Genomic DNA, 60,948 nt, shown 5'->3' with positions numbered 1-60,948 from the left:
TCCCCATGGACCTGGTCTGGCCTGTCAGGATCTCCTGGGGGGCCCAGTCAAGAACAATTTTCAGCAGCCCTTTTTATTTCCACCATATGTTTGCACGACACTGATCCATTCCAACTGTCCCATTTTTAAGCGGGACAGTCCTGATTTTGACAGCTCAGCCTGCAGTCCCACATTGTTACTGACTTTCTCTTTGATTTCCTGCACAATCAGAAAATACTTTTCTAAAATGTAATTGGCTTTTGGCAGAGAGCCCAGGATATGCAGCAGGTACACTTAGATACATTTGTTACAATTTAAGATACGCAGGTCTCTTGGGGAAAACTGACTTGCAGTTTAAAGGGCAATTCATCTTCATTAGCAAAACTGTAATAACACATAAAACCACAGAAACGCGTTCAAACTTTCATAACCTGACAAATTTTGTAAAATGAACATGGTAATTAGGGGGGTGTGGCCACAAAAACAGACGTGGTCCAAAAAAATTCCGCCTCTCTTTTTGTCCCTCTTTCTGTTTCCAAAATGTTGGGAGGTATGGACATATTACATTTGGCACTGTCTAATTCGAGACTGTGGGTCCTCGATGGTGATCGTTTCTACTTAACATTCCACATATAAGCCTAAATACAAGTTTTCATTTTGTTGATATTTCCCCTTTAAAAAAAACACATCTTCAACCAAAAGCTGCTTTTTCCTAATGAAAGGAAATGTAATTCTGAGCAACTTTCCAAAGCACATTCATTACGCTTTTCCTTGGTTATAAGGTTATTTGTAAGGGTAAGGGCACAAGGGGCCGATTCGGGGAGATTAGTCGCCCTTGTGACAAATCTCCTCTTCTTCTCCGTAGCGACAATCTTCCCCTACCTTCTGGCTAGAATGAAAAATCGCCAGCGGGATGGCACTCACGGCGCTTCGTTTTCCGAATCTGCCCATGTGCCCTTACCCTAAAGGTAATTCCAACTGAAATCAGTATTCAAATGATCTCAGAAATTGTGGTTGAGAATTCTTGTTGTACATAAATCACAGGGGGTCCAAACAGCTGCCTGCCATAGATCGCTAGGGAAATAACTATGCATTCTGCAAGTGAGAAGGAAATGGCAGTGTCTAAACCTCTTCTTTAGGTCCACGAGGCAAATATGTTGATGCATGTGCCAAGGAATCCCAATTTTCCATTAAGGAGCTCCAGTAAACAGCAGCCCCTCAGCTGCCTCTACAGTCTGACCTTTTATCTCGTTTCCTGCTTTAGAAGCTGAGGATAGACGGGAACTATAGTGCACAATGTAATAAACAAATGTAGCCCCCCCCCCCTTATTTACACCACCTAATTGGCTCGTGTTTAAGCAGGCTGGGGAGGATGCCAAGAACAAATGGCAGGATAAATGCTGGGTAAGTTTCTTGTATAATACCCCAGAACACAACAGGATAAATACAGTGCCAATGCCATTTATAGTGCATTCATTAACACAGGTCAGGATAAAGAAAGTGCCAATTTAGGGTTGCCACTTTTGCAGTGGAAGTTCTGCACAGGAGATGGCTGTGTCCGGTGCAGAGATGGTAACATCGGGGGGGGATAGGGTTGCCAAACAGCAATTAATTCACCAACGTAGCCAGTAAACGTCAAGCTAGGGCAGGTATTGCAAATATTGCCAGTACACTTGTAATTTACCTCCTCTTCCCTAAAGCTTTGCCCCCTGCGGCACTTCATTTTTGGGGTTGGACCTCTACATAAGCCCTGATCTGCCATACCCTGCCCCTGAACTGCCCATTCAATGCCCCCTGATGTCCATGTCCTACTCTCATGACATCACCACTGATCTCCCTCAAACACTGAAAGTTAAGTTTGGGGGAGGGGGGTGTTTGCAACCCGAGACGGGGAGTGTTGATGTGTAGGCATTGCGATGCTTTTTGAGCTGGCAAACCATTCCATCTCTTATAATATAATAATACTGCTGTCCTGTTGGGGTCTGGGGAAGCTATTCCTCCCTAAGCCTTCATTGAGGGGGCAGTATATCTTCCTGTTCAACATGAGTGCAATGAATAGGGTTGATGCCAAACAAATATATAAAGTTGAAACAGATTACTAGGACATAGGCAGTGCTTAAGGGTCAGGGCACACACTCAGATTTGGGGAGATTAGTCGCCCGGCAACAAACCTCCTCTTCTTCAGGTCGACTAATATCTCTGAACTGCGTCCCATTGGATAGAATGTAAATCCCCAGCGGTATGGCACCTGGAGCACTTCATTTTCTGAAGTTGCCTCACAAGGAAACTTGGGTGACTTCGGAAAACAAAGTCGTCAGTCATCTCCCCATGTGGGCACGTGCCCTGACCCTGACCCACGGGCAGATTAAAGCTGTCGATATCGATCCTTTAGACCGATTTGGCAGCTTATCTGCCCATGTGTGGGGGCCTCCCGATCGATATCAGGATAAAAATCATGCAGATATCGATCGGTCATGTTTGATTTTTTTTCTACGATCCAGGACCACATCAGCTAGTTGATGCGGTCCTGCAACACGTCGGAGCCCATTCGTAGCATTGTAATCTGATCATTCAGCCCCAGGGCCGAATATTTGGATTCACCCAATATCGCCAAGCCATTAGTGGGCATATCGGGTTAAGATCCGCTCGTTTGACGACCTTGCCAAACGAGCAGATCTTATAGTGTATGGCCACTTTTTGTCTACAATCACCCTTTATTGGTGCTTAATCAGGACATGTTTTGGGAGCTAATCCCTTTTTCAAGTGATATCAAAAACCAATTAGATACACATTAAAGTAACCTGGAGACTACAGGTCTCCTTCCCTTAATTACACATTTCATTGACAGCATATGTTCAACCTCCAAGTCCATGTGTCCATAACCTTCTTACAAGGCAGTCCATTGTGTTTTAATATAAGTCCAAAAAATCCTGTTAATTAGTTCATTAGATATTGCACCAAGCCTATCTAAGTACAACAACAAATCAATGCAATTTTATTGCCTGCCTAACATAATAAGTAATGAAATAAATGTCACTTACTTTAATCTTGCTTGCAATATTCAATCATTTTAAGATTGCTGTACTTAAATTTGTAGTATTCATTTTCTAATTTTGTGATCTGCATAAAGACAAGGGTATGTTAGATACTTATTATAAGAAACATTTGTAAATACGTTTTTGTAGCAACATTTTTAATCTATCACCACCTTTAGGGAGCAGTACCACTTTGTCCAACACTCTCCATCTTAATTGTGAAACATGATGTTTTGCTTCAAAAAAATGATGCTAAACAACTTATTGTTTAATCACAAGAAATCTATGGTTTTTCTTGTGCTAAACAGGGGAACGCAAGCTACGCCATGATTTGTCTGCGAGGTGGACAATTTGTTTATAATTATACGATACCCTCCCTTTTCCATTTGCTGTGACTTTTTTGTGAGCAGGAATCCGTGGTGTAGGGTATTTATCTGCTCGGTGGTAATCTAATTATCTACCTCACAAGGACCTAACATGGAGTAGCTTTAGTTTACCTGTTGCTCTGTTTGGCTCAAGAAATGGCAAGAAACAGAGGTTTCTGTTGTTAAAAAAAGGAAGTGTTTTCAATCAGAACACTACTATATTACAGTCATGAAAAAGTTTGGAAACCCCTCTTAATTCTTTGGAGTTTTGTTTATCATTGGCTGAGCTTTCAAAGTAGCAATTTCCTTTTAATATAGAACATGCCTTATGGAAAAAGTAGTATTTCAGCAGTGACATTACGTTTATTGGATTAATAGAAAATATGCATCATAACAAAATTAGACTAGTGCATAAATTTGGGCACCCCAACAGAGATATGACATCAATACTTAGTTGAGTCTAATTTTGCAAATATAACAGCCTCTAGACGCCTCCTATAGCCTTTAATGGGTGTCTGGATTCTGGATGGCAGTAATTTTGACCATTCGTCCATACAAAATCTCTCCAGTTTAGTTAAATTTGATGGCTACCAAGCATGGACAGTCTGCTTTAAACCATCCCATAGATTTTCCATGATATTTAAGTCGGGGGACTGTGACAGCCATTCCAGAATATTGTACTTCTCCCTCTGCATAAATGCCTTTGTAGATTTCCAAGTGTGTTTAGGGTCATTGTCTTGTTGGAATATTCAACCCCTGCGTAACTTCAACTTTGTGACTGATGCTTGAACATTATCCTGGCAGCAGGGTTCAGCCTGAAGGCCAGTCAGTTAGGGTTACTTTTAAGGAGGATGTGTGTTTGCTTCCCTATTATACACATGAATGTTTAGCTTGAAGGTCTATTAGGATAAGTTTTTGGGTGACTTATTTGCTGCCCTTGATATTTTTGGAACTAGGGCTCAATAGTTGATACACTATATGTGTAACCTAAGGGGAGCTATGACAAAATGATGGGGACCTGAACTGAAAAAAAGTCCAACAACTACTGCCTTAGATCTATGGCACACAGTGATTTTCGGGCACTTCGGGTGTCATCCAAAAACCATCTCCTGTAATCTCTTATTGTTGGTGAATGAAAATGCATAAAAACCCCAGGGTAGATCAGGGGCACGGTCTAATAATGTCTTAGAATCATTCGAATGCTGGTAGTTAAATGTACAGTAGTGCAATCCATGCTTGCAGGGTCACAGGTACCACAGCATTGGGGGTGAGCCTCTCCTAAAGCAGCTCTCCTGCATTTGCTACTACATACATGTGCTCTCGGGATGTGTGTGGGTTCATCTTAAAATTGCAGAAGAGTTTGATGTCCTCTCTCTGCAGTGTAGAAAGCAGCCTGTTGGCCATCTCATTTGGAAAATGCAAAATGACATTTTTGGATTATAATTACAGGCAATAATCATTAAGATATCAACTGTAGTGCATTGGGGTTTGACCAGCACATTCTAATATTTTTGTAATTCCATTCTCCAGTACATATAATTATATACAATTACACATACATATATAGGGAGTCATTCTGCACAGATAATTATTGACTAAGAATGTTACAGTGTGGTGCAAGGCAACTGGCACTGCTCCTTTTCAATGGAAACAAAATCATGTTTAGTAATGTACTCAACATCCCTTGGACTGATTTACAAACATAGGTGCTAAATAGCTCAAGTGCAGCTGCTCATAGCAAACTTTTTTAATAGTAGACTGATCAAATCTAAGAATTAATTGTGCACTTGTGCTATTTATCACTTATGCTTGTAAATGATCCCTCCCATGTGCCATTACCTTTAGTCTCTAAAATGATGGGAATCAATATGGCCCTATCAATTTGTTTCTGGTTTGCAAGTGCAATCGTGGTACAAACAATAGAAACCTGCTACTCCTACTTTGCTGCTGTTTTTACAGGAAGGAAAGTGTGACATTAATGCTAGGAAAAACAGTACCGCACTGCACGCACAAAAAGAGCCCCATAGCATAAAGTATACAGGCCCCTGCCAGGCAAGTCTCACCTGATTATGTGCCAATAAAACCACATAAATACATAAATTCAATCTGAACAACTAAGGTGTAAATCTACTAAAGGGCGAAGTGACTAACGCTGGTGAAAATTCGCCAGTGTGATGTCATTTCGGGACTTCGCTGATTTACTAACAGGCACTGGCAGTGACGTAACTAGAGGGGGGGCGGGCCCTGGTGCGGGACGCGCTGCCGGGCCCCCCGCCCCCCTCCATACATCCGGAACTGCCCAGAAATCGTGGTGCGTGAGCTGCTGGGGGGGCCCTGAGGGGATGCGGGCCCTGGCCCAATCGCACCCCCTGCTCCCCTGGTAGTTACGCCACTGGGCACTGGCGTAACTTCACTAGCGAAGGAGATAAGACTCTAGCAGTACTTCGCTACCTAACGCCAGACGAATTTGCTCTCCGGCGAATGGACGTAACTACGCAAATTCACTAAGATGCGGATTTTACTAAACGTTACCTCTTGTGCCAGACTTGCCTTTGCCACCTCAGACCAAGCGAAGTGCAATAGAGTAGATAGGACTTCCTCAACAAAAAAAAATGTAAAGTCCCAAAAAACGCTGGCGACTTTTCATTTTTCAGGGTGATTGGCTGCAAAAGATCGTAATTTTTTCTTAGGGTACCCGGCTTCCCCCCTACATTTCCTTACATATAGCACATAAACTATACACTGGGCTCATACGTAGGGCAATATAACAATTTTATTTTCTTTTATTAAGGTTTCCCGGGCTTGTGTAGTGTAATGTATTTGCTGCAATATATACATCCATTGAAATTTAACTTCCCGCCATATGCAAATTAGCCAACGCTAGCGCAATTTCGCTTTGCTTGCCGAATTAACACTAGCGAAAGTTCGCCATTGTGAATTAGAGTTGTCCTGGCGAATTTCTGGAGGTTAGTGAATTTGTTCCTGAGACTCCAAGATAACACAGGATTTATAAAAATGGGGATAATGTAGCAACAGCATCCTATGAATATGGATGGAAAACATTGTCAAGTCAGCCTCCAGTGTATAGGCAAGGAGTGTAAAGCTGGCCATACACAGACGGATCTTTCCCCGATATGCCCACCAACGGCAGGACTATATTGGTGTAACCCGATCATTCGGCCCTAGGAGCAATGGGCTCCGACGAGTCGGTTGCCGGAAAAATTAAACCTTCCTGATCGATATCGTGGCAAGATATTGATCGGGAAGACCCGTCTGAAGCCCTATAAATGGGCAGATAAGCTGCCGAATTGGTCTTTAGGCGATATAGGGTGAAGACCTGGAGGAAGGGTGTATGTAAGAAATGCAGGTGCAGGAACCTGGCACCAATTGAGGCCCAGCATGAACCACACTTGACATATATGAGCCACACATTGACATATCAGTGAGCAGCTTTGGCTCTGCTGGTGGGAACTCAATCAGAAGTTGTGGGTGATGCTTGGGGCCATAATTGATTGGGCATAATTGGCACCAGTGCTCATAATTTGTGCGTTATGTCAGTGACACTCTTTATTGCGTGTGAAACTGATCATGTTTCTCAAGGTTAGTGGGGCATGGGGGCCCAGTCAGCCTTGATATATTATAGACTTCTTGTACAAAATGAGTGAGGTGCTGAACTTGATGGATGTGTGTGTGGTTTTTCATGTTAACTATGTCACAAAAAAGAATATTCAGCGATACTATTGGGATTCAAAATGTTTTCCTACAAGTCATGCGGTAAACTTTCACTTTATTTAATTTATTTAATTACGCCTAGTGCCGGTTTTGGGCTCACCCTTCACTTCTGTTGGTCCGGGTGCACGAGGCCCCAGACCCCTCGTAAAATCACCGGATCGGGCTTCCAAAATATATAAAGGTGTATTGTCTTACCCGGACTTAGTTGTGACCCAGGTGCAGCCGCCCTGAGTCCGTCGCTAAGGGGAACGAGATACTGGACACACAAAATTTCAGGACAGCGCACACTTCGAATCACATCAAGGAATCGCTTGGTCATCGAATCATTGGTAAAAAACGTTAGTTTTATTTATATATTAAACATCTTAATAAACTGTTAAACCCTGCGCCATGAGGTCTCTGATGAAGTACAGTGACACGAAACGCGTCAGACCTCATGGCGCAGGGTTTAACAGTTTGTTAAGATGTTTAATATATAAATAAAACTAACGTTTTTTACCAATGATTCGATGACCAAGCGATTCCTTGATGTGATCCGAAGAGTGCGCTGTCCAGAAATTTGGTGTGTGTGGTTTTTCATGTTACCCTAGAAACAGGGACAAATGGAGGTGGTAGAATAAAAACACACACTGCATCTGCTATATAGTATATAGATTAACGTATAACCACTTCCCGTGTCAGCTTAGCATGTCAGTCACAGTCAAACCACTCCCAACTGCCTAAACTGCAAACATATAGGTTATTTATTTAGTGCAAGCAAAGCTGCTGGGAAATGGCTTTATATAAATGGTTCACCCTAAAATATGTGAATATTCTGAAAATATATGTTGGTGTTGCTTTGCACATATACTTGTATTAACCCTGCAGGATTTTACTTTGTACAAGTGAATACCTATGCTAATAGCTATAAAACAAAATAGGGTTGCACCGAATCCAGGATTTGGCCTTTTTCAGCAGGATTCTGATTCTGACTTTTCATCACATATAGCATTCTGATTTGTTTATGCAAATTAGGATTTGGATTCGTCCAAAAATCTTAGGGAAATCTTTCGGGATTCGGTGCATCCCTAAAAAATATTTTGAATGTGAATTTTAGAATTTTTCTTCAGTTCAAATAAACCCAAATGTTTACCAGACTCAGATGTTTTATTATTTATTAAATAAATAAAACAAAACCCTACAAAGAGTCTTATTCTCTACCCATTCCTCCAATAATAATCTTTTTTGTAACACTAATGGAAATGTAACTTGCAATAGCTGATATATGTATAGAAGTAGGGATGCACCGAATCCACTTTTTTGGATTCGGCCGAACCCCCGAATCCTTCATGAAAGATTCGGCTGAATGCCAAACCCTCCGCTAATTTGCATATGCAAATTAGGGGTGTGAGGGGGAAAACATTTTTTACTTCCTTGTTTTGTGACAAAAAGTCACGCGATTTCCCTCCAGCCCCTAATTTGCATATGCAAATTAGGATTCGGATTCAGTTTGGCCGGGCAGAAGGATTTGGCGTATCCAAATCCTTCTGAAAAAGGCCGAATCCCGAACAGTATCCTGGATTCGGTGCATCCCTATATAGAAGTAACAGATGATTCAATGTAATGTACAAAGTCCATTTTCTGCTGATAACACTGGTGGCAGCTGGCTGCATTTAGTTCATCCACATTCCAGTTATGAAATATCAGAATGTATGTTAGGTCCTTTAAGGAAATTAGGGATGCAACGAATCCACTATTTGGGATTTGGCCGAAACCCTGAATCCTTTGTGAAAGATTCGACCGAATACTGAACCGAATCCTAATTTGCATATGCATATGCAAATTAGGGGAGGGAAAACATTTTTTACTTACTTGTTTTGTGATGAAAAGCCAAGTGATTTTCCTTCCCGTCCCTAGTTTAAATATGCAAATTAGCATTCTGATTTGGTTTGGCCAGGCACAAGTTCTCAGCCGAATCCTGCTGTAAAAGGGTGAATCCTGGCCGAATCCCGAACCGAATCCTGGATTCAGAGCATCCCTAAAGGAAATGAAAGAAAACGGAAACATATTCCAGTTTGGTAGACTTCTGGTGTGCAGTGCCTCTATAGCTGTTAAGACTTTGGCAACAAAGGAGACCATATTGAATGTGGGTCCAGTAGAACCAGAGTTTCAGTGTCCAAATCATTTTTTAGGAGTCCTGATAATGGATAAACCACAGTTGCCTGTACAAAAAAAGGCGTCAGTTCTGGGAAAATGTAAAATCCTGAGAGTCATAGTCTTACATATGCATTCTAATTGACTAGGCATGCAACAAATCCAGGATTCGGCCTTTGGATTTGGATTCAGTATTCGTCCAAATCTTTCACGATGAATTTGGGGGTTCAGCTGAATCCAAAATAGTGGATTGGGTGCATCCCTATAATTGACCTGTAAGGGTAATCTTCAGTGTGCATATAAACACCCCATCTTCTCATTCTGTTTTTTTTATTCCCTATTGGATAGCCGGGAAATTAAGGAGATTCGAGCTAGCAAGAACTCAAGAGATTTTGACTGGTACCAAGAGGATCCGACTGTGACGTTGGAGCAGGCTCACTGCTTTGTTATATTGTACGGAACAGAGTTCAGACTAAAGACCTTGAGCCTACAAGGTATGTGACCCTCATACTAAGCTCATAATTATGCTAAATCAAAGGTAGGCTAAAGCAGAGGCAGGCTGCATCTGGCACTCAAACAGCTCAGGTGGCAGAAGTTCCTATACTATCTGCTATAAATATTCTGTTTTTTCCAGCCACCTCCGAGGAGGAAGTAAACATGTGGATTAAAGGGTTAAACTGGCTGCTTCAGGATACGCTGCAGGCTCCTACTCCTCTGCAGATTGAGAGGTAATGAGGAAATGTTGCTAAACACACAAGATAAATTGTGTTTACATGGACTCCCCACGTGCAATTAGAGGTTCTGAAGTTTTGCTGAGGGTTAGCCATAATGTGAGTTAAATAAATATTCCGCATTGCTTCCAGGAGTAAATAACATGCAGTTGACGGCATGTCTGTAATGATTGTGGCCTGTCCTCTTTTGTGGGACTGCAGGTCCCAGAATCAGCCGACCCCTAGTCTGTGTTGAGGGACATTGAAAGAATAAGTGCATTTTATTAGACATTACAACAGTTATGGGACCTGTTATCCAGAATGCTCGGGACCTGGGGTTTTCTGAATAACGGATCTTGCTGTAATTTGGATCTTCATACCTTAAGTCTACTACAAATAACACATACACACCCTCTATAAGGCTTAAACACCCTCTATAACACATGCACACCCTCTATAAGGCTTAAACAACCTCTACACCCTCATACCTTGTCTACTAGAAAGTTGTGTAAACATTAAATAAACCAAATAAACTGGTTTTCCTTCCAATAAGGATTAATTATATATTCGTTGGGATCAAGTACAAGGCACTGTTTTATTAGTACAGAGAAAACGGAAATTATTTATAAAGATCTGGATAATTTCATTATAATGGAGTCCATGGGAGATGGCCTTTCCGTAATTTGGAACTTTCTGGATAACAAATTTCCGGATAACGGATCCCATTCCTGTACTCCATTACTAGCATCACTTTCTCTGTTTGTGGATGCCTCCATGCTACAGCAAATTCATCCAAAACCTTGTCATACACACCTTTTATAAAACATACACCCCCTCTATAACAAATACACACCCTCTGTAAGGCCTAAACACCCTCTATAACACATACACCCCCTCTATAACACATACATCCCCTCTATAAGACAAAAACTCCCTCTATAACACATACACACCCTCTATAAGGCCTAAACACCGTATATATCACACACACGCCCTCTATATAACACACACCCTCTATATAACACACACACACACCCTCTATATAACACACACACACACCCTCTATATAACACACGCCCTCTATAACACACACACCCTCTCTAGAACACATACACACCCTACATAAGGCCTAAACGCCTTCTATAACACATCCACGCCCTTTATAAGGACAAAACACCCTCTATAACACATACACAGCCTTTATAACACATACACACCCTCTATAAAACATACACACCCTCTATAACATATACACCCTCTATAAGGACAAAACACCCTCTATAACACATACACAGCCTCTATCAGGCCTAAACACTCTCTATAACACATACACACCCTCTATAACACACACACCCTCTATAACAAATACAGACCCTCTATAACACACACAGCCCCTCTATAACACACACCCACCCTCTATAAGGCATAAACACCCTCTATAAGGCTTAAACACCCTCTATAACACATACACACCCTCTATAAGGCCTAAACACTCTCTATAACACATACACACCCTACATAAGGCCTAACGCCCTCTATAATACATAAACACCCTCTATAACACATACACACCCACTATAAGGACAAAACACCCTCTATATCACATAAACACCCTCTATAACACATATACACCCTCTATAACATATACACCCTCTATAACACATCCACCCCCTCTATAACACATACACACCCTCTATAAGGCCTAAACACCCTCTATAACACATACACACCCTCTATAACACACACAGCCCCTCTATAACACACACACCCTCTATAAGACCTACCCACCCTCTATAAGGCCTAAACACCCTCTATAAGGCTTAAACACCCTCTATAACACATACACAATCTCTATAAGGCTTAAACACCCTCTATAACACATACACATCCTGTATAAGGCCTAAACACCCTCTATAAGGCCTAAACACCCTCTACACCCTCATACTTTAAGTCTACTAGAAAGTTGTGTAAACATTAAATAAACCAAATAGACTGGTTTTCCTTCCAATAAGGATTAATTATATCTTCGTTGGGATCAAGTACAAGGTACTGTTTTATTAGTACAGAAAAAACGGAAATTATTTTTAAAGATTTGGATAATTTGATTATAATGGAGTCCATAGGAGATGGCCTTTCCGTAATTTAGAACTTTCTGGATAACAAATTTCCCGGATAACGGATCCCAAACCTGTACTCCATTACTAGCATCACTTTCTCTGTATATGGGTGCTTCCATACTACAGCAAATTCATCCAAAACCTTCTCATGCACACCTTTTATAACACATACACCCGCTCTATAAGGCCTAAACACTCCCTATAAGGCCTAAACACCCTTTATAACACATACAACCCCTCTGTAAGGCCTAAACACCCTCTGTAAGGCCTAAACGCCCTCTATAAGGTCTAAACACCCTCTATAAGGTCTAAACACCCTCTATAACATACACCCCCTCTATAACACATACACACTCTCTGTAAGGCTTAAACGCCCTCTATAACAAATACACACCCTCAATAACACATACCACATACACACCATCTATAACACATACACACCCTCTATAAGGACAAAAAACCCTCTATAAGGCCTAAACACCCTCTATAACACACACACACACACACACACACACACACACACACCCTCTATAACACAAACAGGCCCTCTATAACACATACACACGCTCTATAAGGCCTAAACACTCTCTATAAGGCCTAAACATCCTTTATAACACATACACACCCTCTATAATGCCTTAACACCCTCTATAACACAACACCACTCTATAACACATACACACCGTCTATAACGCCTTAGCACCCTCTATAAAGTCTAAACACCCTCTATAACACATACACCCCCTCTATAACACATACACCCCCTCTATAACACATACACCCCTTCTACAACACATACACCCCTTCTATAACACATACACACCCTCTATAACACATACACACCATCTATAAGGACAAAACACCCTCTATAACACATACACCCTCTATAACACATACACCCTTTATAAGGCCTAAACACCCTCTATAACACATGCACACCCTCTATAACACACACAGACCCTCTATAAGGCCTAAATACCCTCTATAAGGCTTAAACACCCTCTATAAGGTTTAAACACCCTCTATACTGCATCTGTTCCAAAGACCAACAATTTGCATTATGTTTCCTTTTAGAGATAGCAGCCTGTTACTTTTCAGTCATCGTTGTCTGAGATTAATGAGAACCTCCGTACAAGAAAACAGTGTGCCCCATTATTGACTTTACATTTAAGACTGGCTTGATAATGTGGCCTTTAAAAGTCATTCCCTCCCTATTTCATCCTTCCAGGTGGCTCCGGAAGCAGTTCTACACATTGGACCGGAACAGGGAAGACAAGTAAGATGGATTGACACTTATTTTAACACAGTGGGGTCATTTATCAACACTGGGCAAATTTGCCAATGGGCAATAACCCATGGCAACCAATCAGATTGTTGCATTCATTATTCATTATTCTACTTGCAGCTGGCTTTAAAAAGCTAATCACTGATTGGTTGCTATAGGTAACTTCCCATGGGCAAATGTGCCCAGTGTTAATAAATGAGCCCCACTGTGATAAATTGTACTAATTTAAGTTGTTTGTAGCTGTACAGGTGTCCTTAAAGATCAGCACACAGAAAGTGCTTTCCCCACAAAGCGTCAAACTGGATCTCTTGGGCTCACCCTCACAGCATTTAGACAAATATAATTTATAGTAATAAGTGGTGTAGGTTTTATGTGAGCCAATGCTAAAAAATAAAGATGAGATCATGGGAAATCTCTTAGACACAAGGGGCAAATTTACTAAAGGATGAAGTGGCTAACGCTGGTGAGAATTCGCCAGCGTGACATCATTTCGGAGCTTGGCGTAACTTCGCTAGGAAGTTACGCCAAGGGGAGATAGACTCTAGCGGTACTTCGCTCCCTAACGCCAGGCGAATGGACGTAACTACACAAATTCACTAAGATGCGGATTTTACTGAACGTTAGCTCTTGTGCCAGACTTGCCTTCACCACCTCAGACCAGGCAAAGTGCAATAGAGTAGATAGTAGTTCCTCAAAAAATTGTTGAAATTTTTTCTAAATCCCAAAAAAATGCTAGCGTCTATTCCTTTTTCAGGGTGATGGGCTGCAAAAGAGTCATTTTTTGGGGGGTACCCGGCTTCCCCTCTACATTTCCTAACATATGGCACATAAACTATACACTGGGCTCATGTGTAGGACAATTTTTTTTTTTATTAAGGTTTCCTGGGCTTGCGTAGTGTAATGTATTTGCTGCAACAAATACGTCCATTGAACTTTAACTCCTCGCCGTATGCAAATTAAGCAACACTAGCTCAACTTCACACAGTAGCGCTAGCGCAAATTCATCAGCGATCGGCGCCCTGGACGCAACTTCGGATTTTAGGGAAGTAGCGTTGTCCTGGCTTATCTACGCCTGCTGAAGTGTTTCGCTGTGAGCGAAGGCGTCGCTGCCGAATTTTCGGAGGTTATTGAATTTGCCCCAAAGTCTGGTATTCTAGTCTCAGTTGTGTGGCACAGCGTATTGCCACCAATCCAATGTCCAAAGTTGCTGCTGTCTCTTGTTCATAAATGTTGATTTTCATCATGTGGTGCACGTATTAGGAAATCAAGGAAGCCCCTCTTTGAGACTGGAGTACATTATGGTGACTCCTTGTAACAGGCTAGAGTATTACTGACGATATCCTTTGAACATAACTTTGTTATACTTCATAATCATATAAACACATTCAAGTTAAAGGAAGAGCTTTTTGCAAAAATATTGCCACTACATGATCATTTTATTTGGAGTATTTGGTCACATTGTGTTGCTTTCTACAAAGTGAGTCATATATTTTATCTAGAAATTGAAAGGAAGGGCTCACTACAATATTGCTGTAATATTATATGGTGCTTTGAAGGGCTAACTGCTTACTCCCTCCTGGTTATTTATCTTTTAGGATTTCTGTCAAAGACTTAAAGAATATGCTGTCCCAGGTTAATTACAGGGTCCCCAACATGAGGTTCCTGCGTGACCGACTAACGGTGAGATACTGAATTTTGCAAATCACCCATTATGATCTTACTGGGATGCACCTTATATGATCTAACTGGGATATCTACTCTTTGCCTTTTATCTGGCATTCATTTAAACCCAAAACCCTTGTCTCTTTTTGGCACACTCTCCCTTGGTGTTCCTATACTCACTGTTTCTGTGAAATCAAACTCGTGTTTCCACAAACCAGCTACACATTCAGTCTGAAACCTTTCTCAGTTTGTTCTAACTGTTCTGCTTTTAAGGTCGTCACTTTAGTTGATGTAAATGTTTATTCATTTGTCCTTCAATTCTCTTTTCCTTATGCTGTTCTGAAAACGTAAACTCTTCAGGAACTGGAACAAAGGAGCCGAGAGATTAACTATGCCCAGTTTGCCGTGCTCTGCCGATCTCTTATGTATGATGCACAGAAAACGGTATGTGTAACATATTTGCAACTGCTAAACTTCAGTACACAACCTGTGGCTAATTTTCTTCTCAGATACCAATTCCCTTCACAGAGACGTACGTTTTGTTTTCTTTTCATTGGGTATAGATTTATAGTAAGATTTGTGCCAATATTGTAAAAGCCAAATTCCAGTTATGGATGCAGGTTAGAACTGTGTGGTTAGAAATAGGAGCATAAAAATGCTTTCTTTTTCATCAGATTTGGAGAGCGTGAAAGGACCAAAATATCCTTAGAGGACTTTCAAAAGTTCCTGCTGGATTATCAAAAGGTGTGAGTTCTTCCCTAAAATATTCTCAGTGTTCTACCTCCTTCATTGCACTTGTCTCCTTTCCTTGTTGACAATGACAGTACCTAGTAATCTTTATCCTCTTTAGCTTTATATTCTTACATTTCTTTTGCTTAACTTTTTCCTTTATTGCTCTCCAACTCTTCATTTTCTCTCGCTGCCAACATTTATATCTGGTACTGTACCTTTTATCCCCCTGTTCCTGCAGGATATGTGGGCAACTGATCTGCACAAAGTGCGGGAGTTTATATTCCACTTCTTACATGACCCTCTGAGGGAGATCGAAGAGCCATATTTCACTCTGGAAGAGGTTTGGTGCCATCCTGTTTAACCATATACTTGTTATATGGCTTAATGCCTTTATCTCGTTTCTGAAACTGTTTTCTCCTCTGCAGTTTGTCACTTTCCTGTTCTCTAAGTAGAATACAGTGTGGGATTTAGAACTGGACACAGCGTGTCCCCAAAATATGGACAACCCTTTGTCTCATTACTGGTTATCCTCTTCCCACAACACGTAAGAAGCTTCTCCTCCTTCATTATTTCATGTTTATTTCAATTCCATATTTTTAGAACAAGTTTCTTCTTCTCATTTTTTCTATTCTATCATAATCTCTTCTATGAACTCTCACTTACTCCTTGCAAGGAACCCTGTGTTGATGTCCACTATTGACATTTATATTTACTTATTTTATATGGGTTTTTTTGTTGTCCCCTCTTAGATCCACCTGTGTAATATTTCTTTGTATTAGTGATATTCCCATTTTTTGGATCGAGGCCCCACTTCTGTGGTGTATAATAATATATATATAAATATAACGCCATAACAAGGACACGGATATATTATAACACTGTGATTATAATTCTATAGATCCATTAAGAGGTGCAGGGTTCAATATTAAACCTGATCTGTGACTATAATCCAGAATAAGAATCTTCTAAGCATTCCTAGAACCAAGCCTCACAAATACATATTGGATTTTAAAGATAACGCCTGGGAAGAAAGCTTGACGTTTTCATTCAACCTAACTCTTTGGAGTACTTGTGTTTCTTTAAAGAGTAAAGCACATTAACACTGGCCTACATTTTGGTCATGATTTCTAAGACACGTCTAGTACTTGGCAGTTGCTTTAGGTGTGTTGTTGAGATAAACCAATATGAAAAGCTTGGGGATGTGAGGTGGAATATCCTACCTTGTGTTGCGTTTCCTTGTAAGATCGCCAGATCTTGCTCCAGAGAATCATCAATTACAGCTGTAAGACACAGCAGCATATCTGTGGCTAGTGTCAACATGATGCCGTACCTAGAATGGTTCAATTAGACAATGCGAGAAAAACAGACACTTCCACCATCTGCTCAGTTTATCTTCTCCGATTTTTTTTATAATCCCCTCAATCCCTGATTACTTTTTCCTACTCCCAGTCATCGACAGTCTTTATCCCATTCCACAAGCTCCATGATTTCATGTCCCATCAGACATACCTGGTAACATTGTGCTGCAGCTGAATACAATCCTTGCAGGAAATCCATAGCAGAACAGTCTGTGGAAGAGACACAATATTATATAGAACCTGCTGAACCTTTTGATCTGTAAGTGAACTCACAACATTTCCCAAGTCCCATCTTGGGGGTTAGTTGGTGGACTCTGATTCAAGGTAAATTCAAGAAAGAATTATGCTGTATTTTAAAGCTGGCCATAGACGCAAAGATATAGTTGTACAAATTTAAGTTTCGTATGATTCCCGACATTTTTCGTACCATATCGATCAGTCGTTTATTCGATCAGACAAGTTAAAAGATTTCTGTCAGATACCGGGACTAAGTTTTACCTGCAACTTACTTGCTGCTTTCAAAGTTAAAACTCCCAAATATAGTAACATAGTAAGTTAGGTTGAAAAAAAGACACCAAAAAGCTGCCATAAAGCAAAGCAAATACCACAAGGATGGAACTATCTTCCAAAGGGCACAAACAATGGAAAGTGAGATGAGTTTGTGATTTCCAAAATAATCTTTTCTGTAAGTCACTTCCTGTCATATTGTAGTATTAAAGGAGAAGGAAAGCTACAGAGGCATTTTATTGCCAATAGATTATCTGCAATAGTGCAAGCTAGAATGCTATATTTATTCTGTAGAATGCTTTACCATACCTGAGTAAAAAGCTCTAGAAGCTCTCTGTTTGTTTAGGATAGCAGCTGCAGTATTAGCTTGGTGTGACATCACTTCCTGCCTGAGTCTCTCCTTGCTCACTTATAGCTCTGAGCTCAGATAACAGCAGAGATGGCTGGGGGGAAGAGGAGCAAACTGAGCATGCTCACGCCCGGGGCAAGGAGGTTTAAGCTGAAGACAGGAAGTCTGATACAGAAGCCCATGTGTACACAATAGAAAGAAATGCAGTGTTTCTTTTGGCAGAGGACTCAGAGCAGCACTACTTTGAGGGTTTACTGGTATATTTAGGTGGGCCTTTCTGATAAGGCTTACTTAGTTTTAACCTTTCCTTCTCCTTTAAAACACTAATATAAAGATAGCTAGATCTCAGCCATAAAGCAGGACAGGACTGCTGCTTGTAATGGTTATCAGATAGGATCTGTGCCACAATGATCTGTTATGAAGATAGCTAGAATCTCAGCAATAAAGTAAGGCAGAACTGTTGCTTAAACTGAGTATCAGATAGAATCTGTGACAGAATGCATGGCATAAACTATTTTATTATAATATATGCAATTAATGACTGTTAGTTACACATGTTATTTTAGGAACCTCTGCTTATTACCTGGACACTGACAAATAGTATTTCCATGCAGTTGTAGATGATATCCATTGGAAATTGGCAGTGCAGCAGTAACACGACGTGGCCAATCTTAAAGATGGACAGCAGGATGCTGCATATCCCAAAAAGGGCAAGGGAGGCTGTGGAAATATTGACAGAGAAGCAGATGTAGAGATGGTGATAGAGGTTTAAATTGCAACTGGGTATTTCAGGGTATTTTCTCCTAACTAACCTTTTAGCCATAGAGCTCCTGCATGGTGGTCCTGGTGAAGTGCAGCATAATTAATCTTACGGACATACAGTAGATGGTAGAGCGACCAAATTGAGCTAAACAACATTAGGATGCAAAGGAAGTCTCCTTCTGGCACAGCATTGTTACTCAGTGCCACGCCGGTAACCAGAGTACCTCCCATAAACATGAGATTCATACCAAAGAGACCAGATAACTGTCAGGTTTTTTTGCCCGTCTGTGAAGAGTAGTGGATGACGTACAGTGACGATGAAGCCATGAACTCTCATAATTCCTCCCAGGGGCATCAAGGTCCATATATTGGTCTCTACATGATGCTTGTTCACCTAGGTGGAAGATGCACATAAAAACACAGCAAGTTGAGGTGAGACAATGACAGAACCACATTCTCTAATACTGCACTGGCAGGTGGTACCAGAGTGTTGCTTTCATCTATAAATGTTGTAGAGACTCACACAAGGTCAACTTTAGGGATGGCAAATGACACCATTCCTTTTGGGCCCATTGTCTGACCTTGTTTTTGGGTAGATTAACAGATTAACTCTGTTCATGAGAGGACCCCAGAGATGACCCAATGGTGTATACTCTTCTGTTGGAAATAACCGCACCTGTTGTAACTTAAGGTATCCCAACTCCAGAACAAACCTCTAAGTCCCGGCCTCAGCTCACGTTTCTGCCTATAACTTTTGCCTTTTGTTTTGGGAGGAGCCCTCTGCTACTCAGATGCTGCCATGTCTTGTATCAGAGGACCAAGGACAGTTCTGGGTAAGCTAGGGAACAAACATGTGCAGGAAGAACGGAGAACAAGGGACGTGGTCGAGGGACAGGCTGGGTCAATATCAAACAGGTGGGGCAGAACCAAATCAGAAGACAGAAATGTAGGAGTCACAGGCCAGGGTTAAACCAATAGTAGCGCAGTACAATTATGAGATCCGAAACATTGGCAGAGGTCAGGACAGGCAGCACACCAGGAATGGTAAGGAACAGGCTATGTCAGGAACAGACAAGACAGAGTAAATCGCACCCAGGAACAATTGAAAATAGGCCTACGTTGGGCAGTGAGGTATTGCCCATGGGCCCCTTAAATATTTGAAGTTTGTACCAAACATCAGACACATTGATCGCCTCAAACCCAGAGTCAGCGTGAGCTTGTGTCATTTACAGATTTGCGCTTGAAGGAAGAGGAAGCGGCGATAGTTCGCACCGTGAGCACATTGGGCGTCCCCACCTCCCCACTAGCCCACCAGGTACTCTCACACCTGTGTTAGGAACTCCCTGGTTTAGAACCAAGGTTCATATATCTTGTATTCCTGCATCCTGGATTTATGTGTCCTGAAGTCCTTGTCTACTGGAGTCTTTTCCTGCCCTGTCCTTATTCCCCTGTTGGGATCTCATTTCCAGTTTCTGGGCTCTGGCCTTGTATTGAATTTCTGCCTTGTCTGAGGCCTGCCTCGGTCTAGTGTCTGTTTCACGGACTCTGTTTACTTGCAGCCTGCCCTGACCAATTGCCTAAACCTGGACTTTTTTTTTTGCCTGCTCCTTTACACTTCTGCATAGGTCTATGTGTTTTCTGTGTTCAAAAGCAGCTTGTGTGAAGCCTCTGTCATGTTAACAAGTGGTTACACGGCACGTTGGCTCTTTACCAACAGCAAACCCAGCAATACTAACACCATGTACTGTATGTGTGTCCAAGACTAGATTACCGGCCACACATGGGCAGAGTTACCTAATTTCCAACTGTCCTGTAGGGGGCGATCATCTGGGTTTTAGAGCCACACACACAGATAGGAAAATTGCACTAATACAATGGAATATCCCATGAGGCAGTTTTAGATGACTGTAGTGCAGTTCCTGGGCAGCCAATAATCTGACGTGCCATCTAATTTAGTGCTTGGGTAAGCCACGCGTTCATCTGGCAAAATCAATCACATTTGGAGGGCAATGAACGTACTGTACTGCAGCCTAACTTCCAAAATAGCAAAGGTCACAGAGTGCTTTTTCAAGACCAGGCTATGGATCATGACTTCACATGTGACCTTGTATCTACTGATATGACATGGAAACAAACCTGTAAGAGTATTTTTTGTGAAAATTAGGTATTTACTAAAGGATGGTGTGAAAAAAATGGGTTTAACATGACTTGGGATGTTGCCAAATTTGTTTGCTTAGGCTGATTGACATTACAGAGCAGGATATCCGTGATGTCAGCCTGTCCTGCAGTAGTGTGTTGTAGCAACATCCACAACCATTTGTAGAAGCATTACTGAGTGTCCTTGAGTAAGTGTCCTTGTGGTCAAAGTGCATTATTCCCTAATTTCAGGCCAATGACCCTTATGACTGGGAGTGAAGGGAAGCTGTAGGTCCTTTCATTTGCCAGTGCTCCATCCACACACCAATAAGGGACATTGTCAGATGGAATGTTCTGTGTAGACAGACTGACTGAGAGTTAATAGGGTCACACAATGGTCTGTTAAGCTGACCATCAGCCAGATTGTCCAACCAATTTTTGGCCAAGCAAGACCACCTTAACCTACAGAAATGTGTCTCAGACAAGCAGGACATTTTCCTTTAATGCAGACGTAGCACCTCCTTTTACTCGTGGTGTGCCAGTCTGACCCTGATTCCAGGAAAAATTAAATATTAATAAATTACTTTGACACAATAGTGCCCCCAGTGGATAAAGTAGCAATCCTCTCTCCATAATTTATATATTTTGCTAATATAATAATAATTTAATAACCTCTCTTTCCTAACGTAATCATTGATGGTTTCTTATTAATGACTGAATCATAAGAAGACTCAATGTATTATGTCATTTTAAGGATAATGTGAGCTTTCATCTGTTTCAGTTTTCAATCTGTTTTACTAGTAAGTCAGGTATGGCCGGGTATCTGCATAATGAAGGACTGGTCTACTACTTGATCTTCATGCCAAAAGCAGAAAGACTCTGTCCTCGCTACGTATTACCCTGGGGCAGTGTGTAGTTTGACATGCAGCTAAACCTTCCCACAATCCAATAAAGAGACTAAGCTTGGAGTCTATAGAATTTACTGAATAAGCAAGTGGAATAGAGGTGAAACTGTAATACAAACAGCAGAAAATATAATAAGTATGCTTGTAATGAACTATATAAAAACATGCAAATGAACATATAACTGCAGCATAAAATATATATACTGGCACAAAGTCTATGCAGCAATGTCTCTGGGGGTGCTGGCAGCTGTGGAGGTGTTTTGGTGTAACTATTTGCTTACCAACGATTCTATCATAAAGGGGAGATGCAGAACTGTGTGCTTCTTCCAGCAGCATGGTCTGTAAAATGGAGTCCTGGCTCCCACAAGGCATTGCTCTAGGTCACGTGGTGGGCGTACGGTAGCCTGATTAGTCCAAATTCTGCCATAAGCCTTATGGAGGTGTAGAATGAATATAAAGGAAGTGACGTTGTACACTTACAGCAAGTGTCCAGCGGAGGGAGCTCCGAGCAAATAGATTGTGAAATATGAAGGCATATTTGAAGGCTTATGCTGGAGACATGACACTCTGCATCAGGGGTGTCCAAACTACGGCCCGCGGGCCAAATGCGGCCCGCGATCCAATTTTAATTGGCCCGCAGCAAAGAGCAGAAGTGGAGCCGAAGTCACAGCAGCACGTCGCAGTGATTTTTTAAACATTCTGTCACTCCCCCTCCCTCCCAGAAACCAGGCATGAAAAAAAGCTACACTGCTAAAAAAAAACCCGATCGATCCTCTGGCTCAACTCCCCCTTTGATAGTACAAATACGGTCTCCGTTACGTCTCCGTTACATACCAGCTCTCCTTCTGCAGCTGCCGGCTCCCCCCTCCCTGCCAGAAACTAAAGGTGGACTCCGACTGTGACTTACATTTCCTGCTGCCGCACATTCATTTCTATGTGATCACTGAGAGACGCGAGTGTTGAATGTGCTGCTGCAGCTTGATCCTGCTTATCTAACGCCTGTATCAGTGATCACATAGAAATGAATGTGCGGCAGGAGGGAAGTAAGTCACAGTCGGAGTCCACCTTTAGTTTCTGGCAGGGAGGGGGAGCTCCAGAGGGAGTGCTTGTGTGCAAAGGAGGAGACAGAGTTTTAAGCTTTTTTTTCATGCCTGTTTCTGAGAGGGAGGGGGAGTTACAGGTGAGTGTCTAACGGAGAAAGAATAAACAATTGAAATAAAAGTTATTATAGACTACAGAGGCTGGATGTGGGGGTGGGTAAGTGCTGTCTATGGGGACAGAAGAAGATCAGTGCAGTAGGGCACTAACATACCATAATGGCTTCACATTTAATTTTGCCTGGATCCAGCAGCTTCATGAATATATACTTAATGGTTTGAATCAAACAATGTCAGGCTGATTGGTCGGCACCCACACATTTTCATCTCACCAAATCTGGCCCTCGTTGTAAAAAGTTTGGACACCCCTGCTCTGCATGAACTATTTAAGCTACACATACACCCTATGGCAAAAAAAGTATCCAGAGTTACAAACTTTCTTCGGAAGCAAAATCAGAACCATGGCTATTGATCGGGATTCTCGGGAACATGGAGTTTTATGGTCATCAGAGGCCATTAATCTGGAAATAGCACCTGGGAGTCTGGACAAAAATTAATCCATATGTGATAAAATGTAGTAAATTACAAAATTTGCCAGTGTATAATATAAATAAATCACAGTGGGTATTTTTTTCAGGGACATTTTAAAAAACAGACTATCCAATATGGACTTGAACAGTCTGAAGTAGGGGTGCCACCTGCCCAGTGACAGGATTACAGAGACCAATCGCTGACCACCACATCATAGCCCTGGCCCTGATGTAATGGCCTGACACGTCTTTGACTCACCCCGCTACATCATCAATCTGCACTGTTACGTCATGGCCCCACCCGAAGTTACCCACGGGAAAGCTGGCAACCCTAGTCTAGATTACCAGAGTATCTCCCAGTGGCTCCCAGCCAAGGAGAATTCCCTTCAAACCTTTCTTAAATTTTGGCAGTGGATGGTGTCACAAGTTCTTCCTTGTGTATCCCAGATGTCGGCACTCATAGCTGCAACATTATGCTGATGCACCACATAGTAACCTCATCATGTCTTGTTTTGGAGTGAAAATTTAAAATAAAAAGATGCAGAAGACCCAAGTTCAATGCCAGAATATTGATCTTATTGGGAGCTTCTGCTCTATTCCTGACTTTGCTGTTTGCTGTCTGCCTTGACATTTGCCTGAATCTTAGCTTTGAACCCTTTGGAAACCACATTTTGGACTCCTCTGCCTGCATTGTTGCTTCCTCCTTAGAACTTATTTAACCTTGGTAAGAGTCGTTGGGCCTAGACAGGTGGGTCATATATGCAGGGGATATCTGGGTGGCCCTTAGTGGCCCAGTGGGACAATGATCCAATATAAAAGAGGGATATGGTTGGTATGTCCACATGTCCTTGATCTACTGTATCAGCAAACACAGTCTCCAGTGATATAAGTTTGGGGGCCAGTGCCCCCCCACAATTTTTTCCAAGCCCCCACTTCATCTGGGTGAAACTGCTGGATACCTGCACTCCGAAAAAACCCAGGACATTCAAAAATTCAAAGATGGCCCTCCCTGCAATGGAACAGACCCCTGCTCCTGCGGAGTCTACTTCCTCTGTAGTTATACACCAATGACTAGCTCCTTCTCAAATAGACCCTTTGTGTAAAAATCATAATTATACACCTATCATGTTAGTAAGTTACCCAGACCACAGACAAAATTGTAAGAGCACAAAAGCACAACCTATAGTGTTTATTAAAAAAGCACTTCTGTCCACAGTCCGTTGTCTCTGGACCTTGCGTTCAAGAAAAATTGAGTGCAGACCGTAGCACTGGCAGGTGCAAAGCAGCCCTGTTCTTACCACTTGCTATAGGGCAGGTGAGCAAATACAGGGCCCCCTTGTGGACTGTGCCTAATTTGCATGTGTGAATGAATACAGAGACCTGCAGCAATTCTATGAGCAGAGCACAAAGAAAAACATGGTGGATTGTGGACCTTTTTTGCACTTTACATTCTGCGCTGTGTCTGCTAAATAACCCCTGTCAGGCTTGCTCTTTGCTGGCACAGGTTCTGCACCCCTCATCATGATACATAATATATCTGATGTGTGAAAATAATACTTTCCAAATGTGTTCTCCTTTTTCAACAAATATGACTTAGAGTGGCACCAAGCATTGTTTTCTGCTCATGGTAAATTACCATGTATTTGCACTAAGTAATCCTGTAGAGTATACATCAGCTTATAACATGTACTACTTATTCCTATGTGAATATATTATGAAATAATCACCCAGTCAACTTCTAGTTATCCCACTAATTGAACCTCAATTTTACATTTCATATTTTTCATATTTTTGCATGCAATTTGTTTTTTGTAGTTCCATGAACCCAAAACTCATCTTTGCCTTGATTGTTCATTTTCCTCCTTATGAAAATGAAGCAGGCTGTACTATAAAAATATGAGTGTATAAATTCCAGTTAAGACCCAGATACTGAAACATGGGACATGGAAGCAATTATTTGGTGCAAGTGCAGTTCCAAGCCCACAGAAAACCCACAGCCAGGTCAACGATCGCTAGCAGCCAAAGCAAGTATGGCGGCAATCTGTGCATGCTAATACCATCCAATTACCTGCTCTCTGGCAGTGATACTGGCAAATATCACACAACTTACATAAGGAAGGAGAGAACAAACAAGAAGCAGTAGTTATTGATACTTCAATGCTTTAAACTTTTTGTTCTGCAATTGCAACCTCCCCTTTTTCTCTAAAATGGGTTTGCCCTAAACTAGTGCCCCTAGTTGGGACCCTGGAATAACCAGACAAATGCACCCAAACAGGTTACTGGTTGCTCCAGTTTCCGTATTAGTGATTATACATGAATATAGAATTTATAGAATTTTGCCTACCTGTATTTGTCGATTCCATTGTAACTGTGATGCGTGATGTCTCCGTGCCGGCACCCCAGATATAAAGCAGGCTCCCTCTGACTGCTCCCAGTGGTTTCCTCTCTTTATAGCAGCCACTTTTGTTCACTGAAGTCTTTTTTCTTATTGTTTGCTTTCATCATGACCTTTCCATTGCATTAATTGCTCATTTGCTCCTTCCAGCAGCTATTGCCATGGTCCAATTTGCCCTAGAAATTAGGCAATAGTGGGAATAAGAGACTGTAACATAAATAGGCGTGGACCAGAAAAGAAAGTAACAATAACTATAAAATTGTGGCCCAAAGAGGATCAGTTGTTCGGCTGTCGGCGTCAGTGACCAGCCCATTTGAAAGCTGGAAAGAAGCAGAAGAAGGCAAATAAATTAAAAAAAAAAAACAAATTGAAAAGTTGCTAAGAATAGGGTACTCTATAACATATTAGAAATTACCTTACAAGTGAACTACCCCTTTGTAATAGAATCGTCTTAGCTGTGTTACCATCAAGTACAAGTTACTGTCTAATGATAAGGCAAATCCATAAACCTACGGCTAATAGCAATGCCATGGTGCAGGGATTTTTGGATAATAGATCCCATACCTGTACCATATGTATAAACAGTTCATATCTTCCTTTTACTGCCTCTCTTACAGATTAATGATGATAGGGCGCTCAGATTTCTACAGTTCAAAAGGGGGACGCAAGGAACAGCACAGGGATTCTACTAAACCACTCCCAATATCAAAAGGCCACACCCAAGCTAATATAAAAATAAATGACAGATGATTTTAGGGTATTTATATATTTCTCAAAGAAGATTGGGAAATTGTACAAACAGCAAACTTTCAGCACACTGGGATGTGATGTTAAACTAAAATGTAATAATGAAGTAGGTTATACATGATGTTCCTTATATCTTGTCTGTGTATCAGCTCAAGTACCCATTAAGACAAATGAATGTGAGTGAGTGGAGTGTTATAACTAAGAGATATTAAAGAGTAAAGTAGAAATCAGGTAGAGGGAGGTTTACACACAATTACTGACCCATCTGGCTTAGGGACCAGGACCAGATTACACCAGTCACCGTTAGATTCCTTAGAACCCTTAACTAAAGCTTTTCTACTAACCCCTTCCTCACAAAATCTGTTCTATTCCAAGGAAATTAATAAGGGTGAGATCCTACTTTCACTCATGGATACTTTTTACTTGATGTGTCATAAAATTTGAAAATTTATCTGTAAACTGGCAAGTTCAAGTCAGTAGATTCTCTCTCTGAGCCATAGCTACTCGGGGACTCCCAGCACCTTTACCAGTGAGAAATGGAGTCCCACATCTGTGTTATCTGGGACAGAATAAATAAACATGGCACCCTCGACTCTACAAGGCTTTAAAAGGTTAATGTAATAGATCTGTTCAATCTCTGGAATCTGGTTTCATAATCTACTTCTCAGGTTAAGATGTTAAGCTTTTTTTGAGCAGGGCCCTCATAAAGTTTTGTATTGGTTATTGGCAATTTTTATTTGGTAATTAATCAGTATGTTTAAGGTCAGACTAGGGGGCCTGGGGCCCACTGGGGCTACTGCCTTAGAGCCCCCCACACCTCCCTCCCCTGGCACAAAACCCCCTACGGCCCCCACCAATATCGCAACTCTCCTCCAGAAGGAGGTCGGGCAGCAGCGTCAGATTGCCACAGGGACTGGGTCTTTGTTGGTGGGGCCCACAAGAGCCAGCCCCAGGCGCCCCAAGGCCTCACTGTCCGAGTGTTCCCTCCCGCACGTGTGAGCGCAGAGCAATAATGCTGAGTTCCTAATGTGGCTGGACGGCATGCTGCCTCTAAAATTTCACCGCCCTAGGCCCGGCCCATTGTGGCCTTGCCATAAATTCAGGCCTGGCCAGCCCAGTCCGACATTATGTATGTTCAGTGTATACACTCATTTATTAGACACCGCTATGGAATAAATTGGTACTTCATTAATACGTGTTAATAATAATTCAAACCATAATAACAATGCCCTGTGCAGCACTTTAAAGGGACCCTGGCACTTAGCCAAGAGCTTGCTCTCTGAGGAAGGGAGGCGGCAGAAGATTTATCCCTTGACTGAAATGTTTCAAGTGTTGTTCTGATTGTATTTCCTCTGGAAAAGTGACCAAACAGATCCAAATGACTCACTAAACAACATTTTTAGAAGGGCAAGGTTGTTCTTTAAAAGACTCCGTTAACAGATCCATTACCACACGTATCTCCCATATAGCAGCTCATATAGGGAAAAGTGTGTGGAGACCTGTGGGACTTCTTAAACCACAAAGAGCATCAAAGGCAGTCATTTATAACATGTTTTTTTCTTTTGTTAAGGAATATGTGACTATGACCACTGTCAAAACATCAGGAGTGTGGCTCCAGCTTCTGACACCATGTGTAACGTTTCATCATGTTACACATAGTGTCAGCCAACATGGGACACCAACAGGTTTTGAAAGAAATAATGGCTGATTGGCTGAAATGACCAGCAGTTGCCTCATATTCATTATTTTAGTAGTATAAACATTGCTAACATCTTGAGAGCTTAGGGGAGGCAGGGAACTACATTGCAAAAGTGCTTGAAGAGCGACCTGAGAATTTTTATCTTCATTTTTAGGGTTTTCATTTTTTTTTTCAGTTTCTCTCCTTAATCCACTCAGTCTGACCTACCTGCCAAACTACTTCCATCAGGAATTACAGCTTCCCTTCTGGAAGCCAACAAGATTTCCACATATGCAAAATTTGCAATTCAGTAACGTGAGAGACTTTTTTTGTCCAGCAGGTGATGCTGTTGGATAAAATGTTACCGCTAGTAGTGGAAGGAAAACTAAGCAGTAGTTGGGTGTCAGATATTCATTGACAGTTTGATCCAATATATATATATATATATATATATATATATATATATATATATATATATATATATATATATATATATACAGGACCGTCATCAGAAATCACAGGGCCCCATACGACAACATTTCCTGGGCCCCCTGGGCTGCACCCACTGCAAGCCCCACCTACAGGTCCGCCACCCAACACACTGTAAAAAAAACAAAAAAATATTGGTGGCTAGGGTTCCCACATGTTAATAAAAAATATAAAGATATTGGTGGTCAGGGCCCCCCATAAAAAAACATTTGTGGCCAGGGCCCCACATTAAAAAAATATTGGTGGCTAGGACCCCACATGAGAAAACAAAATTGGTGGCCAGCCCCCCCCCACATTATAAGAAAATTGGTGGTCAGGGCCCCTTAGACGTCCATGCCTTCCCAAAGTCAGTGCTCTCAGAAAATGTGGGGCCCGGCTAATCAAGTAAGTGTGGCATGGCCGGGGCCCCCCCTTACCCTTGGGGCCCCCTACAACTCTCCCCCCTGTCCCCCCCTGATGGCTGCCCTGTATATATATATAATGCATCTTTCCTAGCAGATGAATTAGAGCTCATTCAAATAACTGATTCCAGTACAAACAAAATCTAACAAAATAACTTTTGCATAAATCCTGCATGTAAAGAGACATGATGTCTGGTGATTTAAATAGAGATCAGAATCAATCAGAAACATAGCAACCTCACTACTAAATCAGCTGTGGTTATCTAGAACAGTATTGTCCAACTTCTTGACACAGGCAGCCAAATTCAGTTACTTAGAAGTTTGAGGGATAACCAGAAGAACTGGAAGCTGCTCTTACCTACTGGACCACTTAAAACATGACAACAACATCAAGACGCAGTTCATTAAAATTTCCATACTCCCTCAAGTTCTACCCCTTTGGTTAGTTGTTGTTGTAATTAATAAGCCTCTAGCCCAGTGATTCCCAACCAATGGCTCGTAAGCAACATGTTGCTCATTAACCCCTTGGATGTTGCTCCCAGTGACCTCAAAACAGGTGCTTGTTTTTGAATTCCTAGCTTGGCAAGTTTTAGTTGCATAAAAACAGGTGAACTGCCAAATACAGAAGCTTGTGTTGCTCCCCAATGTGAATAATTGTGGCTCATGGGTAATAAAAAGCTGGGGAACCCTGCTCTAGGCCATCAAAGTAGAAAAGCCCAACTGAAACCATTTCCAGTTTGACACAGAAGAGAGTTAAATGACTTTCTGACTCCAAAGTAGAAATCAGTCCAGTTATGTCCAACATTATTTATATTAATATCAGCAAGCTTTTGGTAGTGACCATCACACATATGGCTGCAGTAACGTCTCAACCAATTAGAATCAAGCTTTCACTGCTCTGGGCATTTCTTTCTGCTGCTATTTCTTTATGCCACTTTTTACTCTTTTTTAATCTATTTAAAATAATCCATTCTTTCAAACACACTTTTTTTTTATTTAAAATTGTCTATTTTCGATTATTATATGATCTGTAGCTTTTGCAGGATATGTGCATGAACATGCATTGCTGCTGACAGTGATGACATCATAACACAGATATTACAAAAACAGGTGGCTGGATAAGAAGCCATGTGTTGCCAAGGAGACCAATGACATCACAATGCTCTGGCAGCATTAGCTCAGATGTTTACTTGCTTAGATCTTCTTCAGATCATTTTGATCATCTTGTCGATAGGAAGTGCTCTCGAGCTTTCCTGTTTTTTGACATTTTATCTTGTTTTTTTCGATTACAATTATGAGTGAAGACAAACTTTGTTCTAAAAAAAGGAAGATGGAAAAATCGAACGATTACATGTCACCCTCTCCAAAAAGGCAAATTAAATCAAGTCATGAAGGAAGTAGGGATAGCAGTGAGTTACAGAAGAACAACAGCGTTAAAAAGCGAAGTAGATCAGATGACCGAGAAGCTGAAAGTAGCAAAAGACATGAGGGTGAAGTAGAAATGAAACGAGTGGTAGAAATAAGAGCCCCTCTAAGCTTAGACACCAAAGGTGCCCCTCATTCTGTAAAAAGGAAGATGACGGCACCTCCAGCTTTCATGTCACTCCCTTTAAAAAGGCTTAGGAGATCAAGTCCACAAGGATCTTGCAACCAAAAAAGAAAACGCAGCTGGTCAGAAGTCAATGAGGGAGAAAGGAAAAAAATAAAGTTGAGCAACAAGAGCCAGGAACAAAACCCTAGCAGACTAGGAATTCCATGCACCTCAGGTGAGCAGGGTATTCAAGGTTTAATGTGAATAAACAGAACACCCTTTCCACCTACTACCTTTCTACCACTAACAACGTGTCTTAGAATGATTTTGCTTTCATCATAGTAAAAGTGATCTCCAAGTTAAATTTCCCATGGCATATAGAACTTCCCTACAATCCTTTGCTCTCCTCAGTTTCAAACTCATGTTCTATGGACACCAACTGACTGGTTTTCGTTGAAATAATAAATAAAATAATAATAATAACATGAGTTTGATACGGGTTGTCTCTCTGTTTTTTTATACAGTATCACATGGCATAATAAGTAATGCATTCACTATGAAGACTCTGTCCAGGTGGGGTTGTCGTTCAGCAGCCAAGGTCTGAGGCATGCTGGGTATTGAAGTTTAACCACAGTTGGGGACTTTTTTAGACTTTTGTACCCTTAGTTCTTCTTTAAAATGTGATATAACTATAACTTCCAGGACCTTTACATAACAGGTGGCGGGTCCGGGTCAAGCTCTTCCTCCTGCTCTCCCCGCCTGCCACCTTACACTGCCAGCTTTCGACTTCCAGGTTCCAGTTTTATAGCCACACATCCAGGGGTGATCCTGGCCCCTCCACCACCTGAGGCAGCAGCAGTTGCTGCTGCCCCCCCTCCCCCGGAAATTCGCTCTTAAAGTACCAGGAGCAGCATTTTTGCTGCCCCTGGTACCTAGTGGGGTGCTGCTGCCTGAGGCGACAGCCTCAACTTGCCTCATTGGCGAAGCACCCCTGCACACATCTGCTCACCCCGCCCTTTTTGTGATGTCATCCGCTGGGCGGGTCGGCTCGGGTCTATAAAAGGAACCTGGAATTTGGGCTCGGGCAGGCACGGGTGGAGGGAGGCTGGGTGCGGGTCGGGTTTTACCCAACCCGCACATCACTATTACCAATGTATGAAGTGAAGTGCAGAGACACTATTTCTTCTCTATGAAGCTAACCCAGCCCTATACTATTTCAGAGGTCACCCCAACCGAGGATGACTCCCGTCCTGGCTGCTCATCCAACAATGTCCCCTCCCGCCTGTCCCTAGAGAGGTTCTCATTCCTTAAAGAACTGGGCATTGGAGGCTTTGCCAAGGTAAGTGATGTTTTTCCTAAGTCCATTATTGGGTTTTTTGCTAATTTATACAAATGCAAATTGTCCTGTTACAGTTCTGTGAGCTTGTAGGGTTAATGATAAGGCTTTCCTTTATGGCATATACTGTCCATGGTGCATCCCATTCTATTATTCCTATTCCTACATGTGACTGAGCCCCTAACCCAGGGGTCCCCAACCTTTTGTACCCATGAGCCACATTCAAATCTAAAGTGTTGGGGAGCAACACAAGCATGAAAAAAATTCCTGGGGTGCCCAATAAGGGCTTTGATTGGCTACCTGGTAGCACCTATGTGAGCTGGAACATTACAAGATGCTCTGTTTGGCAGTACAATTGTTTTTTGTGCAACCAAAACTTGCCATCAAGTCTGGAATTCAAAAGCACCTGCTTTGAGGCCACTGGGAGCAACATCCAAGGGGTTGAGGAGCAATGTGTTGCTCACCAGCCACTGGTTGGGGATCACTGCCCTAACCTAATGGCCTGGGTTCTTTATATCTTTTTCAGGTACTGCTGGCAAAAGACTGCACCACCCAGGGATTGGTGGCACTGAAAATAGTGAAAAAAAGGAGAATGCTCAATAATGCAAAAGACACAGACAGTTTTATGGTAGAGCGACGGGTGCTGCAAGAAGCCAAAAACTACCCCTTCCTCACGTGCGCTTATGGAGCATTCCAGACCCCGGTATGATTTGTCTGCTTTCATATGTTCTAGGGTAGTGAGGCTGACAAGGGACAAACATCCAAGTGCTCTTGTTTTGCAAGACAGTCCAAATTCTCTCAATCAAATGGAGACGGTACTTATAGGCACAGTGGTTGTATGAACAAACAGTATATATTGGGGAAGGGAGTGTAGTCAAGCTCAACAGGGAGTTGAAATATATAGTGCTGCTGTACACAAGCCAATAAACAATTACTGTAGAAAAGATAGTCAGATCATCCTATACTGAACGAGCTCTGTATATTTGATATAAAACCTCTGCCCCTGTTTCTGATTTCTTTCATAGAAACTCTTGTGTTTCGTGATGGAATACTTACCCGGAGGAGACCTGGCAAATTTTTTGGATAGATTTGCACCCCTGGACGAAAGAGATATACAGTAAGTTCTAGCAATAGAGAACCAGATGGGCAGACAGAATTCTGTTCACTGGTGTGCAGGAAAAAAATTGTGATTTTAACTTTGTTTTTCTATCTACAGATTCTTTGCTGCTGAAATAGTTTTGGGTCTAAAAATCTTACACCGAAAAGGCATTGTTCATCGGTAAGCTCCAGTACTTCCTTCCCCCTTCTTAATTTGACCTGTCACATCAGGGCACTTGTATCAATGCTCTGTATCCTCTCTAAATGTACAATACGAATGGCTCTCACAATCCCTCTCTCTACAGAGATTTAAAGCCCCAGAACATCCTCATGGACAGCCAAGGGCACCTAAAGATTGCCGATTTTGGACTGGCACTAGAAGGCATGTTTGAAGGAAAAACTGCAACTGGATATGCAGGGACTGAGGGCTACATAGCTCCAGAGGTAGGAGATGGAGTTATTTATGTCTATGGTCATAGGCCAACACTAAGGGGCCGATTCATGAAGCTCGAGTGAAGGATTCGAATGAAAAAAATTCGAATTTCGAAGTATTTTTTTGGTACTTCGACCATCGAATTGGTTAAATTCGTTCGAATTCGAACGACATCGAACGAATCGAATGAAAAATCGTTCGACTATTCGACCATTCGATAGTCGAAGTACTTCCCCTTTAAAAAAAACTTCGACCCTCTACTTCGGCAGGTAAAACCTACCGAAGTCAATGTTAGCCTATGGGGAAGGTCCCCATAGGCTTGCCTGTCATTTTTTGATCGAAGGATTTTCGTTCGATCGTTGGATTAAAATCCTTCGAATCGTTCGAAGGATTTAATCGTTCGATCGAACGAAAAATCCTTCGATCGATCGATCGCAGGACTAGCGCTAAATCCTTCGACTTCGATATTCGAAGTCGAAGGATTTCAATTCGAGGGTCGAATTTCGAAGTATTTTTAACTTCGAAATTCGACCCTTAATGAATCTGCCCCTAAGTATCAGGCCCTGATTTGTGGAAAGGCCACCTAGGCCCGGGCCTAGGGTGGCAGGATTTTAGGGGGGCGGCATGCTGCCCAACCACACCCACATTGGTTCAAAAACACTGGGGATGTGCTGGAGATACAATCATTTTTTAAATTTCCTGTGTGCCAATCTCCATTGCTCCTTACCCCCTTGAGGGGACAGGGGCGACGAACGGTAGTGAATGCAATAATTAACCGCTAGTCAGAAAAAGATTCCAATATATAATATCAAACACACGGCGGGGGGTTGGAGCGCCCCTGTCTCCCTTCCTTAGACGAACGGTAGTGGGCCTAGGGGCGCCTACTATGTAAATCCGGCCCTGCTAAGTATTGTCCCTCTGTCCCAGGATCAGCTGAGCCTTAACGTCTTATTGGTTTCAATAGGAGAATTGCTTATCATTATTTTAAATCTATTAGAATGCCTTTATTAGTACATACAGTATGGGCATTTCTGCTCCACCTACAGATGCTGTTTGCCATTGCTCCAACCTAGACTGACAACTACCAACTCTCTCTCTATATCTGGTATAAAGTGGCCCAGGAGCAATGTAAACATTCCCAAAAGGAATGAAGGGGTTCAGCTATACAGTAAATGTGTATTTAAATGGAAGCAGAAGTTCCTATTGGCCCTTTCTACAGTATTGACTGTATCTATGTTTACCTGACTAAATATTGCTAAATTAAATTTTCTGGCTTTCGTTTTTCAGATGCTGCAGAATGAACCGTACAATGCCTCTGTGGACTGGTTTGCCTTTGGGGTAATACTGTATGAGATGGCGACTGGAGATTTCCCATTCCATGGCGATTCCTCCGGCGCTTTAGAAACATCAGTACTCGAGGACATACCGAAGATTCCATCCTATGTCAGCTGGAATACAGAGGCCTTAATTGACAAGGTGTGTATTAGAAAGAATAGAAAGTTGCCTCAAAAGTGACTCTTAACTAGCCCTCTGCATTTCTACCCACAATTATATTAATTGCTACCTAGGCCATTCACTTGCTGTCTACCCAGCTCTAATAACATATTTCATTTCACAATTTCATAAATTCACCAATTCATTCCCCCCATACCATAAATTCATTCCCTATATTAGAAACCATTACTTAAATGTATTTGCACTTATCAATTTATTTATTGTTATTTCATTACAGCATTAAAAACAATGTTCAGCAACTACACTTTCCATCCACTTTGTATATGTTGCACCATTATACTTCAAATCCTTTATTCTTTTTCACAGAGACCTCACCATGCAATTAACTCCCTAATTCCTCAGTCTTTACTCCCTAACAGTCAGTTTGATATAAAAGCCCTCCATCTGGGCTACAACCAGTAAGAGCAGTGCACAAACTTTTATCTCCAGCTTTTTAACCCCTTGCAATCGTAGGCTGACATACATAGGATGCAAGGGAAGACGTAATTAATATAGATACATAGGGTGTCCCTGGGACCAAATATTAAGGGCAGAGACACACGTGGAGATTCGGAGAGATTAGTCGGTGGGTGACAAATTGCCTCTTCTTCAGGCGACTAATCTCCCTGCCAGCCAGCTAAATTGCCAGTGGGATGGCAGTTCGGGGTGATTAGTTGCCCGAAGAAGAGGCGATTTGTCACTGGGCGACTAAATCTCCCTGAATCTCCAAGTGTGTCTCTGCCCTAAGATAGCCGTCTGCAACAGCAGAATCACCACACTTTTCATATCATACATTTTCATATCAAGATTCTTTTGCTTTTTCCGTGGCTCTCGCTCTCCGGTTATCTTCCAAAAACCCTTGCCAATGCGTGTTTTACCCCACTGTGAGCAGCGCTTCCTCAGGGCTATTGGAAGGGAGAAGATACATAAATATGTCTATAAGGATTTTATTATGGTGAATTACAGCTCTAGGATACAGAAGGCTTTGTACAGATAATTCTGACCATGTGAATATTAATTTTGTATATTTCTTTCCCTAGCTGCTGTGTAAAGATCCTCACTATCGACTGGGCCTCGATAAAGAGATATTTAGGCAGCCTTTATTCCAAGACACTGACTGGGATGCAGTGGTTGCTCATGCAGTTCCACCACCATTCCCTCCAGTAAGTCATAAAGCAGAACTGAATATGGGTTCCAGTGGGTCTTGATGCTATAAAATTGCTGTTCCTTAATAAGATAATGAATTAAACTGAGCATTAAAGATTACAATAGGCAAATAAAAGCCACTTCTACCATGGATTAAAGATGGCTAATTCCTGGCAATTGGATAGACTATGGGTAATATGACAAATGTATTGGTTGTGCAAGCTGCACTCATGTGATTGGTGGGCCTTTCTAGCCAAACAATGACATTGGGGGAAGTGGTTGGGAGAAATCCAACAGATAAAATAGAATAACCATAGAACTAGGGACGCAGAACAGTCTTTGATTGAATGGTCTGAACAGGGTTGGACTGACCCTGAAGGACATAGGAAAAAATGATGGGTGGGGGGCAAAAGCGGAATCAGCGGATTGGGTAGGGGGGTCAGTTGATGCAGACCCCCCTCCCCCAGTCTGATGCTGGGTCTGAATATATTCTTTCATGGAAGTGGACAAATTCCATAACAAGTTTTATCTCGTTTTTAGGAAATAAAGGAAATAAACACATGCAACAACACCATTAAGGTGATATCTTCAGAGGAATCCCTTGGAAAGCCAATCACATCAAAGGAGCAAAGGAAATTCCAAGGCTTCTCCTTCAAGAACCCTGAGTACCAGTGAAATCGCTGGCCACGTGGTACCTACATAGCCTACAGAGCCTGGGCTTAGCTCAATAGCTAAGCAGGTTCATTTGAGGTATGAGAGTCTGGTGGAGAAAATATAAAATCAACCGAAGGAAATTTGTTTTTTGCATGCATGCAATTTAATGAGTCTCACTGTCAAGATGGAAGTAAGGGAACCTCTAAGCCTCCGTTCTATGGGAACAGTTCCCACAGGTCCCAATTTGGTTTCTTGTAGTTTGTAGAGTAAGCAGATCTTTGCATTTGGAAAGGGTTGTTAATTCAGGGATGTATAACTGAACTTAGTATAAATATCTACTTTACTCAGGAACCAGTTGAGGACCAAAAACCCAAAGGAAGAACCAGAAAGTCCTGCAGCAGGATTAGGAGCTCCATCAGTGGCCGATTAACCTCCTGCATGATGCTCTCGACTCTAATGTCTTTCCTGGTGCTTCTTAATATTCGGCCTGGAACAACGAAAGGTAATCGATAATTATATAATCAGTAACTGAACTGCTTTTGCTGATACTTTGCCTAGGATAGGCAGCTCAAATGCACTACAAGAGAATGTGCAAATGTATTGTTTATCCTCTCCTCCCTGAAACAGATCTTGCCTGATGACTGCAGCCATAAAATCGAGTCTGACACCTGTGGACCTGATATGATGCCTGGGACACAAAGCCCTAATAAACAACCTAAATCATCACTTTCAGTATTGCCGGGTCCCAGAAGCAGAATTGTTACACACGCAATCAACACAGGCTGCATATTTGGTTCCAGGACCAGAACTGTTTTACACAGGCGCCTCTGGGTGCCCTCAGGGCAAATCCGGCCCTGGTTTTACATGCAATGTAAATAAATAAAATCTTATTCATTTAGTGCCTGGTATGTCTTTTCATTTGGACCTGGGGGAGAGAAAAAGGTAGGAAAACAGGGCAGTTACTCTGACAGTGAGTCATTCAGGATCAATTACTAACACTTGGCTCTGAGTTATACAGGGATCTCTGAGTGTCACTCATGTATTATAAGGGATAATATTCCCACATGCACCCACATCAGGGGCCCTTTATCTGATTGCTGTCACCTTTTACGGGTTTTTATCTCTTTCATTGTCTGGGTAATAAGGATTTTCCTTGAGAATGCCTTGGAGTGAACCTGGGTATATTTTGTCCAGATTAGAGGGCAAATAAAGCCTCGTTTTTTAATAAGCACCTTTCTATTTTGCTGTTTATCTGAGTGATACCTTCTAGTGCTTGGAGGCCTAAACTGGCCATAGACACAAGGATATAGTCATATGAAACGAAGATCCTTCCGATTTTCAGAACATGTGTAGTAAAAATAATTATCCCGACATTTTTGTACCATGGCGATTGGACAGGTTAAAAGATTTCTGTCAGCTAACGATATTATCTCTGCATGTGTTGCCGTCCTAGCTGATAATATCAGTCACTACTATTTATACAATATAATTTTTGTACAATTGCTGTCTGTCAATTAATGGCCAGAACATCATTTGATTTGTTATTTCTCTGATTTATTTAATCTGAATTAGTTGTCGATTGTTACAGTGAAATGAACAATCACTTGTTAGAATAAAATCTACACATCTATGGCCAGCTTTAGTGGCTTTGGCTTCTATGTCACTGATGGGTTTACTTGGGTGTGAAGCCATTAATCCTGTAGAAGCCATAGGGTGTCTCTTACTGTTGATCTGCATTCAGTGCAGTATGGCGAGAAATACCTTCCCTGCTGATATCTTCCTACTTCATGGAAAGTGCCTGAATTATGACTTACAATATCCTATAATCCTAAATCTAGATATATACATGCCCTAGGGCTGCCATTATGGAACAGTCAGGCGCTGGTGTGTTCACATACACTGCACTGGTTTGGTTTGAAGGCGATTGGGTGAAAATGGCATCTGGGTGAGAATCGGTTTTATAAAAAGCAGCGGTGCTTGTGATATGAGCAAAAAAATGCAGCGAAATTGATGCAGTTTAGGTGGAGGGACTGTGCCCTATCAAAACACAGTTTAAAGCTGCCCATTGATGAAAAGTTACGATCGTACGAATCCTCGATACGTCCGATTTTCGTATCGTGTATTGAGTGTCCCGACATCTGTCATGCCATGCCGATCGGTCATTCAATCGACCAGACAGGTTAGAAAATTTCTGTTGGCTGCTGATGATATCTCTGCATGACAACCTTCAGTGGGAGACTGTCACCAGCTTTTGTCGGACATAACTTTCGTACAATTGCTGCCAGGGGTATAAAATCATCTGATCTGTTATTTTTCTACTTTATCTGATAAGTCCGATCGTTCGAGGATTCGAATGATCACATCTTTGCATCTATGGCCATCTTAAGAGTATCTGATATTTCTGTATCCTTTAACAGGATATAGAAACTATAGTCTCAGTTATCAGGTAGAATTGCAGAAGGGCAGCAGCAGAGCAAAGGATTCTCGGCCTGGGTCTCACCAAAGGCTGAGCTCTGACTCATATGGCCCTAACCTTAGGATGATTTAAAGGAGAATTGTAATTGTCTTTAATCTTCGCAGGTTGTGGGAAAATAAAGTTTGTTATTGTTCCAGAGAGAGTGATGTTTGCTTAGTAGGGACATTCTGGAGGTAAAGCCTGTTATATTGATGCAAGAGCCTTTGTTATACACTATACATGTTCCTAGTGCAGCCCTTTGTTTGGGTAATACTTGAAAGAAAATTGATTAAGAACTGCAAATGTAACAAAGTAAAATAAGTACGCATTTGGTTACATAACTGTACAAACACACACACACATAGGCTGACACACCCAGTCATAGGGCCTCTGTTGCCTGCATTGCAATGAGAAAATTCACCTGAAATATTGCCAACTATTTCTCATATTTATCTGCCCATTTTTACAAAAGACAAAACCCAACAGGCATTAAAGATGTCATGTTGCTGACTTGGCACAAAAGAAAGCACAGTCATCAAATGTCAACCCTTAAAGTGGCCAAACACTCTGGGGAGTTGAGAAACTCGGCTCAGATGGCAACGTCAGGTCGGCAAAAAAAAGTTGCTACTGTTAACCTTAGGAGCTGAAATTCCAATTTTTAAAATGTAATTTTGGCAAATAATTCGTCTCAGGACAGCACTGAGCACCAAAATGGCCCTGCATACACTGACTGATAACCAACCAATCAAGAATCTGTCAAACAGAATGATCCATATGAGTAGCCATTCATGGTATGGTCACCTTTCTCTCATTCCATTTGGCACTGCAGCTCCTCTCCCTCATCTGCCAATGCCCCATACACTCCTTATTATGGTCACTTCCGTTCCTGAACAGCCTGAGCAGGTTTTTATGGCAGTGTTAGCAAACATGTTGCATAACAAAGCACACAGGGTGAGATCAAGAAATCTTTATCTGAGACTTGCAATACTCTGATAAGTGTTATTAGAATGAATTGGTTGTGTGGGTGAGAGATTAAAAATGGAAAATCTATTGGGAGGCAAACAAGGGTCAGATGTGACGGATAAACACAGCCTGGCTGCTCACCTCTGCTCCATTATATGTCTGCACTCACTGGCATGGCATTAGCCTGGGTGCAGAGACATGGAGCAGAATTCAACACAAAAACGCATTCATTAGCGTTTCCATACTGAAATCTGCTCCATGTGTCAGCACCCAGACTAATACTTTGCCTGTAGGTGCAAACACAGTATGGTGCAGAGGTGAATAGCAGACATTTGTTTCTGTTCTATTATATGTGATAAAGGTTAAAGGAGACATATTGTGTAAAAAAATAAGAATTTACCAGTGCATTATACTCATTTAGATATAGAAGAATCGTGCTTAAAAAAGTAGTGTTTCAGGCTGATTTATTCACTATTTCTGCAAAAACCCTAATAATTTCTCCATTCTCTAACACTTCCTGCTCCCTGGATTCCCAGGCTGTGCAGGGGAGCCAGCGGCTATCAGCTCACTGCACTGTAGGACAGGAGCCAATCAGCAGCTAGCAGGACCTGACAGGGAACTGGAGCATATCTGTGCTTGTGTAACTGCAGTGCTGTGATTGGCTGTCCCCCTACTACTGTGCTTCTGGCCAGGACCGTTAGGACACACCCACCCCTTCATTTGAAAAATGATCAGGGACCAGTGAACATCTATAGGGAACTCCAATAAAGGGGCTATTTTAAAAATAATATAAATTTTTAGCACCATGTAAAAGCAACACCATATATTACTCATAACTCATGTATCCAATAGGTCTCCTTTAAAGTATGACGCCTGTACTTTCCATCTCTGCTTATCTTGTCCCCTGCAGGGGGCTGACTGATGAATTGGAAATCCTGAAGTTCCTGCAGCATGGCACCTAGGTGGGGATGCTGCCGGTCCTGATCCACAAATATCAAGCCAACGTCAGTATTGCCATGTGGTTTTGCACTTACATGTGGGGAGTCATCTATCTGAGGTGAGCCTGGGTATATTTGGGTGTAGGGGCTTAGAAAATCAGGTCAGGGCCCCATAGAATATTTAAAAAAAAACATTGGTGGTCAGGAGCCCCCTACCAGTTAGAAAAAAAATCATTGGTGGTCGGGGCCCCCCCATAAGTTAAAAAAAAACATTGGCGCCAGGGCCCCCCATAAATATTTTTTAAAAAAAATTGGCAATCAGAGCCCCAAAGAAAATTAAAAAAAAAAAAACATTGGTGGTCAGGGGTCCCCCCTTACAAGTAAAACAAAAACGTTGGTAGTCAGGGGCCCCCATAGAAAATTAAAAAAAAGCAATGGTGGTCAGGCCCCCCCCTTACAAGTTAAAAATGCCATAGGTGGTCAGGGGCCCCCATAGAAAATAAAAAAAAACATTGGTGGTCAATTTAAAAAAATATTGTTGCCAGGGGTTTAATTTAAAAAAAACATTGGGGGGTCTTTCCGCTGCATCTTCCTTCGTTGCTTCGGATCTTAAGGGGAGCCCGGCTTTTCAGAGTGCAGCACAGCCGGGCCCGCCTTTCACCCACTTTGCCGGGCTTGGGAAAACAGTACTCTCAGAATAACTCGCAATTCGGCGTCCACGGAGTCGCTGCTGTATTAGTTGAACGGCTTTTATTAAACAACACTGTGACATTGCCAATGGGTGAGTGGGTGTCCCCGCTGTGCAGTGTCGGACTGGCCCGGCGGGAAACCATGAAAAAACCCGGTGGGCCCTGACTCTCATGGGCCCCCGCTGGGCCAGGCCCAGCGCATGTACGTTGTGCCTTCATGCGTGCACGCCAAGTGCTCCTACAAGTGTACGCGCAGAGTGACCCGTCACGGTAGGGGGCGGCAGGGAGGCCAGTGGGGGGCCCTGGACAGTGGGCCCCTGGCCCCCCAGTCCGACCCTGCCTCTCTGCCCCCCTGATGGCGGCCCTGGTGCAACTTATATACAGTATATATTATATTTTATGTTGCAAATGACCACAAGTCCTCCCTCTCCCTGTCCTTTCATCTATCTGCCTGTTAGTGGTGGGAATCCATTGTGATTCTAGCAACCCATCTGAGTACCACAACAGGTCCCTAAATGATCATGTATAAACTATTAAATGATATGAATAAATGTATAACTAGCGACCTCTTGTGTATTGCGCAAGGTTAATGACCGCTTACAGGGAGCAAAGTTCCAGGATCAGTACAGTCCCTGCTCTATAAAGCCATCCATTACTTGTTCCGATAAACACCTGTCGTATTTACAGGCTTCAAGATAAATGGACTCAATATCTAATCCAGTGAATGTTCCTGTCTGTACCTCAATTTACCTGATTTATCTCTCCCACACCTTTTACAAGAAGAATTGGTTCTGTGGTAGGGCATGGCGAGCCTTTGGGTATTTGTAATAACTAAGTCATTCTGCAGCCATCATCAGTCAGGATGCCTAATTCAGTGTAATGAGTGTTGATATATAATAGAGACTGATTCTGTGCCCAGTTGTGCTGATGATGCGGTTGGCTCCTAGTTCAGCACACGACATGCCAATAATTACTGTCTGTGGGAAGTGGGATCAGTTTGTGACTCCAGCTGGGGTCACCATGATCTGTATCTTCAGCCTTGTATTGCTTGAGCTGGGAAATCTTTTCTAGAGGGGCAAACATACTATCTTTCAGATATATTTTTCTTTCTGTTGTTGAGGTGTATGGAAGGGAAGACCAAACAAGTTTTTGTAGCCCCCTCTTACTCCATTTCTCTTCCCCTTCTATCGTTACCACTCATCCCTATATACCTTAAACACGGCAAAAATTCGGTGTACAGTTATGGAATCCATTTTCCAGAAACCTATTATTGAGAAAGCTCCAATTTCCAATTCATAACAATGATTTCCTTTTTCATTGTAATAATAAAACAGTACCTTATACTTGATGCCAACTGAGATATAATTAATCCTTATTGGAAGCAAGGCAATCCTATTGGGTTTATTTAATGTTATATGATTTTTCAGTGACTTAAGGTATATCTTAAATCGCTTAACCGCCTGTGCATTCTGGATAACAGGTCCCACTCTCTCTGCTCCCACTCTCCCATGCAGTGAGCACACATGTCCCATACAGACCTACTCATTAGTTTGGGTTTCTAGGGAACCTGGTATCCCCCAGACACCTTGCCCCTTTTTTGGTCAATGATTTCAACAAATTGTACAAAAAATAAATCCTTTATTCACAGTCATAATATTTATATTTACAAATCCAGCACCAGATGTATTTCAGAGGACAGGGGGTAAGAAAGTGACGTAGTCTCATGCATTGATATAGACTTCCATTAAACTTCCCACACTGTGCATTCTATAGAAGACAGACAGCGGCAGTCCAATATTTAGGATGGCTAACCATATGGTGGATCCATAAAATTGCCTCTCCAAGCCATTCATATACAAAGGATGTGCTCCGAAGGCTCCCATGATCCAACACTGCAGAAACAAGATGGAAAAATATTATAATGCTGCATGGACATCACTTATAAGTCACAAGAGACACTCATATGGACTAGTGAACACTAAAAGCTACTTGCTGATTGGCTCCTGAATGCTGACTGCAGCACTTACTTTGTACCCCTATAAGCTTCACAGCTCACTTTCTTGGCCAGAAATGATGTTGCAGGTATGTCTGATGCAGGTAATAAGGGCCGGATTTATATAACGGGTGCCCCTAGGCCCGCTGCTGTTCGTCACCTCCCTTTTATTCATGCAAACTTTCATCATTGGGACCTGAGCAATGGGGATTGCTATTGTATCCCTTGCACATCTCCAATATTTCTGAACCAATGTGGGTGTGGATGGCAGGGCCGCCATCAGAAATCGCAGGGCCCCATACGAAAAAATTTCCTGGGCCCCCTGGGCTGCGCCCACCACAAGCCCCACCTACAGGTCTGCCCTCCTCACCCCACAGGTCCACCCCCCCACCACACACTAAAAAAAAACATTGGTGGCTATGGTTCCCACATGTTAATAAAAAATATTGGTGGTCAGGGCCCCCCATTGAAAAAAACATTTGTGGTCAGGCCCCCCCCATTAAAAAAAACATTTGTGGTCAGGGCCCCCAATAAAAAATATTGGTGGCTAGGACCCCACATGGGAAAAAAAATTGGTGGCCAGCCCCCCCCCATGTTATAAGAAAATTGGTGGCCATGTAAAAAAACTTGTCCCCCCACTAGAAGTTTAAAAAAAATTTGGTGCCCAGGGCCCCACCACACAGGGTTACCTTTAGGGGGGCCCTGCCATGAAACACTTAATTCATTAGTGTGGCCCACCTGCTGTCAGTGAGCTGCCAACTACAGAAGGGAGGAGGGGAGCACAGGTGGCTGCATCTTCTTCCAATGACAGCTTTTTCTTCCCTTATTGGTCACAGAATTTCAAGTTCTGGTAAAGCTGCATGGTGATTGGATGAGCTAGATGAGAAGTTCAAACCTCAGCTATCCAATCCCTAAGCAGCTCAACCGGGACTTAAACTCAGTGACCAATAAGGGGAAGTAATGGACAGAAGATACCTCCCCTTGTGCTCCCACCCTGCCTTCCCGAATTCAGCAGCTCTCAGAAAGCAGGGGGCCCAACTAATCAAGAAAGTGTGGTGTGGCCGGGCCCCCCTTACCCTCGGGGCCCCCTGCAACTCTCCCCCCTGTCCCCCCCTGATGGCTGCCTTGGTGGTTGGGCAGCATGCTGCCCCCTAAAATCCTGCCGCCCGGGCCTTGGTGGCCTTGGTGGCCTTTCCACAAATCCGGGCCTGCAGGTAACTGTTAATGCCTTTAAGAATGGCTTGGATGATTTTTTGGACAGACATAATATCAAAGGCTATTGTGATACTAAGCTCTATAGTTAGTATAGGTATGGGTATATAGAATTTAATTAAAAGTAGAGAGGGGTGTATGTATGGATGCTGGATTTTCATTTGGAGGGGTTGAACTTGATGGACTTTGTCTTTTTTCAACCCAATTTAACTATGTAACTATGTAACTATGCTTAAACCTTGGGTGTTGTAGAGCAGGCAGTACAAGCAAACTCACCATTATATTACAGAGAATCAGGAACATTGCAGTCTCCTTCACCAGCCTACGGCTTACGCTCAGACGCCCAGCATCCTGCAGGTAGGCAAGGGACGCCCTGCGGATTTCTTGCAGAGACATGCGACGAGGGTGTTCTTGAGGTTGTTGTTGTGGAATCTGTTTTTCTTCCTCCTGTCTGCCCTGTATCCCTTCAATGATGAACATTGTCTGAAACAAACACTGGAGGACCATAAGGAGTGACTGTGATAAGCTGAGGGCATTTAGCATGTCCCTTGGATTGGTGACTAGTATGGCTATTATAGAGAAATAAGAGATGCAAAACTGACCCACTGCTGATGCTAGTAGCAGAGTAACATCCAAGCTACGGGCATAATTCTTTGAAGTCCTGCCATTGTGGGTTTTGTGAAATTTTGAGATGTCTCCTGGTAAACTGTGCGCTTGTGCTGCCCGCCTCTGGACATACATATGAGCCGTGTGCTCCCCACTGTGTTCCACCATATGCCCGTCACTGTGTTTTAATTCTTCTTTACATTGACCAAGTTCTGCCCAGTCTACCACTATGTGTTCTGATTTTTTCCATTGAAGGTCATTGTCTGTTTGCTCCCCCTGCCCCAAACCCAGCTCTATATGGTAAATTTCTACATGGTTATAGTCATTATTTTCATTTTTCCCCTGGCTGCACTGATTATTATTCTGTTGCCCTGGGTTGTGTTCGGTCTCTTGACAATGCACTTGAATACTGTCATTTTTATGGTTTTGCCATCCCATGTCATCCAGTTTATGCCAGTGCTGATCACACACTACAGGTTCCTCAGTATGTAAGTCTTCTTCTTTACTGTTTTCCTCAATGATTGCACTGTGATTCTGGAAGTGTTCTCCTTTTTCCTGAACCTTTAGTTCACACTTCCCATCCCTTCTTTTGTCTGTCTTTCCATCATCTTTTCCATCATTCCCATGACTCCTCTTGTCCTTCTCTCTAAGGCTGTAGACAAGGATACCCACCACACTGCAAATTATCATGGCTGGCAAGATAGTCAAATTGTAGCCATAGTAAACTTGGAATGATAGAGAAGGCACCAACCCAGTAGATGCTTGGACCTGATACTGGACAAAAATGATGATCCCAACCAGAAGAGCAGCCCCTCCCAATAAAGGGCCATATACCACTCCACGGAGATGGAACCTCGGATGTGGAGGTTTAGCTTGTGGCTCTTCTTTCCTTCCAACATTCTTCCACATGACAAAGAGCATTGATGCACAGATCAGGCTGTACTCAAGATTGAAGGGGTACAAAGTCACAAATCCTTTCTTAAAGGTCCAGCATATGGAGAAAGTTGGGCATAGACAGTGTGCATTTTCTTCTGTGTTCTTTATAGCTGTGAAATAAAGAGAAGATTCTGCATAGATTTGGGTTTGCATTAACAAAATACAATTTGCCTCAACATAATCCCCTTCCCAAAAGATTTAGCAAAATACTGAGGGAATGGTTCAACATTCAGGATCATATGCTGATGAAACGTCTTTCTAACATTCTTAGAATTTCAACAATCCTGAGAAAAGCAGATTTGATGGCTTAAGTTATGGTTCTCCACCCAAGCATTTGGAGGGCTTGTGCTTTTGGGGTACAAAGTACATCAGCAATGGGCAACCATTCCTTTTGCAGAAGTGCGGCATGATATGTCTTGCACTGTTAGGAGTATGGCTGAAAGAGAGCTTTGGGGTGTGAGGAGGAATGGCCTACCTTGTGTTGCATTTGACTGTAAACTTTCCAGATCTCGTTCCAGAGAGTCATCAATTACAGCTGTAAGCCACAGCAGCATATTTGTGGTCAATGTCAACATGATGCCGTACCTAGAATGGTTGTATTAAAAAAGTTTAATGAAGAAAATATAACCAGTCTATATTCTCCTCCACTGACCACTTATGTAACTCCAACCTTACCTGGTAATATTGTGCTGCACCTGAACGCAATCCTTGCAGCAAACCCACAAGAGAATGGTCTGTGGATGAGATAGAACATTATATTTACCCATTTGTAATTTAACACTGCTCCCCATGCTTTTCATAAGTCCAACTGCCTTACTCCTAGATGTTAATATCTTATCCTGCTTGCCACTCCTCCTGTTCTGGAGTCAATGTTAGACTGAAGGGGGGTGACTATGTGCCACCCCGGCACGACATGCCATCTGAGATGCTGGCACCGTAGGCTATGAATTTTCCTGTTTACAGCACTGTACACTGAGTTTATGGGAAAAAGTACTATCTATAGGATTATGGGTTCCAGGCACAGAGGTGGGCCTGGGGTGTGATTCTGACCAGGGTACCATGTATGTGTGCTATATGGTTGCAACTTACAAGGGTTACTATTGTGCTCTGGTAGAATAATTTGCTTCTGTTGAAATTGATGCTAGTGTTTGTGTGTGCCAGGGTTAGAAGAACTATTGTTCCACTGGGGCAGGAGCGCAATTACGAGAGCAATTGCCATGTTTTTTCGCCCATAACGGAGCATACTTTCCCCAGAATTCCAGCACCATTGGGTGTGCTAGGGGATGTTCTGTCTGGCACAAATGCGGCCAATACATTTGAAAATCAGACTCACTTGCACAAATTCTGGTTGACTTCTTTTCCTGTGTTCAGTGGGTGAGTGACATGTGCGCCCTATTCTTTAGGTACAAGTGCTTTGAGCCCATTGACGCAGGGCACTGAGGGAAACTCTGGAGCAACCGCCTGGTCTACAGTGGCACCAACCTCATTTATTTACTTGCACCTGCTTTCCTCAAATAAAGTACATGCAATAAGAGCTGTGCTTGCATTGACGTTAGACTTGTTAGGTGCCAGGACCAGGCTAGAATGCATGTTTACACAAGCGCATGGCTGGGGCCACACTGGCCTGAAACTTGGCCTGATGAAAATGTGAAATCTGCTGGGTGTGTCTGCACCCAAGCCAACGCAATGGTTCAGAGTGCAGGCCAAGGGAATGATTACTACTTAGAGGCTTATTCTGGGTCTGCGTTTTTCAGCAGCCACATTTTAGCCCCATGTTTCTTTGGCCTCAATGAATGAGGTTTTAAATTCAACTGACTGCAAAAAAATTTACGTAAACCAAAGCTGCACTTGAAGTTGTAAATGACTCCTACCATGTCTGGGTTAAATAGTATTTGTCTAATGATAACAAAGCTTAAAGTAATCATACAGTACCGCAAATTAACATTTAAAGAAAATCATGTTTGTCCAGCAACAATGTGCAATCAGCGATGGTCCGTTTGCTTAATGGTGATAAGCACTGGGTTATAAAGCCATCGTAAAGCAGAGCAAATACCACAAGGATAAAACTATCTTCCAAAGGGCACACAAAAAATGCTAAGCAATGTGATAAGGAAAGAATCAATTACATTTTTAGCACACAGATCTCCTTCTTATTTGGGAAAAAACTGCAGTCTTGTCTTGCTTTATGGTAGGATTTGGAACAGAAGTACAAAACCTTTTACCTCCAAAAGTCTCTAATTTGTGAAACATTACAAATCACTTCAAATGAATGCAAAACTATGCATTCAGAAAGGTACTTGCACCCATACATTTTCTAAGCACCCATGCTCCGATGAACCTGGATGCTAGGGTACCCTTGGAATTATTACCAGCCTGGTCCTGGCACCCAACAAGTTGAACGTCAATGCAGACACAGCTCTATTTCCTGCACTTTATTTAAGAAAAGCAGGTGCAATTTGCAGAGTATGGTACTTCGAAGACCCTGCAATCAGACTAGTGCACTTTTCACTTGTTTTATAAATATTTTTTTTTATGCAAAAGTTCAATGACTGCTAGATCCTTGCTTATTACCTGTATGCTGACAAACAGTATCTCAATGAAGGAGAAGATGATATCCATTGGGAACTTGCAGTGCAGCAGGAGCACAATGTGGCCAATCTTAAAGGTGGACAGCAGAACGCTGCACAGCCCAAAAAGAGCAAGAGAGGCTGCAGAGAGGGAATCAGATATGTTAAAGGCACATAACAGCGGCAATGCAATTTTCCTACGTTCAGAAACAACACACGTGTCAAAGAGCTTCTTCATACAACTGACCTTTTAGCCATAGCGCTCCGGTATGGTGGTCTCTGAGAATTACAGCGTATTTCTTCTTACGAACATACAGCAGGTGATAGAGAGCCCAGACTGAGCTGAAAATCATGAAGACAGTGAGGAAGATTTGTGCGTCTCTTTCTGGCACAGCCCCGCTACTCAGTATCACACTGCTAACTAGAGCCGCCCCCATGAACATGAGATTCAAAGCAATGAGGCCTGAGAACAGTCGCCCTGTTTTTTGTGCCCGTCGATGATGAATTGGGGGTGACGTACAGTGACGATGAAGCCATGAATATTCGTAATTCTCCCTGGGGTCCTCAAGGTCCACAGAATGGTCTGCATGTGTAACTTGTGTACCTAGATGGGGTAAAAGAGATCGCAATGTGTATAAAATCACATCAAGCAAAACAAATAGCTTATTTTTAGGTAATCACAAGTGGCCATGTTTAGGGACTTCCTACTAACTGGCTCACCTAATGTCCTACCCAAAGGGGAGTCTAAATGCAGTCTGAATTAGTTATTTGGTTGGTTGCTTTTAACATTTTGGTTAAGTAAATTGGTGCCCCAGAGTTTTATCAGACAAATGGATTATTTGAGCAGCAACACATACCCTTCCAAGGTTTCAATGTGCTTTTTTTCCAAACCATTATTTCATTGGTGACCTGACATCATCTGACGCTGAAATCCTGATAGCTTGAATGCAAATCCAATGCAAGTGAAAATTAAGTATTTACTGAAGGCTGTGGTTGGAACAATGTGTGTGAATTCACTTGCGACATTGCTTAAGTTCTTTACTTAAGATGGCCATAGATGTTGATATTTTTAAAAGATCATCATCATCGTGAGACCACGATAATCTCGGAAAGATCGTACGATTGTACGAATTGTCCATCAACTAAAAAGACCAATTTGCCAGGAAAACAAAGGGGAGCTGCCTGCTTGGCTCTGCAAACATAGATGGATTGCACTGGAACTGACAAAGATTTTTTAACCTGCCGATCAATTTTCTGACAGATGTCGGCCGAAAAATCGTAAGATGTTGGATCGTTCGAATCCCACTACCCCCACGATAATTTCGAAGCATTGGTCGGACTTCGCTAAAATCGGTCGTTCGGCAAGAGAAATCTTTGCGTCTTTGCGTCTATGGGGACCTTTAGTCTGACCAGGTGACTGACATCAGGAAGCAGGATATCAGTATCAGGATGGTCTGCTGCCATAGTGTCTATGTGCAACATGCTTGGCTATCTATAGAAGCATCATTCTAGTGTGCATGTTGAAAGGTGGCCATTATGGTATTAGACAGGATCCCCAAAAAGTTCAAGCCAAGGGCAAGTCCCATTACCCCATTCCACCGTAGATACACAACTTTAAACAATATAGGCATCTAATTGAGAGAGTATTTGTATCCAGTTTGACCACCAATACACCAGGTCAAATTTTGATGAACTGATTTGTCCTCCGGAGAAATGATCAGATCATAATAGGGTAATAAGTAGATCTGTGGAGGAAAGATGCTGAAAAAGCAGCCAATGAAATATTCAAGCCTGTTTGATAGATACTGTATCTGGCTGATTTGGCCTCATACACAGGCCAGTGAGCTGCTCACTTTGTTTGTATGGAGTCACCAGCTTTTATCATCCCTCATATGGCCATCTTAAAAGGGTGGCTCACCTTTTTAAAAAAAAAACTCACCACTAAGGATCTCAGATAATGTAATTAGAAACTTTGTTCCAACAGAAATTTAATTGATTAAAATGAGAGGTCTGCCAAGTTTGGGGGATGCTTCATGCAAAAGTCGTGTCCCTATCCTGGGGGCTGTGGGCGAATTTATTTAAAACAGTCCTCTCCAAAAATTGAGGGGCAATCCACCCAATAAATGTCAGCTGATACTCTGGTATCCAAACTTGGGAAAGTCTGAATGACATAATTACTTTAGTGAGTATAAGTAGCTGATATGGATTGTACAAGATTTACTTAAGCTTACACTAGAAGATCTGCTCGTTTGGCAAGGTCACTAGACAAGTGGATCTTTCCCCTGATATACTCACCTAAGGTGAGGGATATCACGCTTAATCTGGTCGTTGGCCGTAGGACCAAATGATCGGATTACAACAGGGGAAATAGGAGCCATCAGACTCCTATTGGAGGAAAGTCAAAGCTGCTTGATCGAGAGCTGGATGATATTTGGCATATATAAGTCGGATGGGTACATTGGAGGGCCCCATACACTAGCAGATAAATTGCCAAATCGGTATAAAGGACACCAATCGGCATCTTAGATCTGCCCATTTATGCCCACCTTTAGCCAGCATTCACTCTATTTGAGTAATATCACACTAGGGGACTGTTTTTGGGACATTCTAAAAGACTGTCTGGTATAGAGACTGAATCATTTCCTTCATCCTTGATCCAAAAACTTCTGCACCCCTGTCAGTTTATGCCGGCCGCATGTAGATAGTTCCGTTAGCCAACATTAGTTGCCCACAATAGACACCCAGTACTCTCTATACAAAAGTCATAATTAAAGAGAGGTGATTGTGTCCAATTCTGAGAGGTGACCATGCAGTTTTAATTTTCAACAGCATAAATCCTCTTTGCTTCTGGGCAGGTGAGATACATCGGGCATAGCATACTTCACCTCACCCCATGTTACAAACTATGCCTGATGCCTGTGCTGATTGCTTTCCCATTGTGCATTTTAAGTACCTTCTCTCAATAAACATATCTTGCAGAGGCGCTGAGGATTGCTTTCTGCTCATGGATTAGTATTTGAATTTGCAGCAGTGAAACTCATTGTTAGCACACAGAAACCCCTGTTATTTGTATTGAGTAATCCTGTAACATACTTTGCACCTTATAATAATGTACAACATATTTATATGTCAACTGAACCTAACACAATATTCTAAAAATACTATATATATACTTTTATAAATAGAAGAACAAATATTCAGGGACATGAAACAAACTTTATGCAGCAAAAATGTATTGGGGGGCTCCTGCACAAGAGTTTTTAAAGTGCATGGGTGCTCTGTAGCATTTTCTGGCCAATTTATGCAAGGGAATCATAATTATATTAGAGAAACTTGCTACAGACAAAATGAATAATGAATCTGAGTATAGAAGATATCAAAATGGCTTACAAAAAAAAACATTTGGACCTTTAATCCTGCTGCATTAATTGGCAAGAAAAGTGATGAGGATTAGGAAAGTTTTTGTTTGTTTATGCAGTTAATATTTTCCTGTTCATTTATGTTACTTAAAAGCAAAAGAGTACAGGCATGGAAATTATTATCTTATAAGCAGAAGTTATAGCTGAACCTTCATTTTGATCTTCCAGATCAATAAGAGAATGAAACATGAGGCTTTTACTGTAATTCTGAATCTATAAATCAGCAGAGCAAATAGACTGAAGATGGACACATAGGCAGGTGACTGAATCCACTGGTCGCATTGCTGGGCGCAACTCGGTCACTGGCAGGTCTGCTTTTCCATTTTTTCTCAGAGCGCCAGTGGCTGATGTGACAATTGGATTGTTTTAAGGGACAAACAGATTACAAATTAACCAAACTGTACAAAGAAACCTCTGCTTTCTTCCTTAATTCATAAATATCAAATATCCTAAACAAGCATGTGTGTTTCCACCTCTTGCCAAACTCCAATGCCCAATGGTCGTCATACAGAATATATCAGACACCTCTATCCTGAGTATCTTGCATACAGAACGGTCATAATTCTGGGAAAGGATAGATTTGTGAGTATATTATTCTACCCTTTATGATTGCCTACCTTTATTTGCTGATGCCATTATAACTGTGATGTATGATGTCTCCGTGCTGGCACCCCTGGGATATAGCAGGCTCCTTCTGACTGCTCCAAGTGGTTTCTTCTCTTTAAATCAGCAACTTTCCTTTATTGATTTTTTTCTACTTATTGTTTGCTTTCGTCATTGCATTAATTGCCTCATCAGGCTGCCCATTTGCTCCCTCCGATGCAATTGCCCGTTAGCTTGCCCCTCCTTTCTCTGCATACATTAGGGATTATCCTCCCCTGGCGTGCCCCAGGGCATGGCAGATAACCATACGTATCATGTGGCATTCAGCCCGTGCTCTTGTTTGGTAAAGGAAAAAGGTCATACTTCAAGGCACCTTGCACTGACAGGTGTGACAACAGCAAGGGAGTTCAGGTGGTTCAGAGAAAAGTGTCTCACAATTCACAGGCAAGTAGATATAATGCAAATTAAAGAAGCACAGAGTCAAAAGGTCTATTAGTAAGAAAGATAATAATGGCAATACATTATATTTGAAAATGTTTTATGGATTCTATTTAATGTCTCTCATACAGATTAATTATGTTAGGGCTCCCATGTTCCTGATATTGAAAAGGGGAACGCAATGCACCTTTGAAAATGTTACCAACCCATATCCATGTTTTTTTAAAGGCTGTGTCCAACTCGATATCAATAAGACAAAAATAAATAGCAAATACAGGTTCCTTTTAGGATTTCTTTCCCATTTTTCTGAAAGAAGATCAGAGCACTTAGATCATCAAATAGGCAATAATTATATAATTTCCAGGAAATATTTTGACATACAATTCCTTTATTTAGATGACCTTATGAATCCCAATTTAGTCAGCAATTCCTTCTTGGGTTTAATAAATCCAGATATCTGGACCATAGACAATAAAAAGAATAGGCAGAAATTTCTTTCTCAAAATTGTATTTAAAAGCTTCTTACAAGCATAACTGGCTTAGAGAAAAAAGAATTTCCTTTAAATTGGGGATTTCTTTCTGTATCAAATAAAGAGATATAAGTTTCCTCATGGCACTCATGAAATGTGTAATCAATTCAATACCTCCTTCTCTCATTTCAAAGTTGGGTTGTCAAAAAAAATATCAACCTCTAAATAAATCCAATAAAGCAACGTTGGGTATAATCTGATTTTACTGCCCAGAATCCCCTTATGTGAATGGCTGAATTTGCCTTTAAATAATACATTCATCATAAAGTAAGTATTTTGCAGACATGAACATTGCAAACAATCTCTAATTGGACTTAAAGGGGTGCTTTACCTTTAAGTTAACCTTTAGTATGTTGTAGAATGGCTAATTCTAAACAACGTTTCAATTGTTTTTCATTATTTCTTGTTTATAGTTTTTGAATTATTTGCCTTTTTCTTCTGACTCTTTCCAGATTTCAAATGCGGGTCACTTATATTTTGGTAGGATGTCCAAAGAGCATTTTACTGGCTAAATATCTGATAATTTGTATGAATCATCTGTAACACATTTTTACACATTAAATATACTTAAATATCACCTTTGTGATTGGTGTTTGTTGACCATAGAACTTACACAAATTATTTAAAAGAGAAAATATTTTCTACAGGTTGCTATGTTAATTTGGACCCCAGCACCAAATTGCTGAAATTACAGACCCAAGAGCAGCTAAATAAAAAGCAAAATAACCAAATAATAAAAAATAAAAACCAATTGCAAATTGTTTTAGAATATCACTCTCTACATCATACTAAAAGTGAATATAAAGGGGAACTATCTCTTTAATGTCTCTCATACAAATTAATTATGTCAGTGTTCCCAGGCTCCTGAAAAAGAAAAGGGGACACAATGCACCTATGAAAATGTTACCAGACCACACCCATTTTTATAAAGGATGTGGACTACCGGACAACAACATGACTGAAAGAAATGGCAAATAAGGGTTCACTTTAGGAACTTTCTGTACACTGGGACACGGTGTTAGAAAAGGGGATAAGGTGATTTACAAGTAAGGTACAAAGGCACAGCTTACTGCATGCCCATAACCCCCTTTCCCTGAATATCAAATTTAAAGTGTGTTAACCTTAAAGGGATACTGTCATGGGAAAAATTTTTTTTTTCAAAATGAATCAGTTAACAGTGCTGCTCCAGCAGAATTCTGCACTGAAATCCATTTCTCAAAAGAGCAAACGGATTGTTTTATATTCAATTTTGAAATCTGACATGGGGCTAGACATTTTGTCAATTTCCCAGCTGCCCCAAGTCATGTGACTTGTGCTCTGATAAACTTCAATCACTCTTTACTGCTGTACTGCAAGTCGGAGTGATATCACCCCCCTCCCTTTTCCCCCCCAGCAGCCAAACAAAAGAACAATGGGAAGGTAACCAGATAACAGCTCCCTAACACAAGATAACAGCTGTCTGGTAGATCTAAGAACAACACTCAATAGTAAAAGCCCATGTCCCACTGAGACACATTCAGTTACATTGAGAAGGAAAAACAGCAGCCTGCCAGAAAGCATTTCTCTCCTAAAGTGCAGGCACAAGTCACATGACCAGGGGCAGCTGGGAAATTGACAAAATGTCTAGCCACATGTCAGATTTCAAAATTGAATATAAAAAAATCTGTTTACTCTCTTGAGAAATGGATTTCAGTGCTGGATTTTGCTGGATCAGCACTATTAACTGATTCATTTTGAAAAATGTTTTTTTTCCCATGACAGTATCCCTTTAAAGTAAGTATTTTGCAAACAATAACATTGCAACAAAATCTATAATTGGAGTTAACTAATGGCTGTTAACATTTTTTTATAATTTGTAGTTTTGTTGTGTATCAGAATATTACATAAATTCCTAGGATCTTTGTCTTTAAATCTGTGGTGCTTCAGTGGCCACTCTTGACTCACTTTAATCTGAAGAAAATTTGAGCTAGATGTATCAACCATCTCCTTTGTACAGGTACAATTAAAGGACCTAGGTGAGCTCCCCTTCCCCATGTGGTACATCTGAGACTATGAGCTCCTTCTTTGGTTCAAATAATGTCATATCTGTGTTCAGGCTCTGGTGAAACCTTTCCTGTCTTCCCAAACACCTGAAAAATGTATAAACCTCCAATTTGGGCTGTCAGATTGCGTTTTGAAGACCTTCCTTGAGATCTTGAATTCTGACCTGTATTCCGACCATGAGGTTCCTCCAACAAACTTTATAAGAGGTCTCTTCATTGAAATACATACTGTATCTCCATCTGATATATATACACACACATACATACTGTATATACTGTACATTAAATTCCAAGCAAAACCTATCTTCCTCCATTATTTTAATCTTTATAAGCAGTGGAGTAACTAGATATTACTGGGCCCCACCGCCAATTATTTTTCAGACCCCAAAAATGTTATGAGGTTGACTTGTTTTACCATCTTTTTGGTTTTGTAGCCCCTTTAATCTCTCCTTATCTGTACAAGATGTATCTATCGCAATTCTTTACTTAGGATAGGAATAGGCTTTCTACATATTAAACATTGGGGCATGTTTAGTAACATTGGAGATTAATATCTGGAGAGATTTCAGGATATGTTGCCCATGGCAACCAATCAGCAATTAGATTTAAGCAGCCACCTATAAGCAAAGATCTGACTGGTTGCTATGGGCAACATCTCCAAAAATCTCTCCAGATATTTATCTCCAATGTCTCTTCTCATTGTTGAATCAATAGGCAACTGCAGCCTGGGTACACATGCTGCAAATCAGAAAATCCATTTGAGAGGCCCCTTGTCTGGGTTTTTATTCAACAGCCGGAATGGCTGGACAAATCATGGCCCTGGTAGAAAGAAAAAAACGAGACATTGGCTTGAGGGCAGAACTCCTTTAATTACTTAGGGGAAAGGTCTGGTTTGAACTCAGCATGACCAGGGAGAATCAGGACATGAAATAAAATATTTGGATTTCTGGTATTCAAAATGTTGGAAGTTATTAAAATTATAAAGAGCAGGGACGTGTAAATCAATACTGTGGCTCTGTGTAATATTACTGACATTTTAAGGCCATATATATTGCTAGAGCATTAATTTCCCACTAAAGGGGATTTAAACCAAGGATGTACATCTGATGCTTTTCATTCCACATTAGTGATGTGCAGGTCGACAAAAAGTCAACCCACACCCGACCCTAAACCAACCCGACCCTAAACCAACCCAACCCAGCATGGCCCCTTTATTTACAGAATCGCACCCAACCCGCCATCTCTGACATCACAAAAGGGGGCAGGATATGCATACTCCTATAAATAGAGGCTGTTGGAGGCGGAAGCCAGAAGAGTAAAGGTGGCCATAGACGCACATATAATTACATAAGAAAAAATGTTCGTATGATATTCTGTGCGTGTATGGTGGGAAAGGAGACGACAATCGGGCTGGACCGTGAAAATTTGGATCGGGTGCCTTTGAAGGTACCCAAACATCGGCCATCGCTAGTGCTGAATTGTCAGATACAGGTAGAATTCTATTATTTCTTTTTTTAACAGTGTTTATTTTTAATTTCCAAAAGAAAAAAAAAAAATGGGGGGGTTACAGAAGGAAAGAAGGGGGGGGGTTCCAGGTACAATCTAATCACAGTTTATGTCACAGCATACAGCAGTACTTACAGACAAACCGCAGCACACATCCATACAGTTGAGACAGGGTTGGATACAATCAATGAGTCCCTAGCAAACCTTGGTATGCGCTAAGAGTTGGCCTCAGTCCATGCATCCCAGATCTTCCCATATTTGTTCGGGCACCCTCTAGCTAGATACGTCAGTTGTATAAGTGGGAGATTTTTATCTACAAGGTCCAGCCAAAACTGAAGGGAGGGCGGCTTAGGGTCCAACCATTTCATAAACAAAGCTTTTCTCGCATAGAACAATAGTGAACGCCATAGGTCTCTCTTGGCATTTAGGGGGACAATCTCATCTATCACCCCCAGTATACAGACTTGTGGAGACATTATCTTGGGGAAGGTGGTTTTGTCTTGTATATGGGACATAACACCAGCCCAGTATTTATTGATTTGAGGACAACTCCATACCATATGAATGTAGCCAGCCTCATGCTGGCGACACTTCGGGCAATAGGACTTAGCCACCTCTCCCATGCGGCTCAAGCGTAATGGTGTGATATGTATTCTATGTAATGTTTTGAATTGGATAAGTCTGTCTCTAGTGGCAATAAGAAACTGATACGCCTTATCTGTGCCCTCCTCCCACTCCTCCTCTGTCAAAGTGGGGATATCCACATGCCAAGACGCATACGCCTTGGCGAATGGTGAGGGGATTGTAGATAGCAATTTCCCATAGAGATTAGCAACCAGTTTCTTTTGGTTTGGCGATCGAAGGACCTCTAAGAGGGGAGATGTGATCAGGGTCACTCTGGGCGACGCAAATTGCGTAACAAAGGCATGCCTAAATTGTTGATATACTATGGGGTGAATTTGGACTCCAGGATGAGCTAGTAGCAATTGTTCCCTATTGAGCAAATGTCCTTCTGGTGCTACATCGCCCAGAGTTTTGATCCCAACTTTTGGCCAGCACATATATGTCAATAGTTGTTGGAAGTGGGGGAGGTTTGAGTTTCCCCAAAGGGGCAGATCAAGTGCGAGTAGTGGGTTCCCTAGGTGAGCAAGCCGTAGAGCCACAGTCCAAACCTTGTGGGGAGTGGTGAGAATCGGGTGACGTACCCGCAGGTCTGCTGCTTTCCTATAAATTATATACTTTAGGGATTCAACCGACCCTGCCAACGTAGCTTGTAATTGAAAGTTAGGATTATTGGGGTCTGGCACAAGCCACCAACCTACATAGTATAATTGAGAGGCCAGAAAATAAAATTGTAGGTCTGGGAAACCCAGTCCCCCTTCATTAATTGGGGCCTTTAACTTGGTTTTAGCAAATCTCGGAGATTTGTTTCCCCAAATGAACGAGGACTGCAGTTGCTCAATCTGGTGGAATACAGTTTTAGGGATGTACATAGGAGAATTGTGAAGGATGTACAAAAATTTTGGCAGATATATCATTTTTATCAAGTTGATCCTCCCCCATGTAGTCAGAGGAAGGTTCCCCCATTGCTTAAGTTTGATCGCCATACTGTCGGTAATCGGGGTAAGGTTGAGTTCCGTATATTTAGCGCTATCCCGCACCACCACAACGCCCAAGTACCTGAAGGAGCTTACCCATCTCAGGGGAGATGGAGGGTAGCTAGAGGGGTCGATGCCTTCATCTATCGGGAAGATGCTAGACTTCTCCCAGTTCATGTGCAGACCTGAGTATCCTCCAAATTCATCTATAATTGCTAACGTTGACTGTAGCGATGGGCCAGGGTCACGCAAGTACAATAGCACATCATCAGCATATAAAGAGATACGCTCCTCCACCCTACCCAAGTGTAAGCCTACAATATTGGGAGCAGTGCGTATTAAAATGGCCATTGGCTCAATCGCCAAGGCGAAGAGCAATGGCGAGAGGGGACATCCCTGGCGAGTGCCACGGCTTAGGCGAAAACCGCGTGACAGTACATTATTGACACTGATGCGGGCTTGGGGGTCATGATACAGGAGTCGCACCCATGCGATGAACCGGTCACCTAGGCCAAACCGCGCCATTACTTCCCACAGATACGACCATTCGACCGAGTCGAATGCCTTGGCCGCATCCAAAGAGACCACCACCCTTGAGCCTACTTCCCTATGCACTGCAAGTATATTAGTGTAAAGTCTCCTAATATTAATATCTGTCGATCTCTCTGGCATAAATCCAGATTGATCTGAATGTATTATCTCAGCTATGACAAGCTTCAGCCTATTAGCCAATATTTTGGCCATGATTTTAGTGTCCACATTTAGTAGGGAAATCGGCCTGTATGAACCGGGCAGCTGTGGGTCTTTGCCCTCCTTAGGGATGACCACTATCGTGGCCTCACGGTAGGAGAGTGGGAGGGAACCCCGGGCCATTGCATCACTAATGGTGCTGTGTAGATGCGGAATTATGACATCTGCATTAATCTTGTACCACTCGGCCGGGAAGCCATCGGGACCTGGTGCCTTGTTGGCGGGCATAGAGTTAATGGCCAGTGAGACCTCACTCACAGCGATCGGGGCATTCAGCACCTCTCTCAGATCATGTGAGAGTCTAGGAATGGGTATACTGTCAAGGTACCTGCTTAGCTGGGAGTAGTCGTTAGTAGTTTGCGTAGTGTATATGTCCTGATAATAGGTGGAGAACACTTCAGCAATGCTATTGGGATCTGTGGCTATGTCCCCTGAGGCCATACGGATCCTGGGAACTGCCATAGAGACAGATTGTGTGGATGCCAGATAGGCCAGCAATTTCCCATTTTTTTCCCCTTTGTCAAAGGTGCGCTGGGTGGCATACAACAACTTCTTCCTAGTCGCTTTAATTCTAGCCCTTTCCAGTTCAGCCTGTGCTGCTTTATACACCTGGAGGTTGGGAGTGGAGGGGTCTGCTATATATTGGGCCTCTGCCCTAGAGGAAGCATTTTGTGTTGCCTGGATTTCCCCAGCAGCTGTGGCTCTAGCACCCGCTACGGCACCGATAAGGGTACCTCTCATTGTGGCCTTAAAAGCATCCCACACCACAGGAGGGGCTGCAGATGCAGTGTTTAGGTCCCAGTATTCCGCTACAGCCTTAGCTGATGCCTCCGCCACTGCGGCATTGGCCAGCCACAATGGGGATAATCTCCAAGGTTTGGCCTCCCTAGGGGAGAGTAGTCCTAGC

The 60,948-nt window shown here is 42.1% G+C and overlaps 4 protein-coding genes across 4 annotated transcripts; 2 read left to right on the top strand and 2 right to left on the bottom strand.

The window, feature by feature from the left end:
* Window positions 1-7,148: 7,148 nt before the first annotated feature.
* LOC108702805 (1-phosphatidylinositol 4,5-bisphosphate phosphodiesterase gamma-1-like) lies at window positions 7,149-16,392 on the top strand. The gene is made up of 9 exons (XM_041578085.1): window positions 7,149-7,153; window positions 9,593-9,738; window positions 9,879-9,972; window positions 13,300-13,347; window positions 14,952-15,036; window positions 15,379-15,462; window positions 15,528-15,550; window positions 15,693-15,762; window positions 15,989-16,392. The coding sequence occupies exons 1-9, from the start codon at window positions 7,149-7,151 to the stop codon at window positions 16,109-16,111; spliced, it is 678 nt and encodes a 225-aa protein (XP_041434019.1). The 3' UTR covers window positions 16,112-16,392.
* Window positions 9,105-22,714, bottom strand: LOC108702804 (proton channel OTOP3-like). Its single transcript, XM_041577971.1, has 6 exons — window positions 22,049-22,714; window positions 18,777-19,120; window positions 18,548-18,684; window positions 17,260-17,318; window positions 16,971-17,030; window positions 9,105-9,128 (listed from the first exon to the last, which is right to left on the bottom strand). Exons 2-5 carry the CDS (start codon window positions 18,970-18,972, stop codon window positions 17,021-17,023), a joined length of 402 nt encoding a protein of 133 aa, XP_041433905.1. The 5' UTR covers window positions 18,973-19,120; window positions 22,049-22,714; the 3' UTR covers window positions 9,105-9,128; window positions 16,971-17,020.
* Window positions 22,715-34,798: 12,084 nt separating this feature from the next.
* LOC108702217 (protein kinase C delta type) lies at window positions 34,799-37,622 on the top strand. Its single transcript, XM_018237721.2, has 5 exons — window positions 34,799-34,978; window positions 36,037-36,159; window positions 36,683-36,892; window positions 37,145-37,298; window positions 37,424-37,622. The coding sequence occupies exons 1-3, from the start codon at window positions 34,856-34,858 to the stop codon at window positions 36,815-36,817; spliced, it is 381 nt and encodes a 126-aa protein (XP_018093210.2). The 5' UTR covers window positions 34,799-34,855; the 3' UTR covers window positions 36,818-36,892; window positions 37,145-37,298; window positions 37,424-37,622.
* Window positions 37,623-43,483: 5,861 nt separating this feature from the next.
* On the bottom strand, window positions 43,484-53,375 carry LOC108702216 (proton channel OTOP3). Its single transcript, XM_018237720.2, has 7 exons — window positions 53,192-53,375; window positions 49,403-49,759; window positions 49,160-49,296; window positions 47,264-47,322; window positions 47,064-47,173; window positions 45,323-46,698; window positions 43,484-43,733 (listed from the first exon to the last, which is right to left on the bottom strand). Exons 1-7 carry the CDS (start codon window positions 53,208-53,210, stop codon window positions 43,563-43,565), a joined length of 2,229 nt encoding a protein of 742 aa, XP_018093209.2. The 5' UTR covers window positions 53,211-53,375; the 3' UTR covers window positions 43,484-43,562.
* Window positions 53,376-60,948: the final 7,573 nt, after the last annotated feature.

Source organism: Xenopus laevis, chromosome 9_10S (genome assembly GCF_017654675.1).
Source record: "Xenopus laevis strain J_2021 chromosome 9_10S, Xenopus_laevis_v10.1, whole genome shotgun sequence".
In the NCBI taxonomy this organism is placed as follows: Eukaryota; Metazoa; Chordata; class Amphibia; order Anura; family Pipidae; genus Xenopus; species Xenopus laevis.
The sequence above is the reverse complement of the archived record's forward strand: the minus strand, read 5'-3'. Positions and strand labels throughout refer to the sequence as shown.

Coding starts and splice junctions, on each gene's coding strand:
- LOC108702805 (XM_041578085.1), top strand. Junction 13,348..14,951: donor GACCGGAACAGGGAAGACAA/GTAAGATGGATT, acceptor TTTATCTTTTAG/GATTTCTGTCAAAGACTTAA. Junction 15,463..15,527: donor TGTATGATGCACAGAAAACG/GTATGTGTAACA, acceptor TTTTCTTCTCAG/ATACCAATTCCCTTCACAGA.
- LOC108702804 (XM_041577971.1), bottom strand. CDS start 18,972: ATGAATCTCATGTTTATGGGAGGTACTCTGGTTACCGGCGTGGCACTG. Junction 18,685..18,776: donor AGGAGCTCTATGGCTAAAAG/GTTAGTTAGGAG, acceptor ATATTTCCACAG/CCTCCCTTGCCCTTTTTGGG. Junction 17,319..18,547: donor TACTATTTGTCAGTGTCCAG/GTAATAAGCAGA, acceptor TCTCTTCCACAG/ACTGTTCTGCTATGGATTTC.
- LOC108702217 (XM_018237721.2), top strand. CDS start 34,856: ATGGCGACTGGAGATTTCCCATTCCATGGCGATTCCTCCGGCGCTTTA. Junction 34,979..36,036: donor CAGAGGCCTTAATTGACAAG/GTGTGTATTAGA, acceptor TTCTTTCCCTAG/CTGCTGTGTAAAGATCCTCA. Junction 36,160..36,682: donor TTCCACCACCATTCCCTCCA/GTAAGTCATAAA, acceptor TCTCGTTTTTAG/GAAATAAAGGAAATAAACAC.
- LOC108702216 (XM_018237720.2), bottom strand. Junction 49,297..49,402: donor CGGAGCGCTATGGCTAAAAG/GTCAGTTGTATG, acceptor CCCTCTCTGCAG/CCTCTCTTGCTCTTTTTGGG. Junction 47,323..49,159: donor TACTGTTTGTCAGCATACAG/GTAATAAGCAAG, acceptor TCTCATCCACAG/ACCATTCTCTTGTGGGTTTG.